The 72,089-nt window shown below is 42.7% G+C and overlaps 3 protein-coding genes across 4 annotated transcripts in view; 2 read left to right on the top strand and 1 right to left on the bottom strand.

The window, feature by feature from the left end:
• CCDC78 (coiled-coil domain containing 78) overlaps positions 1-14,085 on the top strand; it is a 16,938-nt gene extending 2,853 nt beyond the window's left edge. Inside the window, exons 4-13 of the mRNA XM_038763889.1 lie at positions 2,488-2,517; positions 2,841-2,929; positions 4,993-5,071; positions 6,569-6,694; positions 8,901-9,094; positions 9,175-9,319; positions 11,551-11,594; positions 12,422-12,488; positions 13,656-13,756; positions 13,892-14,085. Of these exons, the coding sequence (XP_038619817.1) occupies positions 2,488-2,517; positions 2,841-2,929; positions 4,993-5,071; positions 6,569-6,694; positions 8,901-9,094; positions 9,175-9,319; positions 11,551-11,594; positions 12,422-12,488; positions 13,656-13,756; positions 13,892-13,985 (969 nt within the window). The 3' untranslated portion in view covers positions 13,986-14,085. The remainder of the gene's footprint in view (positions 1-2,487; positions 2,518-2,840; positions 2,930-4,992; positions 5,072-6,568; positions 6,695-8,900; positions 9,095-9,174; positions 9,320-11,550; positions 11,595-12,421; positions 12,489-13,655; positions 13,757-13,891) is intronic.
• A 5,468-nt stretch (positions 14,086-19,553) lies between these two features.
• ANTKMT (adenine nucleotide translocase lysine methyltransferase) lies at positions 19,554-20,984 on the bottom strand. 2 transcript variants are annotated; one of them, XM_038763890.1, is made up of 5 exons: positions 20,737-20,984; positions 20,563-20,667; positions 20,344-20,487; positions 19,922-19,972; positions 19,554-19,809 (listed from the first exon to the last, which is right to left on the bottom strand). In XM_038763890.1, the coding sequence occupies exons 1-5, from the start codon at positions 20,899-20,901 to the stop codon at positions 19,588-19,590; spliced, it is 687 nt and encodes a 228-aa protein (XP_038619818.1). In that variant the 5' UTR covers positions 20,902-20,984; the 3' UTR covers positions 19,554-19,587. The 2 variants fall into 2 exon arrangements, with proteins under 2 accessions (XP_038619818.1, XP_038619819.1); XM_038763891.1 differs by having other exon boundaries at positions 20,596-20,667.
• Positions 20,985-29,727: 8,743 nt separating this feature from the next.
• Positions 29,728-65,914, top strand: LOC119941891 (zinc finger protein OZF-like). Its single transcript, XM_038762424.1, has 6 exons — positions 29,728-29,845; positions 34,035-34,343; positions 50,699-50,790; positions 51,056-51,182; positions 59,501-59,599; positions 64,659-65,914. Exons 3-6 carry the CDS (start codon positions 50,758-50,760, stop codon positions 65,897-65,899), a joined length of 1,500 nt encoding a protein of 499 aa, XP_038618352.1. The 5' UTR covers positions 29,728-29,845; positions 34,035-34,343; positions 50,699-50,757; the 3' UTR covers positions 65,900-65,914.
• The last annotated feature ends 6,175 nt before the right edge of the window (positions 65,915-72,089 follow it).

The following is a 72,089-nucleotide window of genomic DNA, read 5'->3' as shown; positions in this document are numbered from 1 at the left end:
GCTTAGCTTTGCCAGGCTGCCCGGTTCACCCGGTTTCTTCCCTCCTCTCCTCTCCTCTCGCAACCAGCCAGGAGAAGCACAGAAGCCAGAACAAAACAAAACGTATTAACAAATTACCAAAATAAAATAAATCGAATAAATATGTACAAATCAAATAAATAGAGAAATAAACGGTCCCTACCCAACAGCGGGCTCACAGTCTAGAAAGGGGAGACGGAGAACGAAACAAAACGGATTAACAAAATAAAAGAAATAGAATAAATATGTACAAATAAAATAGAGTAATAATGTACAATTATATATATATATGTATATAATAATAATAAGGGTGAGGTGAGGGCTTAGCTTTGCCAGGCTGCCCGGTTCACCCGGTTTTTTCCCTCCTCTTCTCTCCTCTCACAACCAGCCAGGAGAAGCACAGAAGCAAGAACAAAACAAAACGCATTAACAAACTAACAAAATAAAATAAATAGAATAAATATGTACAAATAAAATCGAGTAATAATGTACAATTACATATATGTATATAATAATAATCAGGGTGAGGTGGGGGCTTAGCTTTGCCAGGCCGCCCGGTTCACCCGGTTTCTTCCCTCCTCTCCTCTCCTCTCGCAACCTGCCAGGAGAAGCACAGAAGCCAGAACAAAGCAAAGCGCATTAACAAATTACCAAAATAAAATAAATCGAATAAATATGTACAAATCAATTAAATAGAGAAATAAACGGTCCCTACCCAACAGTGGGCTCACAGTCTAGAAGGGGGAGATGGAGAACGAAACAAAACGTATTAACAAAATAAAATAAATAGAATAAATATGTACAAATAAAATAGAGTAATACTGCATAATTATATGTGTGTATATAATAATATAATAATAATAAGGGTGAGGTGGGGGCTTAGCTTTGCCAGGCCGCCCGGTTCACCCGGTTTCTTCCCTCCTCTCCTCTCCTCTCGCAACCAGCCGGGAGAAGCACAGAAGCCAGAACAAAACAAAATGTATTAACAAATTAACAAAATAAAATAAATCGAATAAATATGTACAAATCAAATAAATAGAGAAATAAACGGTCCCTACCCAACAGTGGGCTCACAGTCTAGAAGGGGGAGATGGAGAATGAAACAAAACGTATTAACAAAATAAAATAAATAGAAGAAATATGTACAAATAAAATAGAGTAATACTGCATAATTATATGTATATATATATTAATATAATAATAATAAGGGTGAGGTGGGGGCTTAGCTTTGCCAGGCTGCCCAGTTCACCCGGTTTCTTCTCTCCTCTCCTCTCGCAACCAGCCAGGAGAAGCACAGAAGCCAGAACAAAACAAAACGTATTAACAAATGAACAAAATAAAATAAATAGAATAAATATGTACAAATAACATAGAGTAATAATGTACAATTATATATATGTATATAATAATAATAAGGGTGAGGTGGGGGCTTAGCTTTGCCAGGCTGCCCGGTTCACCCGGTTTTTTCCCTCCTCTCCTCTCCTCTCGCAACCAGCCAGGAGAAGCACAGAAGCCAGAACAAAACAAAACGCATTAACAAATGAACAAAATAAAATAAATCGAATAAATATGTACAAATAAAATAGAGTAATAATGTACAATTATACATATGTATATAATAATAATAAGGGAGAGGTGGGGGCTTAGCTTTGCCAGGCCGCCCGGTTCACCCGGTTTCTTCCCTCCTCTCCTCTCCTCTCGCAACCAGCCGGGAGAAGCACAGAAGCCAGAACAAAACAAAACGTATTAACAAATTAACAAAATAAAATAAATCGAATAAATATGTACAAATCAAATAAATAGAGAAATAAACGGTCCCTACCCAACAGCGGGCTCACAGTCTAGAAGGGGGAGACGGAGAACGAAACAAAACGGATTAACAAAATAAAAGAAATAGAGTAAATATGTACAAATAAAATAGAGTAATCATGTACAATTATATATATGTATATAATAATAATCAGGGTGAGGTGGGGGCTTAGCTTTGCCAGGCTGCCCGGTTCACCCGGTTTCTTCCCTCCTCTCCTCTCCTCCCGCAACCAGCCGGGAGAAGCACAGAAGCCAGAACAAAACAAAACGCATTAACAAGTTACCAAAATAAAATAAATAGAATAAATATGCACAAATAAAATAGAGTAATAATGTACAATTATACATATGTATATAATAATAATAAGGGTGAGGTGGGGGCTTAGCTTTGCCAGGCTGCCCGGTTCACCCGGTTTCTTCCCTCCTCTCCTCTCCTCTCGCAACCTGCCGGGAGAAGCACAGAAGCCAGAACAAAGCAAAGCGCATTAACAAATTACCAAAATAAAATAAATCGAATAAATATGTACAAATAAAATCGTGTAATAATGTACAATTATATATATGTATATAATAATAATCAGGGTGAGGTGGGGGCTTAGCTTTGCCAGGCTGCCCGGTTCACCCGGTTTCTTCCTTCCTTTCCTCTCCTCTCGCAACCAGCCAGGAGAAGCACAGAAGCAAGAGAAGAGTGTGAGTGTTTTCCACCCCGCCCTTGCCCATTCAACTGACACCCCTCCCACACCAGGTCCCCTGCCTCAGTGTCCCTCCTCGTCCACAGGGCACCAGAGCGGGCAGCGGACGGGCAGACACGGGGAGGCCGCGTGGAGGGAGAGGGCCCTGTTTGGAGAAGGGCAGCGGGGAGGGTATTCTGGTCGAGGGGATGGAGGAAAGGAAGCTCGAGGGCACGGGTGGCAAGTCGGAAAGACATCTGGAAAGCCGTGGGAGGCCAGACCCGCTGGCCAACGGAGGCGAACCGCTTTGGGGGACCGCGACCCCCTCCCCGATCCCCCCAGCTGCTGCGTGGCCGGGAGCTCCTCTGGGCAGAGATGGAGAAGATGCGAGGCCTGCCCGGTGCCCAGCGGAGGAAGCCGGAGGAGACGGCGTGAGTTTGGGGAAGAGGGAGGAGGCGGGAGACCACCCTTTCTCTTCTCCCAGGGGGCCGGCGTCCGTCCAGCCACGTGCCGGCCTAAGGCCGGCCACGATCCCGGCCCCGTTGTTCTCCTCCCACCCGATGCGTGCCCAGCTGGTAACCTGGGCCGTGCCAACCTGCTACTCGCCCCACCACAAGGGAAGGGTGCCCAGGTCACGAGCACCAAAGAGGTCAAAAGGTTGGACTCGCCGCCTGCCACCTCCTCTGTGATTCTTTTAGACTGTGAGCCCACTGTTGGGTCGGGACTGTCTCTCGATGTTGCCAATTTGGACTTCCCAAGCGCTCAGTCCAGTGCTCTGCACATGGTAAGCGCTCGATAAATACGATTGATGATGATGACGATGCCTTTTTCCTGAATTTTAGGCCCTGCGGGGCAGAGGTGCCACGCAGATGGGGCCGGCTGAGGGGGGGGGTGGGACGGTGGGAGTGACCCTGGGGGGCTCGATGCCCACCGGCTTCACCCCCTGCACCGCCATAAAGTGAGCCCAGCTGTGCCCTCCCACCTGGGCATCGTGAGAAGTAGCGCGGCGCAGTGGGAAAGAGCCCGGGCTTTGGAGTCCGAGGTCATAATAATAATAGTAATAATAATGATGGCATTTATTAAGCGCTTACTATGTGCAAAGCACTCTTCTAAGCGCTGAGGAGGTTCCAAGGTGATCAGGTTGTCCCCCGGGGGGCTCACGGTCTTCATCCCCATTTTCCAGAGGAGGGAACTGAGGCCCAGAGAAGTGAGGCGACTCGCCCAAAGTCACACAGCTGACAAGTGGCAGAGCGGGGATTTGAACCCATAATAATAATAATAATGATAATGGCATTTATTAAGCGCTTACTATGTGCAAAGCGCTCTTCTAAGCGCTGAGGAGGTTCCAAGGTGATCAGGTTGTCCCCCGGGGGGCTCACGGTCTTCATCCCCATTTTCCAGAGGAGGGAACTGAGGCCCAGAGAAGTGAGGCGACTCGCCCAAAGTCACACAGCTGACAAGTAGCAGTGCGGGGATTTGAACCCATAATAATAATAATAATAATAAGAAGAATGATAATGGCATTTATTAAGCGCTTACTATGTGCAAAGCGCCGTTCTAAGCGCTGAGGAGGTTCCAAGGTGATCAGGTTGTCCCCTGGGGGGCTCACAGTCTTCATCCCCATTTTCCAGAGGAGGGAACTGAGGCCCAGAGAAGTGAGGCGACTCGCCCAAAGTCACACAGCTGACAAGTGGCAGAGCCGGGATTTGAACCCATAATAATAATAATAAAAATAATGGCATTTATTAAGCGCTTACTACGTGCAAAGCACTCTTCTAAGCGCTGAGGAGGTTCCAAGGTGATGAGGTTGTCCCCCGGGGGGCTCACGGTCTTCATCCCCATTTTCCAGAGGAGGGAACTGAGGCCCAGAGAAGTGAGGCGACTCGCCCAAAGTCACACAGCTGACAAGTGGCAGAGCGGGGATTTGAACCCATAATAATAATAATAATAATAATGGCATTTATTAAGCGCTTACTATGTGCAAAGCACTGTTCTAAGCGCTAACCCATGACCTCTGACTCCAAAGCCGGGGCTCTTTTCCACTGCGCCACGCTGCTGCTGTCATGGGTTCAAATCGCGGCTCCGCCAACTGTCAGCCATGTGACTCAAAATGGGGATGAAGACTGCGAGCCTCCCCGCAAGGGACAACCCCATCACCTTGCAACCTCCCCAGCGCTTAGTACAGTGCTTTGCACGTAGCAAGAGCTTAATAAACACCATCATTATGATTATTGTATATATGGTTGTACATATTTATTACTCTATTTATTTATTTTACTTGTACATATCTATCCTATTTCTTTTATTTTGTTGGTATGTTTGGTTTTGTTCCCTGTCTCCCCCTTTTAGACTGTGAGCCCACCGTTGGGTAGGGACTGTCTCTATGTGTTGCCAATTTGTACTTCCCAAGCGCTTAGTACAGTGCTCTGCACATAGTAAGAGCTCAATAAATACGATTGATGATGATGATGATGATGATTATCTGGGTCGGCAGGGCTCAGAGGGAGCGGGAGCTGAGAGAGGCGCGGAGCGTGGCCGACAGTGCCCGGCAACAGCTGGCGGAGCAGTCGGCGGTGAGAGGGCAACCCCCGTGCCCAGCCCCGACGCCCAGTCGTCGGACCCAAGGAGATGGTTGATGCCCAGCTCCAGCGTGTGCCCGTACTGAGCTCCCGGAGGCATCCATCACACTGCCCCAGTGTACTGGGCAGTGCCCAGTCTAACCGGAGCCCCCACGGACACCGTCCCACAACCCCTGAGGGCTCAGTCACAGGCCCAGCGCCCCGCTCGCCGGCCATTCCTCCCCCCCTCTCCGAGTCCAGTGCTCTGCACACAGTTAAGCGCTCAATCAATACGATTGATTGATTGATTGATTGATTGACTCAGCCACTTCCACGGCCGTCTGGCCGATGCTGGTCGACCCCGGGGAGCTGTATCTGTCATTCTGGTCTGCCCCAGGCAGAGGAAGAGGGAAGGCCCCGGGGGTCTGGCACCCTTCTCCTTGACCCGTCGGGCGTCGGTGGTGGGGGCTCAGGGCCTCAATCCACTGGGATCCCTGCCTTGAATCAATCAATCAATCAATCATATTTATTGAGCGCTTACTGTGTGCAGAGCGCTTGGGAAGTACAAGTCGGAAACATATGGAGAGACGGTCAATCAATCAATGGTATTTATTGAGTGCTCACTGTGTGCAGAGCACCGCACTAAGCGTTTGGGAAGTACAAGTCGGCAACATGTAGAGAGACGGTCAATCAATCAATCGTGTTTATTGAGCGCTCACTGTGTGCAGAGCACTGCACTAAGCGCTGGGGAAGTATAAGTCGGCAACATATAGGCGGTCAATCAGTCAATCAGTTGTATTTATTGAGAGCTTACTATGTGCAGAGCACTGCACTAAGCGCTTGGGAAGTCCAAGTTGGCAACATATAGACGGTCAATCAATTAATCAATCGTATTTATTGAGCGCTTACTGTGTGCAGAGCACTGCACTAAGCGCTTGAGAAGTCCAAGTCGGCAACATAGAGACAGTCCCTACCCAACGGCGAGCTCACAGTCTAGAAGGGGGAGACAGACAACGAAACATGTAGACAGATTGATCATCATCATCAGTCGTATTTATTGAGCGCTTACTGTGTGCAGAGCACTGTCCTAAGTGCTTGGGAAGTACAAGTTGGCAACATCTAGAGACAGTCCCTACCCAATAGTGGGCTCACAGTCTAAAATATAATATTAATAATATTATTATTATTATTATTAACAAAGTGGAGTAGTAAATATGTCCAAGTAAAATAAATATTATTATTATTATTAACACAATATGTCCAAGTAAAATAAATAGAGTAATCAATCCTTCACTCCTCTTTCCACCCTCCTTGCGGGGCTGGGGGTGTGGGAGACCCTCTCCAGCCCTCACGCCCAGTTGCCTTCTAGACCGTGAGCCCACTGTTGGGTAGGGGCCGTCTCTCTATGGTGCCAACTTGGACTTCCCAAGCGCTTAATACAGTGCTCTGCACCCCGTAAGCGCTCAATAAATACGATTGATTGATTGATTGATTGATTGATTGCCTCACCAGGGGCTGCTCACCGCCCAGGGGCAGCTCAAAGAGGCGCAGGAGGAGAACTCACGTCTGCAGCTGCAGCTCAAGACCCTGAACGACGAGTATCGAGGGCGACTCCATCACCACCTCCAGAGCCTGGCGGTGAGGGATTGCCCCCAGCCCGCGGACCCCACCGCCCCACTTCTTACCCCCGGCCCGCTCCCGGGAGGGAGAGACGAGTCAATCAATCAATCAATCAATCAATCAGTCGTATTTATTGTACAGATATATTTGTATATTGTACAGATAAATACGATTGATTGATTCGTACGGATTTATTACTCCATTTTACTTGTACATATTGACTATTCTACTTATTTTGGTAATGGTGTGCGGCTAGCTTTATTTCTGTCCACATCAGTCAATCAATCGTATTTATTGTACAGATATCTCTGTACGGATTTATTACTCCATTTTACTTGTACATATTTACTATTCTACTTCTTTTGGTAATGGTGTGCGTCTAGCTTTATTTCTATTCGTTCTGATGACCTGACACCCGTCCACATCAGTCAATCAATCGTATTTATTGTACAGATATCTCTGTACGGATTTATTACTCTATTTTACTTGTACATATTTACTATTCTACTTATCTTGTTAATGGTGTGCGTCTAGCTTTATTTCTGTTTGTTCTGATGACCTGACACCTCTCCACATCAGTCAATCAATCATATTTATTGTACAGATATCTTTGTACGGATTTATCACTCCATTTTACTTGTACATATTTACTATTCTACTTCTTTTGTTAATGGTGTGCGTCTAGCTTTATTTCTATTCGTTCTGACGACCTGACACCTTTCCACATCAGTCAATCAACAGTCAGTCGTATTTATTGTACAGATATCTTTGTACGGATTTATTACTCTGTTTTACTTGCACATATTTACTATTCTACGTATTTTGTTAATGGTGTGCGTCTAGCTTTATATCTGTTTTTGCTGACGACCTGACACCTTTCCACATCAGTCAGTCAATCGTATTTATTGTACAGATATCTTTGTATGGATTTATCACTCCATTTTACTTGTACATATTTACTATTCTACTTCTTTTGTTAATGGTTTGCGTCTAGCTTTATTTCTATTCGTTCTGACGACCTGACACCTGCCCACATCAGTCAATCAATCGTATTTATTGTACAGATATCTTTGTACGGATTTATCACTCCATTTTACTTGTACATATTTATTCTTCTACTTATTTTGTTAATGTTGTGCGTCTAGCTTTATTTCTATTCGCTCTGACGACCTGACACCTCTCCACATCAGTCAATCAACAATCAATCGTATTTATTGTGCAGGTATCTTTGTACGGATTTATCACTCTATTTTACTTGTACGTATTTACTCTTCTACTTATTTTGTTAATGTTGTGCGTCTAGCTTTATTTCTGTTTGTTCTGACGACCTGACACCTGTCCACATCAGTTAATCAATCAATCGTATTTATTGTACAGATATCTTTGTACGGATTTATCACTCTAATTTACTTGTACGTATTTACTATTCTACTTATTTTGTTATTGGTGTGCGTCTAGCTTTATTTCTGTTTGTTCTTACGAATGAATGAATGAATGAAGTGTCTTCTCAGTCCCCCTTCTAGACTGTGAGCCCACTGTTGGGTAGGGACCGTCTCTAGATGTTGCCAACTTGGACTTCCCAAGCGCTTAGTCCAGTGCTCGGCACACAGTAAGCGCTCAATAAATACGATTGATTGATTGATTGATTCTCTGGGCTTCGGTGACCTCATCTGTCAAATGGGGATGGGGATCCTGACCTTGAGGCAGGCAGGGCAGGGTCCAAACCCACACCGGACTACCACTAGACTGTAAAATCCTTGAGGACGGGGATTATGTAATCCAATTTTATTGTATACTCCTAAATGCACAGTACAGTGCTCTGCACAGAGTACGCCCTCAGTAAAACTATTGACAGGGACCACGGGATCACCTTGTAATAATAATAATAATAATAATAATAATAATAATAAGGATGGCATTTGTTAAGCGCTTACCAGGTGCCAAGCACTGTTCTTGATCACAGGGCGATCAAGTTGTCCCACGTGGGGCCCAGCGCGTCGAACAGGGCACATAGTAAGCGCTTAACAATCAATCCAGCGTATTTATTGAGCGCTTTCTGTGTGCAGAGCACTGGACTAAGCGCTTGGGAAGGCCAAGCTGGCAACATATAGAGACGGTCCCTACCCAACAGCGGGCTGACAGTCTAGAAACTATCATTATGATGGGGAGGGGACGCCAACCCTCCACGCCACGCTGGTCATAGCCTCCTCTTCTCTGCTGGCAGGCTTTCATGGCGGGGCCCGGCGGGGACGCCGGGAAGGAGGAGCCCCCCGGGCGGGCCTTGGCGGATGCCATGGTGCGGGACATCCGAGCCACCTACCGGGCCCGTGAGCGGCAGCTGGCGGAGGCCGCTCGCACCCTGGACCGGCGCCTACGGGGGCTCCAACAAAGGCACGATGGGCTACTCAGGGCCTACAGGTAGGCCGGGCCCCCAGCCCCCTCTCCTCGGGGCTCCTGGGCCCCCCATCCATCGTCCATCCATCGGGGGTCCATGTCAGCCTGCAGCAGGAGCAGATCCAGGCCCTGAGCGGGTCTCCCCCGGAGCCGCGGCCCCCCGAAGCCCACCTCCCCGCCAAGGCCCCGGACCTCGGACGGACGCCGGACGACGGAGCGGCGCGGGTGCGGGCCCAGCTGCGGACACAGGTACGGACCGGCGACGCCGGGGCCTATCCATTCATTCATTCAATCGTATTTATTCAATATTCAATATTCAATATTCAATCATATTTATTGAGCGCCTACTATGCGCAGAGCACTGTCCTAAGCGCTTGGAAAGTCCACGTCGGCAACATCTAGAGACGGCCCCTACCCGACAGCGGGCTCACAGTCTAGAAGAGGGGGAGCCAGACAGCGGAACAAAACAAGTATATGTGTTTGTACGTATTTATTGCTCTATTTATTTTACTCGTACATATCTATTCTGTGTATTTTATTTTGTTAATGTGTTTGGTTGTCTGTCTCCAGCTGGGTGACCTTGAGCAGGTCGCTTCGCTCCTATTCTATTTCATTTTGTTAGTATGTTTGGTTTTGTTGTCCGTCTCCCCCTTCTAGACTGTTGAGTAGGGACCGTCTCTCTATGTTGCCAACTTGGACTTCCCAAGCGCTTAGTACAGTGCTCTGCACACAGTAAGCACTCAATAAATACGGTTGAATGAATGAATTAATGAATGAATGAATCTATTGCCAAATTGAACTTCCCACGCGCTTAGTACAGTGCTCTGCACACAGTAAGCGCTCAATCAATACGATTGAATGAATGTGTACATATTTATTCTATTTATTTTATTTTGTTAATGTTTTGTTTTGTTCTCTGTCTCCCCCTTCTAGACTGTGAGCCCACTGTCGGGTAGGGGCCGTCTCTAGATGTTTGCCAACTTGTACTTCCCAAGCGCTTAGTACGGTGCTCGGCACACAGTAAGCGCTCAATTAAATACGATTGATTGATTGTACACATCTATTCTATGTATTTTATTTTGTTAATATGTTTTGTTGTCTGTCTCCCCCGCTGGCACTTGTCAGCTGGGTGACTTTGAGCAAGTCGCTTCGCTTCTATTTTATTTATTTCATTTTGTTAATAAGTTTGGTTTTGTTCTCTGTCTCCCCCTTCTAGACTGTGAGCCCGCTGTTGGGTAGGGACCGTCTCTCTATGTTGCCAACTTGGACTTCCCAAGCGCTTAGTCCAGTGCTCTGCACACAGTAAGCGCTCAATAAATACGATTGATTGATGTGGACAGGTGTCAGGTCATCAGAACAAATAATAATAATAATAATAATAATAATAATAATAATAATAATAATAATAATGGCATTTATTAAGCGCTTACTATGTGCCAAGCACTGTTCTAAGCACAGGGGAGATTACAAGGAGGGCTCACAGTCTTAATCCCCATTTTCCAGATGAGGGAACCGAGGCCCAGAGAAGTGAAGTGACTCGCCCAAAGTCCCACAGCCGACAATTGGCGGAGCCGGGATCTGAACCCACGACCTCTGACTCCAAAGCCCGGGCTCTTTCCACTGAGCCACGCTGCTTCTCTAAATAGAAATAAAGCCAGACGCACACCATGAACAAAATGAGTAGAATAGTAAATACGTGCAAGTAAAATAGAGTAATAAATCTGTACAAACATATATCCAGGTGCTGTGGGGAGGGGAAGGAGGTAGGGCCGGGGGATGGGGAGGAGGAGAGGAAAAATGGGGCTCAGTGTGGGAAGGCCTCCTGGAGGAGGTGAGCTCTCAGTAGGGCTTTGAAGGGAGGAAGAGAGCGAGCGGATGTGTGGAGGGAGGGCATTCCTCCATCGTACTGATTGAGCGCTTCTTTCATTCATTCAGTCATCATCAATCGTATTTATTGAGCGCTTACTATGTGCAGAGCACTGTACTAAGCGCTTGGGAAGTACAAATTGGCAACATCTAGAGACAGTCCCTACCCAACAGTGGGCTCCCTGTCTAAAAGGGGGAGACAGGGAACGAAACCAAACATACCAACAAAAGAAAATAAATAGAATAGATATGTACAAGTAAAATAAATAAATAAATAAATAGAGTAATAAATATGTACAAACATATATACATATATACAGGTGCTGTGGGGAGGGGAAGGAGGTCATTCGGTCATTCATCATATTTACTGAACGCTTACTCAACTCATTCACTCATTCATTCAATCAGTCGTATTTATCGAGCGCTTACTGTGTGCAGAGCACTGGACTAAGCGCTTGGGAAGTCCAAGCTGAGACGGTCCCGACCCAACAGCGGGCTCACAGTCTAGAAGGGGGAGACAGTGAACAAAATCAAACATATTAACAAAATAAAATCAATAGAAATATGGAAAACTCCATGAATTTGCCCGCCCTCCGACTCTCCTTGCTCCCCAGGAAAAGCCCGACGGCGGCCACGACCCTGCACCGGCCCTGCCGAGGTGAGACCCCCGTCACCCCCGAGGTCGGGCTTCGGGGGAACCGGGGAGCCCGGGACGCGCCCATATTCTAATAATCAATCAATCAATCGTATTTATTGAGCGCTTACTGTGTGCAGAGCACTGTACTAAGCGCTTGGGAAGTCCAAGTTGGCAACATATAGAGACAGTCCCTACCCAACAGTGGGCTCACAGTCTAAAAGCACTGGGGAGGTTACAAGGTGATCCGGTTGCCCCCCGCGGGGGCTCCCAGTCTTCATCCCCATTTTACAGAGGAGGGAACTGAGGCCCAGAGAAGTGAAGTGACTCGCCCAAAGTCACAAAGTCACACACAGCCCAGGCCCCCGCTGCTTCTCCCCGGTCGTCTTCTAGACTGTGAGCTCACCGTCGGGTAGGGACCGTCTCTAGATGTTGCCAACTTGGACTTCCCAAGCGCTTAGTCCAGTGCTGTGCACACAGTAAGCGCTCAATAAATACGGTTGAATGAATGAATGTCTCTCTAGATGTTGCCAACTTGGACTTCCCAAGCGCTTAGTCCAGCGCTGTGCACACAGTAAGCGCTCAATCAATACGATTGAGTGAATGAATGAATGACCGTCTCTCTATGTTGCCAACTTGGACTTCCCAAGCGCTTAGTCCAGCGCTCTGCACACAGTAAGCGCTCAATCAATATGATTGAAGGAATGAATGAATCTGGAAAGCGAAAGGCCGGGCCTCGGGGTCCCTCCATGTTGGGGCTAATGGGCCCAGTGAGGACGAGGGGAGTGGGCAGAGATGCGGGCCCCCGTGGCCCCCGTCACCGCTGACCTCCCTCCCTCCGTCCCTCCCAGCCCCCTGGACGAGGCGCAGTGGACTAAGCTCCAACAGCAGCTACGCGACTTCACCCGCAACACCCAGGTAACCTGGGGCCCATGTGGGCCCGATTGGCACCTGAGTAATTCATTCAGTCTTATTTATTTGTTTATTTACTTATTCATTCATTCATTCATTCATTCATTATTTATTTATTTATTTATTCATTCATTATTTATTCATTTATCATTTATTTATTTATTTATTCATTATTTATTTATTCATCCATTCATTATTTATTCATTTATTATTAATTTATACGTTCGTTTTTATTTATTTATTCATTATTCATTTATTCATTCATTCATTATTTATTTATTATTGATTTATTCATTCATTTTTATTTATTATTCATTTATTTATTTATTATTTATTTATTTATTCATTTTTATTTATTGCCATTATTTATTTATTCATTATTCATTTATTTATTCATTATCTATTTATTTATTCATTTTTTATTTATTTACTCATTATTTATTTATTCATTATTCATTTATTTATTCATTATCTATTTTTTTATTCATTTTTTATTTATTTGCTCATTATTTATTTATTCATTATTCATTTATTTATTCATTATCTATTTATTTATTCATTTTTTATTTACTCATTTTTTATTTATTCAGTCATTATTTATTTATTTATTCATTACCTATTTGTTCATTATTCATTCATTTACTTATTCATTGCTAATTATTTATTCATTATTCATTCATTCATCATTCATTTATTATTTATTTATTATTCATTATTTATTCATTGTTTTATTTATTTTTGTTCATTATTTATTGATTGATTGATTCATTGTTTATTGATTGATTCATCATTCATTTATTTATTCATTATCTATTTATTGATTTGTTATTTATTCATCATTCATTCGTTCATTATTTATTTATTATTCATTATTCATTCATTATTTATTTATTTATTCATCATTTATTCATTCAATCATCATTTATTTATTCATTTATTCATTATTTATTTATTCATTATTTATTTCGTCATTTATTCACTATTTATTTATTTTTATTCATTTATTTATTCATTATTTATTTATTTATTCATCATTCATTTATTTATTTATTCATCATTCATTTATATATTCAATTATTTGCTTATTCATTATTCATTCATTCATTATTTATTTTTATTTATTCATTCATTATTTATTATTCATTCATTCATTCATTCATTTATTTTTGGCAGGCACAGCTGGAGCGGGAGCGGAGCCAGCTGCTCAGCCGGGCCCTGCTCGCCGAGGAGCGCTTAGCACAGCTGCAGGACTACGTGGAGCGACACCTGGCCAGGTGAGCCCCCCGGCTCCCGGAGGTGGCGGGCACCGGGCCTCGGCGCGGGCCTGCGGGAGTGGGGAGAAGCGGGGCCGTCCAGGCTGTCCAGGAGACCCCCTCCACCGCCACGTGCCCGCTTTGGACGCCACCCAGGTACCAGCAGGAGATCGTGCGGTTGAGGGAGCGGCTGCCCCCGGGCCCGGCGAGTGGGCACGAAGGCCCAGAGCCCAGCGGGCCCAGACAGTAGCCCCAACCGTCGACGTCCGCCACCAGCCAAACCTGGCGCTGCCCTCGGGACGGACCCGCCAGCGCCAGCCCAAATCCGTCCACGGCGTTAAGCTGGTCTCTCCCCCATCCCTGCTTCACACAGGGCCAGCAACCTGTGATGATGATGATGATGATGGCATTTATTAAGCGCTTACTATGTGCCAAGCACTGGGGAGGTTACAAGGTGTAGTCTATATATAGTGCCAAGCCTTTATATATATATATAGAGAGAGAATCAGGTATATAGAGAGAGCGCGGGAGACTTTGTTTATATATACCTATATAATAATAACGATGGCATTTATTAAGCGCTTACTCTGTGCAAAGCACCGTTCTAAGCGCTGGGGAAGTTACAAGGTGATCAAGCTGTCCCACGAGGGGCTCACGGTCTTAATCTTCCCATTTTCCAGATATAATAATGGCATTTATTAAGCACTTACTATGTGCAAAGCACCGTTCTAAGCGCCGGGGAAGTTACAAGGTGATCAAGTCCCCCGAGGGGCTCACGGTCTTAATCTTCCCATTTTCCAGATATAAGAATAATAATAATAATAATAATGATGGCATTTATTAAGCGCTTACTATGTGCCAAGCACTAGTTCTAGGCGCCGGGGAGCTTACAAGGTGATCAAGCTGTCCCACGAGGGGCTCACGGTCTTAATCTTCCCATTTTCCAGATATTAATAATAATGATGGCATTTATTAAGCGTTTACTATGTGCCAAGCACTAGTTCTAGGCGCCGGGGAGCTTACAAGGTGATCAAGCTGTCCCACGAGGGGCTCACGGTCTTAATCTTCCCATTTTCCAGATATAATAATAATAATGATGATGGTATTTATTAAGCGCTTACTATGTGCAAAGCACCGTTCTAGGCACTGGGGAAGTTACAAGGTGATCAAGCTGTCCCACGAGGGGCTCACGGTCTTAATCTTCCCATTTTCCAGATATAATAATAATAATGATGGTGGCATTTATTAAGCACTTACTATGTGCCAAGCACTAGTTCTAGGCGCCGGGGAGCTTACAAGGTGGTCAAGCTGTCCCACGAGGGGCTCACGGTCTTAATCTTCCCATTTTCCAGATATAATAATGATAACAATGATGGCATTTATTAAGCGCTTACTACATGCCAAGCACTGTTCTAAGCACTGGGGAGGTTACAAGGTGTAGTCTATATATAGCACCAAGCCTTTATATATATAGAGGGAGAGAATCAGGTATATATAGAGAGCGCGGGAGAGAGACTTTGTTTATATATACCTATATAATAACGATGGCATTTATTAAGCGCTTACTATGTGTAAAGCACCGTTCTAAGCGCTGGGGAAGTTACAAGGTGATTAGGTTGTCCCACGAGGGGCTCACGGTCTTAATCTTCCCATTTTCCAGATATAATAATGATAATGATGGCATTTATTAAGCGCTTACTATGTGCCAAGCACTGTTCTAGGCGCCGGGGAGCTTACAAGGTGGTCAAGCTGTCCCAAGAGGGGCTCACGGTCTTAATCTTCCCATTTTCCAGATATAATAATGATAATGATGGCATTTATTAAGCGCTTACTATGTGCCAAGCACTGTTCTAGGCGCCGGGGAGCTTACAAGGTGGTCAAGCTGTCCCACGAGGGGCTCACAGTCTTAATCGTCCCATTTTCCAGATATAATAATGATAACAATGATGGCATTTATTAAGCGCTTACTACATGCCAAGGACTGTTCTAAGCACTGGGGAGGTTACAAGGTGTAGTCTATATATAGCGCCAAGCCTTTATATATATAGAGAGAGAATCAGGTATATATAGAGTGTGCGGGAGAGAGACTTTGTTTATATATACCTATATAATAATAATAACGATGGCATTTATTGAGCACTTACTATGTGCAAAGCACCATTCTAAGCGCTGGGGAAGTTACAAGGTGATCAAGTTGTCCCACGAGGGGCTCACGGTCTTAATCTTCCCATTTTCCAGATATAATAATAATAATGATGATGGCATTTATTAAGTGCTTACTATGTGCAAAGCACTGTTCTAAGCGCTGGGGAGGTTACAAGGTGTAGTCTATATATAGTGCCAAGCCTTTATATATATATAGAGAGAGAATCAGGTATATAGAGAGAGCGCGGGAGACTTTGTTTATATATACCTATATAATAATAACAATGGCATTTATTAAGCGCTTACTATGTGCAAAGCACGAGTTCTACGCGCCGGGAAGCTTGCAAGGTGATTAACCTGTCCCACGAGGGGCTCACGGTCTTAATCTTCCCATTTTCCAGACATAATAATAATAATAATAATGATGGCATTTATTAAGCACTTATTATGTGCAAAGCACCATTCTAAGCGCTGGGGAAGTTACAAGGTGATCAAGTTGTCCCACGAGGGGCTCACCGTCTTAATCTTCCCATTTTCCAGATATAATAATAATAATAATGATGGCATTTATTAAGCGCTTACTATGTGCCAAGCACTAGTTCTAGGCGCCGGGGAGCTTACAAGGTGATCAAGCTGTCCCACGAGGGGCTCACGGTCTTAATCTTCCCAACTTCCAGATATAATAATAATAATAATGATGGCATTTATTAAGCACTTACTATGTGCCAAGCACTAGTTCTAGGCGCCGGGGAGTTTACAAGGTGGTCAAGTTGTCCCACAAGGGGCTCACGGTCTTTTAATCTTCCCATTTTCCAGATATAATAATAATAATAATGATGGCATTTATTAAGCGCTTACTATGTGCCAAGCACTAGTTCTAGGCGCCGGGGAGTTTACAAGGTGGTCAAGTTGTCCCACGAGACGAGGGGCTCACGGTCTTAATCTTCCCATTTTCCAGATATAATAATAATAATAATGATGGCATTTATTAAGCGCTTACTATGTGCCAAGCATTAGTTCTAGGCGCCGGGGAGCTTACAAGGTGATCAGGCTGTCCCACGAAGGGCTCACGGTCTTAATCTTCCCATTTTCCAGATATAATGATAATAATGATGGCATTTATTAAGCGCTTACTATGTGCAAAGCATCATTCTACGCGCTGGGGAAGTTACAAGGTGATCAAGCTGTCCCACGAGGGGCTCACCGTCTTAATCTTCCCATTTTCCAGATATAATAATAATAATGATGATGGCATTTATTAAGCGCTTCCTATGTGCAAAGCACCGTTCTAAGTGCTGGGGAAGTTACAAGGTGATCAAGTTGTCCCACGAGGGGCTCACGGTCTTAATCTTCCCATTTTCCACATATAATAATGATAATAATGATGGCATTTATTAAGCGCTTACTATATGCAAAGCACCGTTCTAAGCGCTGGGGAAGTTACAAGGTGATCAGGCTGTCCCACGAGGGGCTCACGGTCTTAATCTTCCCATTTTCCAGATATAATAATGATAATAATGATGGCATTTATTAAGCGCTATGTGCAAAGCACCGTTCTAAGTGCTGGGGAAGTTACAAGTTGATCAAGTTGTCCCACGAGGGGCTCACGGTCTTAATCTTCCCATTTTCCAGATATAATAATGATAATAATGATGGCATTTATTAAGCGCTTACTATGTGCAAAGCACTGTTCTCAGTGCTGGGGAAGTTACAAGGTGATCAAGCTGTCCCACGAGGGGCTCACGGTTTTAATTTTCCCATTTTCCAGATATAATAATAATAATAATGATGGCATTTATTAAGCGCTTACTATGTGCAAAGCACCGTTCTCAGTGCTGGGGAAGTTACAAGGTGATCAAGCTGTCCCACGAGGGGCTCACGGTCTTAATCTTCCCATTTTCCAGGTATAATAATAATAATGATGGTGGCATTTATTAAGCGCTTACTATGTGCCAAGCACTAGTTCTAGGCGCCGGGGAGCTTACAAGGTGATCAAGCTGTCCCACGAGGGGCTCACGGTCTTAATCTTCCCAACTTCCAGATATAATAATAATAATAATGATGGCATTTATTAAGCGCTTACTATGTGCAAAGCACCGTTCTAAGCACTGGGGAGGTTACAAGGTGTAGTCTATATATAGCGCCAAGCCTTTATATATAGAGAGAGAGAATCAGGTATATATAGAGAGCGCGGGAGAGAGACTTTGTTTATATATACCTATATAATAATAACGATGGCATTTATTAAGCGCTTACTATGTGCAAAGCACCGTTCTAAGCGCTGGGGAGGTGACAAGGTGATCAAGCTGTCCCACAAGGGGCTCATGGTCTTAATCTTCCCATTTTCCAGATATAATCATAATAATGATGATGACATTTATTAAGCGCTTACTATGTGCCAAGCACTGTTCTAAGCACCGGGGAGGTTACAAGGTGTAGTCTATATATAGTGCCAAGCCTTTATATATATATATGGAGAGAGAATCAGGTATATATAGAGAGTGTGGGAGAGAGACTTTGTTTATATATACCTATATAATAATAATAACGATGGCATTTATTGAGCACTTACTATGTGCAAAGCACCATTCTAAGCGCTGGGGAAGTTACAAGGTGATCAAGTTGTCCCACGAGGGGCTCACGGTCTTAATCTTCCCATTTTCCAGATATAATAATAATAATGATGATGGCATTTATTAAGTGCTTACTATGTGCAAAGCACCGTTCTAAGCGCTGGGGAGGTTACAAGGTGTAGTCTATATATAGTGCTAAGCCTTTATATAGAGAGAGAATCAGGTATATAGAGAGAGCGCGGGAGAGAGACTTTGTTTATATATACCTATATAATAATAATAATAATGGCATTTATTAAGCACTTACTATGTGCCAAGCACTGTTCTAAGCGCTGGGGAGGTTACAAGGTGTAGTCTATAGTGCCAAGCCTTTATATATATAGAGAGAGAATCAGGTATATATAGAGAGCGCGGGAGAGAGACTTTGTTTATATATACCTATATAATAATAATAACGATGGCATTTATTGAGCGCTTACTATGTGCGAAGCACCGTTCTAAGCGCTGGGGAGGTTACAAGGTGATCAGGTTGCCCCACGTGGGGCTCCCAGTCTTCCTCCCCATTTTCCAGATGAGGGAACTGAGGCCCAGAGAAGCGAAGCGCGTTGCCCAAAGTCCCACAGCCGGCACTTGGCGGAGCCGGCATTTGAACCCACGACCTCGGACTCCAAAGCCCGGGCTCCTTCCACCGAGCCACGCAAGCTAATCAGATGAGGGAACTGAGCGGCTTGCCCGAGGAAGTCACACGGCCGAGCCCGCCTGTTGGGTAGGGACCCCGTCTCTCTACGTTGCCAGCTTCCCAAGCGCCCAACAAATCCGACTGCACGAATGAAGCGGCGCGGCCGGGATTTGAACCCGCGACCTCGGCCTCCAAAGCCCGGGCTCTCTCCACCGAGCCACGCGGCTTCTCCGGCCTGCTCTCCCACTCCCCCCCGTCTCACCTCTTAGCCTCCGTTTCGCCCCGGAAGCCGGCCCCCCGTCCCCAAAGGGACGATTGCTTTCCACACTTCACGTCTCTCTTTATTGATCGAGCGACTGCCCGCCGCTGAAGCCGGTCGCCGCCGCAGCCTCCCCTCCCGCCTGCGCCGCGGGGACGGCGTCTCCGGCCGGGCAGCCGGTCCCTCCTCTTCGAAGTCAGGGCCCACACGTTTCGCCCTCCTCACAGAGAGGCCGCGGCGCCTGGGCGGAGCGCGGGTCCCGGAGCCGGCGGACGCGGTGCAGGTCGTAGGCCCAGGCGCGGTCCGCGCCCTCTCCGGCCACGGCCGACGGCGCCCAGGTGGGCAGGGGGAAGCGGCCGGCCACCACCCGCGCCCGGTCCGGCAGCTCCGCCAGAAGTTTGGCCTCCAGAAGGGGCAGCTGGGGGGAAAGCCGCAGGGTAGCCCGAGGACCACCCCAGCCCGGGCATCCCCGCCGTCGGGGGCCGGCCCGGAGGAGAAGGGCCGTCTATCGCCCCGCACCCTGAGCTTACCACGCTGGGCGCCAGGAAAACCGTGACGTTGGTGCAGTCCGACAGGTTCGCCTGCAGGCCGGGCACGCGGGGAAGGAAGGGGGTGAGCTGGGGCCCCCCCAACTGGGAATCACATCCTTTCTGGGCTTCCCGGAGGCTCTGCCCCTTTTCCCAAAGACCCCACCTGCCCCTGGAAGTCGAGGGGGGCTCGGGGGGGACCCTCAGCCTGCCCATCAGGGAGTCCTGCAGGGGCGAAAGGAGGAGCTGCCAAGGCGGGGTGGTTTCCACAAGTCCTGTCGCTCATCTCGGGCACCGCCAAGCCCGGCAGCCCCCCAAACGAGGCCGGGACAGACAGGCCTCCAGCCCAGACTGGCTCGAGCCCCCCGCCTCGTCGCCGACCCCAAATTCCCGGGCCCGGGGTGCGAGGGGGGAGGCCACGTTACCCGCCAGAGATCCTCCCGGTGGAAGGCGACGGCCGGGGCCCGGCGCCGGGCCCTCCAGGCGTGGAACCGGGCCAGCCGCAGGAGCCAGGGGTTCAGCTCGTAGCCCACGGCCGGGTGGAAGCCGCGTCTGGACGCCTCCAGGACCTGCGGAGGAGGCCCGCCTGAGTCCGCGGGAGCAGCCGGTCAGTCGCCGCGCCGCCCCGCGCCCGCCCCGCTTACGATCCTGCCGTCGCCGGAGCCCAAGTCCACCACCTTCCCGGAGCGGCCGCGCAGCAGAGTCAGCACGTTGTCCACCTGCCGGGCCCCGGCCGGGGCGTAGGGCACCTGCGGGGCGCGGGAGGACGTGAGTTCGAGGCCGGCCCGCGCCCCCGCGCCCACCGGCCGACGACCCACCTGGAGTCTCAGGGGCACCCGGCGGAAGCCGGGCATGAGGAGGCCGGCCCAGACGGCATAGGCGGCCAGGCCGGTGCCAGCTGCCAGCTGCAGGAGCCCCGCGCCGCCCAGGCGTCGCCCCCGCCGCAGCTCCGCCAGCGCCTCGTCGGGCTCGTCGGGGTCCATGGCCGGGGGCCACGAGCCGCCCCGCCTTGGCTACTCGGCTCCCCGGATCGGGCCCGTCCGGATGATCGGCTCCCGGCCGGGCTCGCGGTCTAAGGGAGGAGACAGCGGAACAGCAGATTCGTTCATATTTATCCATCATCATCATCATCAATCGGATTTATTGAGCGCTGACTATGTGCAGCGCACTGGACTAAGCGCTTGGGAAGTACACATTGGCAACATAGAGAGACAGTCCCTACCCAACAGTGGGCTCACAGTCTAGAAGGGGGAGAGCTTTCGTGAGCGCTTACTGCGCGCTCGGGATATCCCGTGCCCATTTTCCAGGTGAGGAGACTCCAAGGTGGCCCAGCGGGATGTGGGGATTAGAACCCGGGTCTCCTGGGTCCAACAGGCCCCCCCGCTCCGGCCCGATTTGGGAGGCCGCTCCCCAACCTTCCCCGGGCAGCTTGTCATTCCCGCTCTCCCAGGGGCGGCGAACTCGGGAACCGAGAAATGATCATCATAATAACGGCATTTATTAAGCGCTTACTACGTGCCAAGCACTGTTCTAAGCGCTGGGGAGGTTACAAGGCGATCGGGTTGTCCCACGGGGGGGCTCACGGTCTTCATCCCCATTTTCCAGATGAGGGAACTGAGGCCCAGAGAAGTGAAGTGACTGGCCCAAGGTCACACAGCTGACAATTAGAAGCAGCGTGGCTCAGTGGAAAGAGCCCGGGCTTTGGAGTCAGAGGTCATGGGTTCAAATGCCGACTACACCAACTGTCAGCTGGGTGACTCTGGGCAAGTCACTTCACTTCTCTGGGCCTCAGTTCCCTCATCTGTAAAATGGGGATTAATATTGTGAGCCCCCAGTGGGACAACCTGATCACCCTGTAACCTCCCCAGCACTTAGAACAGTGCTTTGCACATAGTAAGCGCTTAACAAATACCAACATTATTATTATTATTATTATTATTATTATTATTATTAATTGGCAGAGCAGGGATTTGAACCCATGACCTCTGACTCCCAAACCCGGGCTCTTTCTGCTGAGCCACGCTGCTTCCCGGGCTTGGGAGTCAGAGGTCGTGGGTTCTAATCCCGCCTCCGCCACTCATCAGCTGCGTGACCTTGGGCAAGTCACTCCACTTCTCTTAAGAGAAGCAGCGTGGCTCGGTGGAAAGAGCCCGGGCTTGGGAGTCAGAGGTCATGGGTTCGAATCCCGCCTCCGCCACTTGTCAGCTGTGTGGCTTTGGGCAAGTCACTTCACTTCTCTGGGCCTCAGTTCCCTCATCTGGAAAATGGGGATGAAGACTGGGAGCCCCACGGGGGACAACCTCACCACCTTGTATCTCCCCAGCGCTTAGAACAGTGCTTGGCACATAGTAAGCGCTCAACAAGTACCATCATCACTATTATTATTATCTGTAAAATGGGGATGAAGACTGTGAGCCCCACGGGGGACAACCTCATCACCTTGTATCCCCCCAGCGCTTAGAACAGTGCTTGGCACATAGTAAGCGCTTAGCCAGTACCATCATCATCATTATTATTATTATCTGGAAAATGGGGATGAAGACTGTGAGCCCCCCGTGGGCCAACCTGATCACCTTGTAACCTCCCCAGCGCTTAGAACAGTGCTTGGCACATAGTAAGCGCTCAACAAATGCCATTTTTATTATTATTATTATAATTATTACTAAAAAACATTAAAAAAAACCCAAACGCTAGAAACAAGGCGTCCAAAGGGAGGGCTGGGGCCCTCCTCTTAACCCGCCCCCCCTCCCAACCTCTCACCTGCACCGGAAGTGTCCGTCCGGAAGAACGCGCCCCCAAGCGCTAGTACACCGGAAGTGTCCGTCGGGCAGAACGAGCCCCCCTGCGTTCCTACTCCGGAAGTGTCCGTCGGGCAGAACGCGACCCCCAGCGCTCGTACACCGGAAGTGTCCGTCCGGCAGAACGCGCCCCCCTGCGTTCCTGCTCCGGAAGTGTCCGTCAGGCAGAACGCGCCCCCCTCCCCGGAAGTGTCCGTCTGCCGGACCCGTCCCCCAGCCCCGGAAGTGTCCGTCCGAAACCGCCCCTCGCGCTCCCCGGAAGTGTCCGTTCAGGGGACGAGTCCCCTGCAGGTGACCCCCGCACTTACGTTCCGGCGCGGGTAGGACAGCGGCCTCCCGCTCCCTCACCTCCCTCACGGCCCGGGAAACCGTCAAAAGTGAGAATTACAATAATAATAATGATGATAATAACTAACGCACACGTCTTACTAAATGAGTAATACTAATAATGTTGCTATTTGTTAAGCGCTCAGCGGAAAGAGCCCGGGCTTTGGAGTCAGAGGTCCTGGGTTCAAATCCCGCCTCCTTCATTTGTCAGATGTGGGACTTTGGGCAAGTCACTTCTCTGGGCCTCAGTTGTCTCATCTGGAAAATGGGGATGAAGACCGTGAGCCCCCCGTGGGACAACCTGATCACCCTGTAACCTCCCCAGCGCTTAGAACAGTGCTTTTCACAGAGTAAGCGCTTAATAAATGTCATTATTATTATTATTATTATTGTTATTATTAACTTCTCTGGGTCTCAATTACCTCATCTGTAAAATGGGGATTAAGACACATAGTAAGCGCTTAACAACTGCCATTATTATCATTCTTAACTTCTCTGGGCCTCAGTGACCTCATCTGTTAAATGGGAATTAAGACACATAGTAAGTGCTTAATAAATGCCATTATTATTATTAAACTTTCCTGGGCCTCAGTTACCTCATCTGTAAAATGGGAATTAAGACACATACTAAGTGCTTAACAACTGCCATTATTATTATTATTAACTTCTCTGGGCCTCAGTTACCTCATCTGTAAAATGGGGATAAAGACACATAGTAAGCGCTTAATAAATGACATTATTATTATTATTCTTAACTTCTTTGGGCCTCAGTTACCTCATCTGTAAAATGGGGATTGACACATAGTAAGCGCTTAACAACGGCCATTATTATTATTCTTAACTTCTCTGGGCCTCAGTTACCTCATCTGTTAAATGGGGATTAAGACACATAGTAAGTGCTTAACAAATGCCATTATTATTATTATTAATTTACCTGGGCCTCAGTTACCTCATCTGTAAAATGGGGATTGAGACACATACTAAGTGCTTAATAAATGCCATTATTATTATTCTTAACTTCTCTGGGCCTCAGTGACCTCATCTGTAAAATGGGGATTGACACATAGTAAGCGCTTAACAACTGCCATTATTATTATTCTTAACTTCTCTGGGCCTCAATTACCTCATCTGTAAAATGGGGATTAAGACACATAGTAAGCGCTTAACAACTGCCATTATTATTATTAACTTCTCTGGGCCTCAGTTACCTCATGTGTAAAATGGGGATTAGGACGCATAGTAAGCGCTTAACAACTGCCATTATTATTATTCTTAACTTATCTGGGCCTCAGTTACCTCATCTGTAAAATGGGGATTGAGACACATACTAAGTGCTTAATAAATGCCATTATTATTATTATTCTTAACTTCTCTGGGCCTCAGTGACCTCATCTGTTAAATGGGAATTAAGACACATAGTAAGTGCTTAATAAATGCCATTATTATTATTAGACTTTTCTGGGCCTCAGTTACCTCATCTGTAAAATGGGGATTAAGACACATAGTAAGTGCTTAACAACTGCCATTATTATTATTATTAACTTCTCTGGGCCTCAGTTACCTCATCTGTTAAATGGGAATTAAGACATATAGTAAGCGCTTAACAAATGCCATTATTATTATTATTAATTTATCTGGGCCTCAGTTACCTCATCTGTAAAATGGGGATTGAGACACATACTAAGTGCTTAATAAATGCCATTATTATTATTCTTAACTTCTCTGGGCCTCAGTGACCTCATCTGTAAAATGGGGATTGACACATAGTAAGCGCTTAACAACTGCCATTATTATTATTCTTAATTTATCTGGGCTTCAGTTACATCATCTGTAAAATGGGCATTGAGACACATAGTAAGCGCTTAACAAATGCCATTATTATTATTCTTAACTTCTCTGGGCCTCAGTTACCTCATCTGTAAAATGGGGATTGAGACACGTGCTAAGTGCTTAATAAATGCCATTATTATTATTATTCTTAACTTCTCTGGGCCTCAGTTACCTCATCTGTTAAATGGGAATTAAGACACATAGTAAGCGCTTAACAAATGCCATTATTATTATTATTATTCTTAACTTCTCTGGGCCTCAGTTACCTCATCTGTAAAATGGGATTGAGACACATAGTAAGCGCTCAATAAATGCCATTATTATTATTCTTAACTTCTCTGAGCCTCAGTTACCTCATCTGTAAAATGGAGATTTAGACACACAGTAAGCGCTTAATAAATGCCACTATTATTATTATTATTAACTTCTCTGGGCCTCAGTGACCTCATCTGTAAAATGGGGATTGAGACACATAGTAAGCACTTAATAAATGCCATCATTATTATTATTATTATTATTATTATTATTATTATTATTATCATTAACGTCTCTGGACCTCAGTAAATGTAAAGGGCCTCATCTGTAAAATGGGGATTAAGACACATAGTAAGCGCTTAATAAATAATAATATAATAATGGCATTTATTAAGCGCTTAATAAATAATAATATAGTAATAATAATAATAATGATAATGGCATTTATTAAGCGCTTACTATGTTCAAAGCACTGTTCTAAGCGCTGGATAAATGCCATTATTATTATTATTAGCTTCTCTAGGCCTCAGTGACCTCATCTGTAAAATGGGGATTAAGTGCTTAATAAATGCCATTATTATTATTATTATCATTATTATTATTATTCTTAACTTCTCTGGGCCTCAGTTACCTCATCTGTAAAATGGGAATTGAGACACATAGTAAGCGCTTAATAAATGCCATTATTATTATTATTATTAAACTTCTCTGGGCCTCAGTGACCTCATCTGTAAAACGGGGAGTAAGACACATAGCAAGCGCTTAATAAATGTCATTATTATCATCATTCTTAACTTCTCTGGGCCTCAGTGACCTCATCTGTAAAATGGGGATTAAGACATAGGAAGCGCTTAATAAATAATAGTATAATAATAATAATAATGGCATTTATTAAGCGCCATTATTTATTAAGCGCCAACAGCACCTGTATATATGTATATATGTTTGTACGTATTTATTACTCTATTTCTTTTACTTGTACATATTTATTCTATTTATTTTATTTTGTTAGTATGTTTGGTTTTGTTGTCTGTCTCCCCCTTCCAGACTGTGAGCCCGCTGTTGGGTAGGGACCGTCTCTAGACGTTCCCTATATGTTCTCTATATGTTTTGTTGTCTCTTTTTGTTGTTCCCCCCTGCCTCACCTCCTTCCCCTCCCCACAGCACCTGTATAAATGTATATATGCTTGTACGTATTTATTATTCTATTCATTTATTTATTTTACTTGTACATATTTATTCTATTTATTTTATTTTCTTAATATGTTTGGTTTTGTTGTCTGTCTCCCCCTTCCAGACTGTGAGCCCGCTGTTGGGTAGAGACCGTCTCGACATGTTGCCGACTTGGACTTCCCAAGCGCTTAGTCCCGCCTCCACCACACGCCTGCCGTGTGACCTTGGGCAAGTCACTTCACTTCTCTGAGCCTCAGTTCCCTCATCTGTAAAATGGGGGTGATGACTGTGAGCCCCGCGTGGGACAACCGGATCACCTTGTATTCCTCCCAGCGCTTAGAACAGTGCTTTGCACATAGTAAGCGCTTAACAAATGCCATTATTATTATTAATCCAGTGCTCTGCACACAGTAAGCGCTCAATCAATACGATTGATTGATTCTCTGTCTCCCCCTTCTAGACTGTGAGCCCACTGTTGGGTAGGGACCGTCTCTAGATGTTGCCAACTTGGACTTCCCAAGCGCTTAGTACAGTGCCCTGCACACAGTAAGCGCTCAATAAATACGATTGATTGATTGACTGTCTCTATATGTTGCCAACGTGTACTTCCCAAGCACTTAGTCCAGTGTTCTGCACACAGCAAGTGCTCAATAAATATGACTGATTGATTGACTCTCTCTATATGTTGCCAACGTGTACTTCCCAAGCGCTTAGTCCAGTGCCCTGCACGTAGTAAGTGCTCAATAAATACGATTGATTGATTGATTGACTGTCTCTATATGTTGCTAACTTGGACTTCCCAAGCGTTTAGTACAGTGCTCTGCACACAGTGAGCGCTCAATAAATACGATTGATTGATTGACTGTCACCATATGTTGCCAACTTGTACTTCCCAAGCGCTTAGTCCAGTGCTCTGCACACAGTAAGCGCTCAATAAATACGATTGATCGATTGATTGACTGTCTCTGTATGTTGCCAACGTGTACTTCCCAAGCGCTTAGTCCAGTGCTCAGCACACAGTGAGCGCTCAATAAATACGATTGATTGATTGCAGAGTGCATATATATGTAGATATGTTTGTACATATTTACTACTCTATTTATTTATTTATTTATTTTACTTGTACATATCTATTCTATTTATTTTATTTTGTTAGCATGTTTGGTTTTGTTCTCCGTCTCCCCCTTTTAGACTGGGAGCCCACTGTTGGGTAGGAACTGTCTCTATATGTTGCCAATTTGTACTTCCCAAGCGCTTAGTACAGTGCCCTGCACATAGTAAGCGCTCAATAAATACGATTGATGATGATGATAAATACGATTGATTGATATACAGTGTTTTCCGCCTCCCACCAGGGCAGGTGCCATTTGCAGGTGGGCGAGGCCTGGGGCGGCCATGGCAAGGGGCGGCACCACCGAGACGGGGGGCCTCCGGCGTCCTAGAGGGGACCGGAAGTCCCTCCGGGGCCGGGCCGTGACGCACTTCCGCCCGCTGGAGGGTCGGGGGACGGGCGCGCGGCGGCACCACCGAGACGGGGAGCCTCCGGCGTCCTAGAGGGGACCGGAAGTCCCGCCGTGACGCACTTCCGCCCGCTGGAAGGTGGGGACGAGCAGAGGAAGAGGACGACGACAGGCCTTCAATGTCCCCGGGAGGCGGTGAGTCGGGGCGGAAACGGGTCAATCAATCAATCAATCAATAAATCGTATTTATTGAGCACTTATTGTGTGCAGAGCACTGTACTGAGCGCTTGGGGGTCCGAAGCCGAGGGGGCTTCGGGGAGGGACCAGGCCTCCCCCCCTTGACCTCTGACCCTTGACCCCTGACCCCCTTGGGTCACCTTGGGCAACGCCAAGGTGACCGGTTTATGAATCAGGAAGGATGGTGGGGCCGTCAACAGTGATGGGACTTTTAGACTGTGAGCCCCCTGTTGGGTAGGGACCGTCTCTATATGTTGCCAATTTGTACTTCCCAAGCGCTTAGTACAGTGCTCTGCACACAGTAAGCGCTCAATAAAAACGATTGATGATGATGATGGGGAAGCCAGGGGGAGGGCCGGGTTTGGGTGGGAAGCTCTGTTTTGGACATAATAATAATCATAATGACGGCATTTGTTAAGCGCTTACTACGTGCCAAGCACTGTTCTAAGCGCTGGGGAGGTTGTCCCACGGGGGGCTCACAGTCTTCATCCCCGTTTTACAGATGAGGGAACTGAGGCTCAGAGAGTCATAATACTAATAATAACGATGGCATTTGTTGAGCGCTTACTACGTGCAAAGCACTGTTTTAAGCGCGGGGGGGATACGAGGTGATGAGGTTGGCCCACGTGGGGCTCACGGTCTTCATCCCCATTTTACAGATGAGGGAACTGAGGCACAGAGAATACTACTAATAATAATAATGATGGCATTTGTTAAGCGCTTACTACGTGCAAAGCACTGTTCTAAGCGCTGGGGGGATACAAGGTGATCAGGTTGTCCCACGGGGAGCTCACAGTCTTCATCCCCGTTTTACAGATGAGGGAACTGAGGCTCAGAGAGTCATAATACTAATAATAATGATGGCATTTGTTAAGCACTTACTATGTGCCAAGTACTGTTCTAAGTGCTGGGGGGATACAAGGTGATCAGGTTGTCCCATGGGGGGCTCACAGTCTTCACCCCCATTTGACAGATGAGGGAACTGAGGCTCAGAGAAGTGAAGTGACTTGCCCAAAGTCACACAGCTGACAGTTGGCGGAGCCAGGATTTAATAATAATAATACCAATGATGGCATTTATCAAGCACTTACTATGTGCAAAGCACTGTTCTAAGCGCTGGGGAGGTTACAAGGTGATCAGGTTGTCCCGCGGTGGGGCTCACGGTCTTCACCCCATTAATCAATCATTCAGTCGTATTTATTGAGCGCTTACTATGTGCAGAGCACTGTACTAAGCGCTTGGGAAGCACAAGTTGGCAACATACAGAGACAGTCCCTACCCAACAGTGGGCTCTTTCCCATTTTTTTTATGGTTGTTTTTCAATAATGATGATACTAAAGGTATTGGGCGCTTACTATGCGTCCAGCCCTGTTCTAAGCACTGGGGTAGATACAAGCCAAGCCGGTTGGACACAACCCCTGTCCAACATGGGGCGCACAGTCTTAACTGAGCGCTTAGAACAGTGCCCAGCGCTTAGAACAGTGCTTTGCGCATAGTAAGCGCTTAATAAATACCATTTAAAAAAAAAGAATGAGGCACAGAGAAGTTAAGTGACTCGTCCAAGGTCACGCAACCGACAAGTGGCCGAGCCGGAATCAGAACTCGGGCCACCGGGCCAGGCTACTTCTGTGCCTTTTATCATCAACGTTTCAATCAATCGTATTTATTGAGCGCTTACCGTGTGCAGAGCACTGTACTAAGCGCTTGGGAAGTCCAAGTTGGCAACCTATAGAGACGGTCCCTACCCAACAGCGGGCTCACCCCCCTACCTCCCCCGCTGTTCTGTTTCTCTTTTATTTTCTTACAGAACACCCCAGGGGACACACACACCAAGGTTTTGAAAAAAGGTGAGGAAAAAAATGAAATCCTATGCTTCGTTTTCTCTCCGAGATTAGGTCGGCTGTCAAATATTCCTGATTTTTTAAATATTAAAACTTGCCTGCTGAGAGGCCCTGGGTTCTAATCCCAGCGCCACAGCTTGGCTGCTGCGTGACCTTGGTCCCTCATCTGTGAAATGGGGATTAAGACTGTTAGCCCCGGGAGGGTCAGGGATGGCGTCCAACCTGATTGTCATCATCATCAATCGTATTTATTGAGCGCTTACCGTGTGCAGGGCACTGTACTAAGCGCTTGGGAAGTCCAAGTTGGTAACCTATAGAGGCAGTCCCTACCCACCAGTGGGCCCACAGTCTAAAAGGGGGAGACAGAGAACAGAACCAAACATACTAACAAAAGAAAATAAATAGAATAGGTATGTTCAAGTAAAATAAATAGAGTAATAAATATGTACAAGCATATATACATACAAGCATATGATTATCACATATCTGCTTAGTCTACCCCCTTCCCCTCTCCACAGCTCCTGTATATATGTTTGTACGTATTTATTACTCTGTTTATTTTATCTGTACATATTTATTCTATTCATTTTATTTCGTTAATTTGTTTTGTTCTCTGTCTCCCCCTTCTAGACTGTGAGCCCACTGCTGGGTAGGGACCGTCTCTATAGGTTGCCAACTTGTACTTCCCAAGCGCTTAGTGCAGTGCTCTGCACAGAGTAAGCGCTCAATTAATACGATTGATGATGATAGTAACAGTGCATAGTAAGAGAAGCAGCGTGGCTCAGTGGGAAAGAGCCCGGGCTTGGGAGTCTGAGGTCGTGGGTTCGAATCCCGGCTCCGCCACGTGTCCGCTGTGTGACCCTGGGCAAGTCACTTCACTTCTCTGAGCCTCAGTTACCTCGTAGAGCATAGTAAGAGAGCGCAGGAACAGTGCATAGTAAGAGAAGCAGCGTGCCTCAGTGGGAAAGAGCCCGGGCTTGGGAGTCCGAGGTCGTGGGTTCGAATCCCAGCTCCACCACGTGTCCGCTGTGTGACCCTGGGCAAGTCACTTCTCTGAGCCTCAGTTACCTCGTAGCGCATAGTAAGAGAGCATAGGAGCAGTGCATAGTAAGAGAAGCAGCGTGGCTCAGTGGGAAAGAGCCCGGGCTTGGGAGTCGGAGGTCATGGGTTCAAATCCCGGCTCTGCTGACTGTCGGCTGTGTGACTTTGGGCAAGTCACTTCACTTCTCTGGGCCCCAGTTCCCTCATCTGGAAAATGGGGATGAAGACTGACGAGCCCCCCGTGGGACAACCTGATCACCTTGTATCCTCCCTAGTGCTTAGAACGGTGCTTGGCACGTAGTAAGCGCTTAATAAATGCCATCATTATTATTATTATTAAGCGCTTAACAAATGCCATCATTATTATTATTAAGCGCTTAACAAATGCCATTATTATTATTATTACTATTACTAAGCGCTTAACAAATGCTATCATTATTATTATTATTAAGCACTTAACAAATGCCATTATTATTATTATTAAGCGCTTAACAAATGCCATTATTATTATTAAGTGCTTAACAAATGCTATCATTATTATTATTAAGCGCTTAACAAATGCCATCATTATCATTATTATTAAGCGCTTAACAAATGCCATTATTATTATTATTACTATTATTAAGCGCTTAACAAATGCTGTCATTATTATTAAGCGCTTAACAAATGCCATTATTATTATTATTATTATTAAATGCTTAACAAATGCCATTATTATTACTATTACTAAGTGCTTAAATGCTATCATTATTATTATTATTAAGCACTTAACAAATGCCATTATTATTACTATTACTATTACTACGCGCTTAACAAATGCTATCATTATTATTATTATTAAGTGCTTAAATGCCATTGTTATTATTATTATTATTATTAAGTGCTTAACAAATGCCATCATTATTATTATTACTATTACTAAACAAATGCCATCATTATTATTATTATTATTATCATTATTATTATTAAGCGCTTAACAAATGCCATTATTATTACTACTACTAAGCACTTAACAAATGCTATCATTATTATTATTATTAAGCGCTTAACAAATGCCATTATTATTATTATTAGCGCTTAACAAATGCCATTATTATTATTATTATTACTATTATTAAGCACTTAAATGCTATCATTATTATTATTACTAAGCGCTTAACAAATGCCATCATTATTATTATTATTAAGCCCTTAACAAATGCCATTATTATTATTATTATTACTATTATTAAGTGCTTAACAAATGCTATCATTATTATTATTACTAAGCGCTTAACAAATGCCATCATTATTATTATTATTAAGCCCTTAACAAATGCCATTATTATTATTATTACTATTATTAAGCGCTTAACAAATGCTATCATTTATTATTATTAAGCGCTTAACAAATGCCATTATTATTATTATTATTATTATTAAGTGCTTAACAAATGCCATTATTATTATTATTAAGCGCTTAACAAATGCTATCATTATTATTAAGCGCTTAACAAATGCCATCATTATTATTATTATTATTAAGCGCTTAACAAATGCCATTATTATTATTATTACTAAGCGCTTAAATGCTATCATTATTATTATTAAGTGCTTAACAAATGCCATTGTTGTTATTATTATTATTAAGCACTTAACAAATGCCATTATTATTATTATTATTATTAAACGCTTAACAAATGCTATCATTATTATTATTAAGCGCTTAACAAATGCCATTATTATTATTATTGCTATTACTAAGCACTTAACAAATGCTATCATTATTATTATTAAGCGCTTAACAAATGCCATTATTATTATTATTATTAAGTGCTTAACAAATGCTATCATTATTATTATCATTAAGCGCTTAACAAATGCCATTATTATTATTATTATTATTAAGCGCTTAACAAATGCCATTATTATTATTATTACTAAGCGCTTAAATGCTATCATTATTATTATTAAGTGCTTAACAAATGCCATTGTTATTATTATTATTATTATTATTAAGCACTTAACAAATGCCATTATTATTATTATTATTATTAAACGCTTAACAAATGCTATCATTATTATTATTATTAAGCGCTTAACAAATGCCATCATTATTATTATTATTAAGCGCTTAACAAATGCCATTATTATTATTATTGCTATTACTAAGCACTTAACAAATGCTATCATTATTATTATTAAGCGCTTAACAAATGCCATTATTATTATTATTACTAAGTGCTTAACAAATGCTATCATTATTATTATTATTAAGCGCTTAACAAATGCCATTATTATTATTATTAAACGCTTAACAAATGCCATTATTATTACTATTACTAAGCGCTTAACAAATGCTATTATTATTATTATTACTAAGCGCTTAACAAATGCTATCATTATTATTATTATTAAACGCTTAACAAATGCCATTATTATTACTATTACTAAGCACTTAACAAATGCCATTATTATTATAATTGCTATTACTAAGCGCTTGACAAATGCTATCATTATTATTATTAAGCGCTTAACAAATGCCATTATTATTATTATTATTATTAAGCGCTTAACAAATGCCATCATTATTATTATTATTAAGCGCTTAACAAATGCCATTATTATTATTATTACTAAGCGCTTAACAAATGCTATCATTATTATTATTATTAAGCGCTTAACAAATGCCATTATTATTATTATTATTACTAAGCGCTTAACAAATGCCATTATTATTACTATTACTAAGCGCTTAACAAATGCTATCATTATTATTATTAAGCGCTTAACAAATGCCATCATCATTATTATTAAGCGCTTAACAAATGCCATTATTATTATTATTATTACTATTATTAAGCGCTTAACAAATGCTATCATTATTATTATTAAGCGCTTAACAAATGCCCTTATTATTATTATTATTATTAAACGCTTAACAAATGCTATCATTATCATTATTATTAAGCGCTTAACAAATGCCATCGTTATTATTATTATTAAGCGCTTAACAAATGCCATGATTATTATTATTATTACTATTATTAAGCGCTTAACAAATGCTATCATTATTATTATTATTAAGCGCTTAACAAATGCCATTATTATTATTATTATTAAGCGCTTAACAAATGCCATTATTATTATTATTATTATTATTATCTCATCCGAGGTCTGAAGTTTGATCTTCAGAGACCGCCTTCTCGCCACCCCGACCTCCTCCTACGGTGCCGCCCCGTCTGCCCGGACGAGAAGTTGGCCCCGGGAGCCGCACAGGAGCCCCTCTCATCATCACCACCATCATCAATCGTATTTATTGAGCGCCTACTGTGTGCAGAGCACTGCACTAAGCGCTTGGGAAGTCCAAGTTGGCAACGCTCTCCCCTTCTTCTCCCCACCACGACGCCTCGCCAGGAGAGGCGGAACTTGCAGCGCTTCGGCCCGAGGTGCCGTCCCCCGTCGCCGCAGGATGTCCAAGATGGTACTCAACCCCGCGGTCCTCGGGGGCGTCCCGCACGCCAGACTAACCGCAGGCCCCGGGGTTGGTTCGTGTCCTCCCCCCTCATTAAGCAAATCAATTGTATTTATCATTCAGTCATTCATTGTCGCATTTATTGAGCGCTGGCTGTGTGCAGAGCACTGGACTAAGCGCTTGGGAAGTCCGGGTGGGCAACATATTCATTCATTCATGCATTCATTCAATCGTATTTATTGAGCACTTACGGTGTGCGGAGCACTGGACTAAGCGCTTGGGAAGTCCAAGTTGACAACATATTCATTCATTCAGACGTATTTATTGAGCGCTTACTGTGTGCAGAGCACTGGACTAAGCGCTTGGGAAGTCCAAGTGGGCAACATATTCATTCATTCATTCATTCAATCGTATTTATTGAGCGCTTACTGGGTGCAGAGCACTGGACTAAGCGCTTGGGAAGTCCAAGTGGGCAATACATTCATTCAGTCGTATTTATTGAGCGCTTACTGTGTGCGGAGCACTGGACTAAGCGCTTGGGAAGTCCAAGTGGGCAATACATTCATTCAGTCGTATTTATTGAGCGCTTACTGTGTGCGGAGCACTGGACTAAGCGCTTGGGAAGTCCAAGTGGGCAATACATTCATTCAATCGTATTTATTGAGCGCTTACTGTGTGCAGAGCACTGGACTAAGCGCTTGGGAAGTCCAAGTGGGCAGCATGTTCATTCATTCATTCAGTCGTATTTATTGAGCGCTTACTGGGTGCAGAGCTCTGGACTAAGCACTTGGGAAGTCCAAGTGGGCAACATATTCATTCATTCAGTCGTATGTATTGAGCGCTTACTGTGTGCAGAGCACTGAACTAAGCGCTTGGGAAGTCCAAGTGGGCAACATATTCATTCATTCATTCAATAGTATCTATTGAGCGCTTACTGTGTGCAGAGCACTGGACTAAGCGCTTGGGAAGTCCAAGTGGGCAACATATTCATTCATTCAGTTGTATTTATAGAGCACTTACTGTGTGCAGAGCACTGGACTAAGCGCTTGGGAAGTCCAAGTGGGCAGCATATTCATTCATTCATTCAATAGTATCTATTGAGCGCTTACTGTGTGCAGAGCACTGGACTAAGCGCTTGGGAAGTCCAAGTGGGCAACATATTCATTCATTCAGTTGTATTTATAGAGCGCTTACTGTGTGCAGAGCACTGGACTAAGCGCTTGGGAAGTCCAAGTGGGCAACATATTCATTCATTCATTCAATCGTATTTATTGAGCGCTTACTGTGTGCAGAGCACTGGACTAAGCGCTTGGGAAGTCCAAGTGGGCAATACATTCATTCAATCGTATTTATTGAGCGCTTACTGTGTGCAGAGCACTGGACTAAGCGCTTGGGAAGTCCAAGTGGGTAACATATTCATTCAATCGTATTTATTGAGCGCTTACTGTATGCAGAGCACTGGACTAAGCGCTTGGGAAGTCCAAGTGGGCAACATATTCATTCATTCATTCAATCGTATGTATTGAGCGCTTACTGTGTGCAGAGCACTGGACTAAGCGCTTGGGAAGCCCAAGTGGGCAATACATTCATTCATTCATTCATTAAATCGTATTTATTGAGTGTGGACGGGTGTCGTCATCACAATCAATAGAAATAAAGCTAGATGCACCTCACTAACAAAATAAATAGAATAGTAAATATGTACAAGTAGAATAGAGTAATGACCCCATGAACTGTCCGTGACCCCATTTGTGTCCTCGGTTGACCCCACTTTCAATTTTGAAATTGAAAAAATTTTCAAAAAGCAGTTTGTCTCATTTCTTCACTTATGAAATCGGGAAAATTTTCAAAAAGCAGCTCAAAGTCCCACTTCTCCTCCGTGACCCCACTTTTGTCCTCAGATGCCCCCATGAAGTCTCTGTGACCCCATTTGTGTCTTCGGACGATCCCACTTTCACTTATGAATTTGGGAAAATTTTCAGGCAGCAGTTTAAAGTCCCATTTGACCTCAAATGACCCCGTGAACTCTCAATGACCCCACTCGTGTCCTCATATGACCCCATGAACTCTCCATGACCTCATTTGTGTCCTCAGATGACCCCATTTTCACTTTTGAAATGGAGAAAAATTTCAGAAATGCGTTTAAGGCCCCATTTGACCTCAAATGACCCCATGAACTCTCCATGACCCCATGAACTCTCCGTGACCCCACTCGTGTCCTCTGATGACCCCATGAACTCTCCATGACCTCATTTGTGTCCTCAGATGACCCCACTTTCACTTATGAATTTGGGAAAATTTTCAGACAGCAGTTTAAAGTCCGATTTCACCTCAAATGACCCCATGACCTCTCCGTGACCCCACTCTTGTCCTCAAATGACCCCATGAACTTTGCATGACCTCATTTGTGTCCTCAGATGACCCCATTTTCATTTTTGAAATGGAAAAAAATTTTTCAAATCAGTTTAATGTCCCATTTGACCTTAAATAACCCCATGACCTCGCCGTGACCCCACTCGTGTCCTCAAATGACCCCATGACCTCTCTGTGACCCCATTTGTGTCCTCGGATGACCCCACTTTCACTTATGAATTCGGGAAAATTTTTCAGACAGCAGTTTAAAGTCCCATTTGACCTCAAATAACCCCATGAACTCTCCGTGACCCCACTCGTGTCCTCAAATGACCCCATGAACTCTCCGTGACCCCATTTGTGTCCTCGGATGACCCCACTTTCACTTATGAATTTGGGAAAATTTTCAGACAGCAGTTTAAAGGCCCATTTGACCTCAAATGACCCCATGAACTCTCTGTGACCCCACTCGTGTCCTCAAATGACCCCATGAACTCTCTGTGACCCCATTTGTGTCCTCGGACGACCCCACTTTCACTTACGAATTCGGGAAAATTTTCAGACAGCAGTTTAAAGTCCGATTTCACCTCAAATGACCCCATGACCTCTCCGTGACCCCACTCGTGTCCTCAAATGACCCCATGAACTCTCCGTGACCCCATTTGTGTCCTCGGATGACCCCACTTTCACTTATGAATTCGGGAAAATTTTCAGACAGCAGTTTAAAGTCCGATTTCACCTCAAATGACCCCATGACCTCTCCGTGACCCCACTCGTGTCCTCAAATGACCCCATGAACTCTCCGTGACCCCATTTGTGTCCTCGGATGACCCCACTTTCACTTATGAATTCGGGAAAATTTTCAGACAGCAGTTTAAAGGCCCATTTGACCTCAAATGACCCCATGACCTCTCCGTGACCCCACTCGTGTCCTCAAATGACCCCGTGAACTCTCCGTGACCCCATTTGTGTCCTCGGATGACCCCACTTTCACTTATGAATTCGGGAAAATTTTCAGACAGCAGTTTAAAGGCCCATTTGACCTCAAATGACCCCATGAACTCTCCGTGACCCCACTCGTGTCCTCAAATGACCCCGTGAACTCTCCGTGACCCCATTTGTGTCCTCGGATGACCCCACTTTCACTTATGATTTCGGGAAAATTTTCAGACAGCAGTTTAAAGTCCGATTTCACCTCAAATGACCCCATGACCTCTCCGTGACCCCACTCGTGTCCTCAAATGACCCCGTGAACTCTCCGTGACCCCATTTGTGTCCTCAGATGACCCCACTTTCACTTATGATTTCGGGAAAATTTTCAGACAGCAGTTTAAAGTCCGAGTTCACCTCAAATAACCCCATGAACTCTCCGTGACCCCACTCGTGTCCTCAAATGACCCCGTGAACTCTCCGTGACCCCATTTGTGTCCTCGGACGACCCCACTTTCACTTATGAATTCGGGAAAATTTTCAGACAGTAGTTTAAAGTCCCATTTCACCTCAAATGACCCCATGAACTCTCCGTGACCCCACTCGTGTCCTCAAATGACCCCATGAACTCTCCGTGACCCCATTTGTGTCCTCGGATGACCCCACTTTCACTTATGAATTCGGGAAAATTTTCAGACAGCAGTTTAAAGGCCCATTTGACCTCAAATGACCCCATGAACTCTCCGTGACCCCACTCGTGTCCTCAAATGACCCCGTGAACTCTCCGTGACCCCATTTGTGTCCTCGGATGACCCCACTTTCACTTATGATTTCGGGAAAATTTTCAGACAGCAGTTTAAAGTCCGAGTTCACCTCAAATGACCCCATGACCTCTCCGTGACCCCACTCGTGTCCTCAAATGACCCCGTGAACTCTCCGTGACCCCATTTGTGTCCTCGGACGACCCCACTTTCACTTATGAATTCGGGAAAATTTTCAGACAGTAGTTTAAAGTCCCATTTCACCTCAAATGACCCCATGAACTCTCCGTGACCCCACTCGTGTCCTCAGATGACCCCGTGAGCTCTCCGTGACCTCATTTGTGTCCTCGGATGACCCCATTTTCACTTTTGAAATGGAGAAAAAATTTCAGAAACCCGTTTGATGTCCCATTTCACCTCAAATTCATTCATTCATTCATTCAATCGTATTTATTGGGCGCTTACTGTGTGCAGAGCACTGGACTAAGCGCTTGGGAAGTCCAAGTTGGCAACATATAGAGATGGTTCCTATCCAACAGCGGGCTCACCGTCTAGAAGGGGGAGACCGACAACAAAACAAAACACATTAACAAAATAAAATAAATAGAATAAGTATGTACAAGTAAAATAAATAGAGTAATAAATCCGTACAAACATATATCCATATATCCAGGTGCTGTGGGGAGGGGAAGGAGGTAAGGCGGGGGGGTGGGGAGGGGGAGAGGAAGGAGGGGGCTCAGTCTGGGAAGGCCTCCTGGAGGAGGTGAGCTCTCAGTAGGGCTTTGAAGGGTGGAAGAACCGATGAACTCTCCATGACTCCACTCATGTCCTCCGATGACCCCATGAATAACAATAATAATAATAATAATGGCATTTATTAAGTGCTTACTACAAGCAAATCAATCAATCAATCAATCGTATTTATTGAGCGCTTACTATGTGCACAGCACTGGACTAAGCGCTTGGGAAGTACAAATTGGCAACATCTACAGACAGTCCCTACCCAACAGTGGGCTCACGGTCTAAAAGACTGTGCAAAGAACGTGCAAAGCCCTGTTCTAAGCGCTGGGGAGGTGACAAGGTGATCCGGTTGTCCCACGGGGGGCTCCCAGTCTTCATCCCCATTTTCCAGATGAGGGCACTGAGGCCCAGAGAAGTGAAGGGACTTACCCAGAGTCACCCAGCTGACGACTGGCGGGGCCGGGATTTGAACCCGTGACCTCTGACTCCAAAGGCCGGGCTCTTTCCACTGGGCCACGCTGCTCCGTGAACTTGGATGACCCCAACTTCACTTAGGAATTCGGGAATGTTTTCAGAAAGCAGCAGCGTTCTCCTCCTCCTCCTCCTCCTCGGCCAGACGCCCGCTCGGATGCCTGCCGGACGGGACGGGGGTCGGGCTCTGGGGACTTACTTTGCGCAGAGCACTGGACTAGACGCCTGGGAGGAGACAATACAACACAGTTGGTAGACATAATCCCTGTCCACAACGAGCTTACAGTCTGGCAGGGGAGGAAGACAGACGCTAATATAAATAAATAAATGACTACGTGCATTAGTGCCGGGAAACTGAGGCAGGGGTGAAAAGGGGAGCAAATCCAAGTGCAGTTACCCTCCTTCACCATCTTGGGAAGCAGCGTGGCTCAGCGGAAAGAGCCCGGGCTTTGGAGTTGGAGGTCCTGGGTTCAAATCCCAGCTCTGCCACATGTCTGCTGGGTGACCTTGGGCGAGTCACTTCACTCCTCTGAGCCTCAGTTCCCTCATCTGTCAAATGGGGATGAAGACTGTGAGCCCCACGTGGGACCCACCTGATCGCCTTGTATCCCCCCTGCGCTTAGAACAGTGCTTCGCACATAGTAAGCGCTTAGCAAATACCATCATTATTATTATTATTATTATTATCTACGGTCCTCTCCCGACTCAGCGCTTAACAAATACCATCATTATTATTATTCATCATCATCAATCGTATTTATTGAGCGCTTACAATGCAGAGCACTGCACTAAGCGCTTGGGAAGTACAAATTGGCAACCTATAGAGAAAGTCCCTACCCAGCAGCGGGCTCACAGTCTAAAAGGGGGGAGACAGAGAACAAAACCAAACATACTAACAAAATAAAATAAATAGAATAGATATGTACAAGTAAAATAAATCAATAAATAGAGTAATAAATATGTACAAACATCTATACAGGTGCTGTGCGGAAGGGAAGGAGGTAAGATGGGGGGGATGGAGAGGGGGACAAGGGGGAGAGGAGAGTCTTTTAGACTGTGAGCCCACTGTTGGGTAGGGACCGTCTCTATATGTTGCCAATTTGTACTTCCCAAGCGCTTAGTACAGTGCTCTGCACACAGTAAGCGCTCAATAAATACGACTGATGAGGATGATGAGAGGAAGGAAGGGGCTCAGTGTGGGAAGGCCTCCTGGAGGAGGTGAGCTCTCAGCAGGGCCTTGAAGGGAGGAAGAGAGCCAGCTTGGCGGATGGGCAGAGGGAGGCCATTCCAGGCCCGGGGGAATTATAATAATAATAATATAATAATATTATTATATTATAATATTATTATTATATTATTATTATTATTGAGCAAAGTGGTAATTTTATAATAATAATAATAAATAATAAATAAATAATAAAATCAAATAATAATCAAATAATAAAATAATAAATTATTATTATTATTATTATTATTATTATTGAGCAAAGTGGTAATTTTTGTCTGTGCCCCGGATCATTGACCTCCTCCAGTTGGATTTCATCCACCCTAAGATGGAGACAATGAATACAACACCAGATACATACAACGCCTATGTTTTCATGGGAAAATTTTCTTCGGTTTGTTTTGTTTTTGTTACCCATAATCGTCCCGACGAAGCACTGTTGGCTCCTCGGTATTGGTTTCCGAGCTCTCCATAATAATAATGTTGGTGTATATGTATATACGTTTGTATGTATTTAATAATGTTGGTATATACGTTCGCACGTATTTAATAATGTTGGTATATATGTTTGTACGTATTTATTACTCTGTTTATTTTACTTGTACCTATCTATTCTATTTATTTTATTTCATTTTTTTTTGTTTCTGAACTCTCCGTAATAATAACGTTGGCATATATGTATATGTGTTTGTATGTATTTAATATAATGTTGGTATATATGTTTGTACATATTTAATAATGTTGGTATATATGTTTGTACGTATTTATTACTCTATTTATTTTACTTCTATCTATTCTATTTATTTTATTTCGTTTTTTTGTTTCAGAACTCTCCATAATAATAATGTTGGTATATATGTATATATGTTTGTACGTATTTAATAATGTTGGTATATATGTTTGTATGTATTTATTACTCTATTTTACTTCTATCTATTCTATTTACTTTATTTCTTTTTTTTTGTTTCTGAACTCTCCATAATAATAATGTTGGTATATATGTATATATGTTTGTACGTATTTATTACTCTATTTATTTATTTTACTTGTACCTATGTATTCTATTTATTTTATTTTGGTTTTTTTGGTTTCTGAACTCTCCGTAATAATAATGTTGGTATATATGTATATATGTTTGTATGTATTTAATAATGTTGGGATATATGTTTGTACGTATTTATTACTCTATTTTACTTGTACCTATCTATTCTATTTATTTTATTTCTTTTTTTTGTTTCTGAACTCTCCATAATAATAACATTGTTGGTATATATGTATATATATATATGTTTGTATGTATTTAATAATGTTGGGATATATGTTTATATGTATTTAATAATGTTGGTATATATGTTTGTACGTATTTATTACTCTATTTATTTATTTTACTTCTATCTATTCTATTTATTTTATTTCGTTTTTTTTTGTTTCAGAACTCTCCATAATAATAATGTTGGTATATATGTATATATGTTTGTACGTATTTAATAATGTTGGTATATATGTTTGTACGTATTTATTACTCTATTTATTTTACTTCTATTTATTCTATTTACTTTATTTCTTTTTTTTGTTTCTGAACTCTCCATAATAATAATGTTGGTATATATGTATATATGTTTGTACGTATTTATTACTCTATTTATTTATTTTACTTGTACCTATCTATTCTATTTATTTTATTTTGGTTTTTTTTGTTTCTGAACTCTCCGTAATAATAATGTTGGTATATATGTATATATGTTTGTATGTATTTAATAATGTTGGGATATATGTTTGTACGTATTTATTACTCTATTTTACTTGTACCTATCTATTCTATTTATTTTATTTCTTTTTTTTGTTTCTGAACTCTCCATAATAATAATATTGTTGGTATATATGTATATATATATATATGCTTGTATGTATTTAATAATGTTGGGATATATGTTTATACGTATTTAATAATGTTGGTATATATGTTTGTACGTATTTATTACTCTATTTATTTTACTTGTACCTATCTATTCTATTTATTTCGTTTTTTTTTGTTCCTGAACTCTCCATAATAATAACGTTGGTATATATGTACATATGTTTGTATGTATTTAATAATGTTGGTATATATGTTTGTACGTATTTAATAATGTTGGGATATATGTTTGTACGTATTTATTACTCTATTTATTTTACTTGTACCTATCTATTCTATTTATTTTATTTCGGTTTTTTTTTGTTTCTGAACTCTCCATAATAATAATGTTGGTATGTATGTATATATGTTTGTATGTATTTAATAATGTTGGGATAGTACAGTGCTCAGCACACAGTAAGCGCTCAATAAATATGATTGAATAAATGAATATATGTTTGTACGTATTTAATAATGTTGGTATATATGTTTGTACGTATTTATTACTCTATTTATTTTACTTGTACCTATCTATTCTATTTATTTTATTTCTTTTTTTTTTGTTTCTGAACTCTCCATAATAATAATGTTGCTATGTATGTATATGTGTTTGTATGTATTTAATAATGTTGGGATAGTACAGTGCTCAGCACACAGTAAGCGCTCAATAAATACGATTGAATAAATGAATATATGTTTGTACGTATTTAATAATGTTGGTATATACGCTTGTACGTATTTATTACTCTATTTATTTTACTTGTACCTATCTATTCTATTTATTTTATTTCGTTTTTTTTGTTTCTGAACTCTCCATAATAATAATGTTGGTATATATGTATATATTTTTGTATGTATTTAATAATGTTGGGATAGTACCGTGCTCTGCACACAGTAAGCGCTCAATAAATACGACAATGAATGAATACATGTTTGTACGTATTTAATAATGTTGGTATATACGCTTGTACGTATTTATTACTCTATTTTACTTGTACCTATCTATTCTATTTATTTTATTTCGTTTTTTTGTTTCTGAACTCTCCATAATAATAATGTTGGTATATATGTATATATTTTTGTATGTATTTAATAATGTTGGGATAGTACCGTGCTCTGCACACAGTAAGCGCTCAATAAATACGACTGAATGAATGAATACATGTTTGTACGTATTTAATAATGTTGGTATATACGCTTGTACGTATTTATTACTCTATTTATTTTACTTGTACCTATCTATTCTATTTATTTTATTTCGTTTTTTTGTTTCTGAACTCTCCATAATAATAATGTTGGTATATATGTATATATTTTTGTATGTATTTAATAATGTTGGGATAGTACCGTGCTCTGCACACAGTAAGCGCTCAATAAATACGACTGAATGAATGAATATATGTTTGTACGTATTTAATAATGTTGGTATATATGTTTGTACGTATTTATTACTCTATTTATTTTACTTGTACCTATCTATTCTATTTTATTTCATTTTTTTGTTTCTGAACTCTCCACAATAATAATGTTGGTATATATGTATATATGTTTGTATGTATTTAATATAATGTTGGTATATATGTTTGTACATATTTAATAATGTTGGTATATATGTTTGTACGTATTTATTACTCTATTTATTTTACTTCTATCTATTCTATTTATTTTATTTCGTTATTTTTGTTTCTGAACTCTCCATAATAATAATGTTGGTATCTATGTATATATGTTTGTACGTATTTAATAATGTTGGTATATATGTTTGTACATATTTATTACTCTATTTATTTTACTTCTATCTATTCTATTTATTTTATTTCGTTTTTTTTTTTCTGAACTCTCCATAATAATAATGTTGGTATCTATGTATATATATTTGTACGTATTTAATAATGTTGGTATATATGTTTGTATGTATTTATTACTCTATTTATTTATTTTACTTGTACCTATCTATTCTATTTATTTTATTTCGTTTTTTTTTTGTTTCTGAACTCTCCGTAATAATAATGTTGGTATATATGTATATATGTTTGTATGTATTTAATCATGTTGGGATATATGTTTGTACGTATTTAATAATGTTGGTATATATGTTTGTACGTGTTTATTACTCTATTTATTTTACTTGTACCTATGTATTCTATTTATTTTATTTCATTTTTTTTTGTTTCTGAACTCTCCATAATGATAATGTTGGTACATAGGTATATATGTTTGTATGTATTTAATAATGTTGGGATAGTCCAGTGCTCTGCACACAGTAAGCGCTCAATAAATACGACTGAATGAATGAATATATGTTTGTACGTATTTAATAATGTTGGTATATATGTTTGTACGTATTTATTACTCTATTTATTTTACTTGTACCTATCTATTCTATTTATTTTATTTCGTTATTTTTGTTTCTGAACTCTCCATAATAATAATGTTGGTATATCTGTATATATGTTTGTATGTATTTAATAATGTTGGGATATATGGTTGTACGTATTTAATAATGTTGGTATATATGTTTGTACGTATTTATTACTCTATTTATTTTACTTGTACCTATCTATTCTCTTTATTTTATTTAGTTTTTTTTTGTTTCTGAACTCTCCATAATAATAATGTTGGTATATATGTATGTTTGTACGTATTGATGTTGGTATATATGTTTGTATGTATTTATTACTCTATTTATTTTACTTGTACCTATCTATTCTATTTATTTTATTCTGTTAGTATGTTTTGTTTTGTTGTCTGTCTCCCCCTTCTAGACTGCGAGCCCACTGTTGGGTAGGGACCGTCCCTATAGGTTGCCGACTTGGACTTCCCAAGCGCTTAGTACAATCAATCAATCAATCAGTCGTACTTACTGAGCGCTTACTGTGTGCAGAGCACTGTACTAAGCGCTTGAGAAGTCCAAGTTGGCAACATATAGAGACGGTCCCTACCCAACAGCGGGCTCACAGTCTAGAAGGGGGAGACAGACAACAAAACAAAACATATTCACAAAATAAAATAGTACAGTGCTCTGCAATCAATCGTATTTATTGAGCGCTTACTGTGTGCAGAGCACTGTACTAAGCGCTTGGGAAGTACAATTTGGCAACATCTAGAGATGGTCCCTACCCAACAGCAGGCTCACAGTCTAGAAGGGGGAGACAGAGAACGAAACCAAACACATTAACAAAATAAAATAGTACAGTGCTCTGCAATCAATCGATCAGTCAATCGTATTTATTGAGCGCTTACTGTGTGCAGAGCACTGTACTAAGCGCTCGGGAAGTCCAAGTTGGCAACATCTAGAGACAGTCCCTACCCCACAGTGGGCTCACAGTCTAGAAGGGGGAGACAGAGAACAAAACCAAACCTATTAACAAAATAAAATAATACAGTGCTCTGCAATCAATCAATCGTATTTACTAAGCGCTTACTGTGTGCAGAGCACTGTACTAAGCGCTGGGAAAGTCCAAGTTGGCAACATCTAGAGACGGTCCCTACCCAACAGTGGGCTCACAGTCTAGAAGGGGGAGACAGACAACAAAACCAAACATATTCACAAAATAAAATAGTCCAGTGCTCTGCACACAGTAAGCGTGCAATGAATATCGTTGATTGATTGATTGATTGGTATTTGTTAAGCGCCCACTATGTGCCAACCACTGTTCTAAGCACTGGGGTAGATGCAACAACAATAATAATAATAATGATAATAATAATAATAATAATAATAATAATAATAATAATAATAATAATGGCATTTCTCTCCATCACCTTGTCCCGTCTTAACCTCCCCTCCCTTCTCTCTTTCCACCTCCCAGGCCGCACACTCCGCTCCTCCGATGCCCAGTTTCTCACCGGGGCTCCGTCTCCCCCATCCCACCGCCCATCCCTAATCCACGTCCTTCCTCTGACCCGGAACGCCCTCCCTCCTCAAATCAATCAATCAATCGTATTTATTGAGCGCTTACCACGTGCAGAGCACTGTACTAAGCGCTTGGGAAGTCCAAGTGGGCAACATCTAGAGATGGTCCCTACCCAATGGTGGGCTCACCATCTAAAATATCCACCAAACAATCCCTCTTCCCCCCTTCAAAGCCCTACTGAAGCCTCACCTCCTCCAAGAGGCCTTCCCAGACTAAGCCCCCCTTTTCCTCCCTTGTGCGTCCCTTCATCTCACTTCCTTTAATAGTAACGATGGCATTTATTAAGCGCTTACTATGGGCAAAGCACTGTTCTAAGCGCTGGGGAGGTTACAAGGTGATCAGCTTGTCCCACGGGGGGCTCACGGTCTTAGCCCCCATTTTACGGATGAGGGAACGGAGGCCCAGAGAAGTGACTTGCCCAGATTCACTCATTCAATCGTATTTATCGAGCGCTTACTGTGTGCTGAGCACTGGACTAAGCGCAAAGTCGCACAGTTGACAATTGGCGGAGCTGGGATTTGAACCCATCATCATAATAATAATAATAATGATAGCATTTATTAAGCGCTTACTATGTGCAAAGCACTGTTCTAAGCGCTGGAGAGGTTACAAGGTGATCAGCTTGTCCTGATTTGAACCCATCATCATAATAATAATAATAATGATAGCATTTATTAAGCGCTCACTATGTGCAAAGCACTGTTCTAAGCGCTGGAGAGGTTACAAGGTGATCAGCTTGTCCCACGGGGAGCTCACAGTCCTAACCCCCATTTTCCAGATGAGGGAACTGAGGCCCAGAGAAGTGAAGTGACCTGCCCAAAGTCACACAGCTGGCAGTTGGCGGAGCTGGGATTTGAACCCATCATAATAATAATAATAATGATAGCATTTATTAGGCGCTTACTATGTGCAAAGCACTGTTCTAAGCACTGGGGGGAGGTTACAAGGTGATCAGGTTGTCCCACGGGGGGCTCCCAGTCTTCATCCCCATTTTCCAGATGAGGGAACTGAGGCCCAGAGAAGTGAAGTGACTCGCCCCAAGTCACACAGCTGGCAGTTGGCGGAGCCGGGATTTGAACCCATGACCTCGGACTCCAAAGCCCGGGCTCTTTCCACTGAGCCAGGCCCACCCCACAGCATATATGTATAGATCTCTAATTCTATTTATATTGACACCTGTTTATTTGTTTTGATGTCTCCCTCCCTCCCTCTAGACTGTAAGCCCGTGGTGAGCAGGGATTGTCTCTATTGCTGTAATGTACTTTCCAAGCGCTTAGTACAGTGCTGGGCACACAGTAAGCGCTCCATAAATACGATTGAATGAATGAATGAATGAATCCTCTCCATCCCCCCCATCTTAACTCCTTCCCTTCCCCACAGCACCTGTATATATGTATATATGTTCGTACATATTTATTACTCTATTTATTTATTTACTTTACTTGTACATATCTATGCTATTTATTTTATTTTGTTAGTATGTTTGGTTTTGTTCTTTGTCTCCCCCTTCTAGACCGTGAGCCCGCTGTTGGGTAGGGACCGTCTCTATATGTTGCCATCTTGTACTTCCCAAGCACTTAGTCCAGTGCTCTGCACACAGTAAGCGCTCAATAAATACGACTGATTGATTGATTGAATAAATAAGATTGAATGAGTCAATCAATCAAAGCAAAACATTTTTTGGCTTTCAGCCGCAGCCCCACAGTGGGTAGATTGGCGGGCGAACAGTTGGCAAAGTCTCAGGAAATATTTCTTGAGGTTGGGTAGGGACCGTCTCTAGATGTTGCCACCTTGGACTTCCCGAGCGCTTAGTCCAGTGCTCTGCACACAGTAAGCGCTCAATAAATACGACTGATTGATTGATTGAATAAATAAGATTGAATGAGTCAATCAATCAAAGCAAAACATTTTTTGGCTTTCAGCCGCAGCCCCACAGTGGGTAGATTGGCGGGCGAACAGTTGGCAAAGTCTCAGGAAATATTTCTTGAGGTTGGGTAGGGACCGTCTCTAGATGTTGCCACCTTGGACTTCCCGAGCGCTTAGTCCAGTGCTCTGCACACAGTAAGCGCTCAATAAATACGACTGATTGATTGATTGCTGACTGTTCTCCCTCCGTTTTGAATTCTTTCTAGACTAACCCTCTGAGATCCTGTTCTCTCCTAGTTCTGCTTATCGCGTATCCGGCTGCTCCCTTCGTTTCGTCCTTGCCGCTTCTGACTTCGTCCTTGAACTGTGGCGAAAGCCCTCGCCTCGACTGGTCCTTCCCAAGCGCTTAGTCCAGTGCTCTGCACACAGTAGGCGCTCAATAAATACGATTGATTGATTGATCGATCGATCCGGGGCCCTCTGCTTTTCTCACGGTGCTTTCGCCCACCGTTCGTGGCTCCCAGCGGTTGCCGTTAACCACCTCAGCTCGGCCTCTCTAGTCCTGACGTCCCTGCATCTGGGCTTCCCTGTTTTTCCTGAACGCTAGACTCTCTCCGCGAGGTCACCCGCTAAGGATAAATACATCCTTTAAGATGCAGCGTGGCTCAGTGGGAAAGAGCCTGGGCTTTGGAGTCAGTGGTCATGGGTTCAAATCCCAGCTCTGCCAACTTTCTTTCTCTCTCTCTTTCTCTCTCTTCCTTCCTTCCTTTCTTCTCCCTCCTTCCCTCCTTCCTTCCTTTACTCATTCATTTATTTATCTATTTATTTATTTATAATTTATTTATTTATAATTTTTCTTTCTTCCTCCCTCCTTCCTTCCTCCTTCCTTTATTCATTTATTTATTTATTTATAATTTATTTATAATTTATTTCCTTTCTTTTTTTCCTCTCTCCTTCCTTTCTTTCTTTCTTTTCTTTCTTTCTTTCGTTCTTTCCTTTTCTTTTTTTCTTTCTTTCTCTCTCTCTCTCTCTCTCCTTTTCTTTCTTTCTTTCTTTTCTTCTCCCGCCCTCCTTCCTTCCTTTATTCATTCATTCATTCATCTATTTATTTATAATTTCTTTTTTTCTTTCTCTCTCTCCTTTTCTTTCTTTCTTACTCTCTCCTTTTCTTTCTTTCTTTCTTTCTCTTTCTTTCTTTCTTTCTCTCTCTCTCTTTTCTATCTTTCTTTTCTCCCTCCCTCCTTCCTTCCTTTATTCATTCATTCATCTATTTATAATTTATTTTCTTTCTTTCTTTCTCTCTCTCCTTTTCTTTCTTTCTTTCTTACTATCTCCTTTTCTTTCTTTTTCTTTCTCTTTCTTTCTTTCTCTCTCTCTCTTTTCTTTCTTTCTTTCTTCTCCCTCCTTCCTTCCTTTATTCATTCATTCATTCATCTATTTATTTATAATTTCTTTCTTTCTCTCCTTTTCTTTCTTTCTTTCTTACTCTCTCCTTTTCTTTCTTTCTTTCTTACTCTCTCCTTTTCTTTCTTTCTTTCTTTTTCTTTCTTTCTCTCTCTCTCTTTTCTTTCTTTCTTCTCCCTCCTTCCTTCCTTTATTCATTCATTCATTCATCTATTTATTTATAATTTCTTTCTTTCTCTCTCCTTTTTTCTCTTTCTTTCTTTCTTTTTCTTTCTTTCTTTCTCTCTTTCTTTCTTCCTTTGTTTCTTCTCCCTCCCTCCTTCCTTCCTTCTTCCTTCCTTTATTCATTCATTCATTTATTTATCTATTTATTTATAATTTATTTATAATTTCTTTCTTTCTTTTTCTCTCTCTCTCTTTCTTCCTTTCTTCTCCCTCCTTCCTTCCTTCCCTCATTCATTCATTCATTCATTTATCTATTTATTTATCAATTTATCTATCTATTCATCCCAGCTCGGCCAACTGTCAGCTGGGCGACTTCAGGCCAGTCACTTCCCTTCTCTGGGCCTCAGTTCCCTCACCTGGAAAATGGGGATTAAGCCTGTGAGCCTCCCGCGGGACAACCCGATCACCTTGCATCCCCCCAGCGCTCAGAACAGTGCTTGGCACATAGTAAGCGCTTAATAAATGCCATCATTATCCTGAAGAGGAGAGGGAGACCAAGACTGGTTTGGGGAGCGGGGGCTTCAGGGGGGTGGCCATTGATCTCACTATTGATGGCTCTTTTTCCCTCCTTCCCTCAGCTGTACGTGCTCCCTAGGGCCCTACGTTTTCCCAAAGCGGGAACTCAAGAGATAGGACGATGGAAACGTTCCCTGAGAAAGCCAGCCTTTGGGTGAGTTGTTGCCTCGGTTCTTCGTGAGTTCCTATTGCTTCCACCCAACTGGGGTCTTGGCTTCATCCCTCAGCCCCTTTGGGAGCCTCCCCTCCCCTCTCCTCTGGCCCAATTCTCCTTTGCTTCTCCTTCACTCCCACCCAACATCCCTGTCTTCCCTACCCGCGGCGTTCCCGACGTTACCTTATTCCATCGCACCGCTCCCGGCCCCTACGCAGCCGGTCCCGGGGAGACCGGGAATCCGGTGGACCTCCCGGCATTTCAGGGATCGGTGACATTCCGGGACGTGGCCGTGTCCTTCACCCGGGAGGAGTGGGAGCACCTCGACTCCGCTCAGCGCAGCTTGTTCCGGGACGTGATGCTGGAGAATTACGGGAATCTCGCCTCCCTGGGTGAGTCCTCGACCGCCTTTACATCTCTTGCAGCTGTCCGTTTGAAGCAAGCTGGATGGAGATACTAATAATAATAATAATAATAATGATGGCATTTATTAAGCACTTACTATGTGCAAAGCACTGTTCTAAGCGCTGGGGAGGTTACAAGGTGATCACAGTCTTACTCTCCATTTTACAGATGAGGGAACTGAGGCCCAGAGAAGTGAAGTGACTTGCCCAAATGTTGCCCCATGAGGGGCTCACAGTCTTAATCCCCATTTTACAGATGGGGGAACTGAGGCCCAGAGAAGTGAAGTGACTTGCCCAAAGGTTGCCCCATGGGGGGCTCACAGCCTGAATCCCCATTTTACAGATGAGGGAACAGAGGCCCAGAGAAGTGAAGTGACTTGCCCAAATGTTGCCCCATGAGGGGCTCACAGCCTGAATCCCCATTTTACAGATGAGGGAACTGAGGCCCAGAGACGTGAAGTGACTTGCCCAAAGGTTGTCCCATGAGGGGCTCACAGCCTTAATCCCCATTTTACAGATGAGGGAACTGAGGCCCAGAGACGTGAAGTGACTTGCCCAAAGGTTGTCCCATGGGGGGCTCACAGCCTTAATCCCCATTTTACAGATGAGGGAACTGAGGCCCAGAGAAGCGAAGTGACTTGCCCAAATCAATCAATCGTATTTATTGAGCGCTTACTGTGTGCACAGCACTGGACTAAGCGCTTGGGAAGTCCAAGTTGGCAACGTATAGAGACGGTCCCTACCCAACAGCGGGCTCCCAGTCTAGAAGGGGGAGAAGTCACCCAGCTGACAGTTGGCGGAGCCGGGATTTGAACCCACGACCTCCGACTCCATTCATTCACTCATTCAATCGTATTTATTGAGCGCTTACTGTGTGCAGAGCACTGTACTAAGCGCTTGGGAAGTCCAAGTTGGCAATGTATAGAGACGGTCCCTACCCAACAGCGGGCTCCCAGTCTAGAAGGGGGAGAAGTCACCCAGCTGACAGTTGGCGGAGCCGGGATTTGAACCCACGACCTCCGACTCCATTCATTCATTCAATTGTATTTATTGAGCACTTACTGTGTGCAGAGCACTGGACTAAGCGCTTGGGAAGTCCAAGTTGAAAGCCCGGGCTCCAAAATAATTTGTTTCTGCGGAGCGGGGGGATGTGTGAAGAACGATATTTTAGGGCCATGATCCATTTCAGCCTCCTCACTGGTTTTCCTGCCTCTGGTTTCTCTTCTCCGCAGCAGACGAGCCCGGTTACGACAAGCGCATAAATCGGCACGGTGGCAGTTTGGGAAGGAAAGGATCCAGGGAACGTGGAGGGGGGGAAAAAAAGCAACAGGATTTAATAAAAGACCGAGTACGAGGGTTTGAAAGAGACAGAGGTCAAAATAATTCCAAAGCTGAGGCCTTCAAAGACAGGGAGGGTGGCATTGTCCACTGTGATGGGAAACTTAGGGGAGGTGAGGATTTGAGAATGAAGATAATAATAATAATAATAATGGCATTTCTTAAGTGCTTACTCTATATTTGAGAACAAAGATAATAATAATGACCTTTAAGGGCTTACTATATATTTGAGAACGAAGATAATAATAATGACATTTAAGGGCCTACTATATATTTGAGAACAAAGATAATAATGATGACATTTAAGGGCTTACTCCATATTTGAGAACGAAGATGATAATAATGACATTTAAGGGCTTACTCTATATTTGAGAACGAAGATAATAATAATGACATTTAAGGGCTTACTCTATATTTGAGAACGAATATAATAATTATGACATTTAGGTGCTTACTCTATATTTGAGAACGAAGATAATAATTATGACATTTAGGTGCTTACTCTATATTTGAAAACGAAGATAATAATAATGACATTTAAGGACTTACTCTATATTTCAGAACGAATATAATAATAATAATGACATTTAAGGGCTTACTATACATTTGAGAACGAAGATAATAATAATGACATTTAAGGGCTTACTCTATATTTGAGAACGAAGATAATAATAATGACATTTAAGGGTTTACTCTATATTTGAGAACGAAGGTAATAATAATGACATTTAGGTGCTTACTCTATCTTTGAGAATGAAGATAATAATGGCATTTAAGGGCTTACTCTATATTTGAGAACGAAGATAATAATAATGACATTTAAGGGCTTACTCTATTTGATAACGAAGATAATAATAATGACATTTAGGTGCTTACTATATATTTGAGAACGAAGATAATAATAATGACATTTAAGGGCTTACTATATATTTGAGAACAAAGATAATAATAATGACATTTAAGGGCTTACTATATATTTGAGAACAAAGATATTAATAATGACATTTAAGGGCTTACTATATATTTGAGAATGAAGATAATAATAATGACATTTAAGGCTTACTCTATATTTGAGAACGAAGATAATAATAATGACATTTAAGGGCTTACTCTATATTTGAGAACGAAGATAATAATAATGACATTTAAGGGCTTACTATATATTTGAGAACGAAGATAATAATAATGACATTTAAGGGCTTACTCTATATTTGAGAACGAAGGTAATAATAATGACATTTAGGTGCTTACTCTATCTTTGAGAATGAAGATAATAATGACATTTAAGGGCTTACTCTATATTTGAGAACGAAGATAATAATAATGACATTTAAGGGCTTACTCTATTTTATAATGAAGATAATAGTAATGAAATTTAGGTGCTTACTATATATTTGAGAACGAAGATAATAATAATGACATTTAAGGGCTTACTATATATTTGAGAACAAAGATAATAATAATGACATTTAAGGGCTTACTATATATTTGAGAATGAAGATAATAATAATGACATTTAAGGCTTACTCTATATTTGAGAACGAAGATAATAATTATGACATTTAAGGGCTTACTCTATATTTGAGAACGAAGATAATAATAATGACATTTAGGTGCTTACTCTATATTTGAGAACGAAGATAATAATAATGACACTTAGGTGCTTACTCTATATTTGAGAACGAAGATAATAATAATGACATTTAAGGGCTTACTATATATTTGAGAACGAAGACAATAATAATGACATTTAAGGGCTTACTCTATATTTGAGAACGAAGATAATAATAATGACATTTAAGGGCTTACTCTATATTTGAGACCGAAGATAATAATAATGACATTTAAGGGCTTACTATATATTTGAGAACGAAGATAATAATAAGGACATTTAGGTGCTTACTCTATATTTGTGAACGAAGAGAATAATAATGATATTTAAGGGCTTACTCTATATTTGAGAACGAAGATAATTATAATAATGACATTTAAGGGCTTACTCTATATTGGAGAATGAAGATAATAATGACATTTAAGGGCTTACTCTATATTTGAGAACGAAGATAATAATGATGACATTTAGGTGCTTACTCTATATTTGAGAATGAAGATAATGATAATGACATTTAAGGGCTTACTCTGTATTTGAGAACGAAGATAATCATAATGACATTTAAGGGCTTACTCTATATTTGAAAACGAAGATAATAATAATGACATTTAAGGGCTTACTCTATATTTGAGAATGAAGATAATAATAATGACATTTAAGGGCTTACTCTACATTGCAGAACGAAGATAATAATAATGACATTTAAGGGCTTACTCTATATTTGAGAACGAAGATAATAATAATGACATTTAGGTGCTTACTCTATATTGGAGAACGAAGATAATAATAATGACATTTAGGTGCTTACTCTGTATTTGAGAACGAAGATAATAATAATGACATTTAAGGGCTTACTCTATATTTGAGAACGAAGATAATAATAATGACATTTAGGTGCTTACTCTATATTGGAGAACGAAGATAATAATAATGACATTTAGGTGCTTACTCTGTATTTGAGAACGAAGATAATAATAATGACATTTAAGTGCTTACTCTATATTTGAGAACGAAGATAATAACAATGACATTTAGGTGCTTATTCTATATTTGAGAATGAAGATAATAATAATGACATTTAGGTGCTTACTCTATATTGGAGAATGAAGATAATGATAATGACATTTAAGGGCTTACTCTGTATTTGAGAACGAAGATAATAATAATGACATTTAAGGGCATACTCTATATTTGAGAATGAAGATAATAATAATGACATTTAAGGGCTTACTCTACATTTGAGAATGAAGATAATAATAATGACATTTAAGGGCTTACTCAACATTGGAGAACAAAGATAATAATAATGACATTTAGGTGCTTACTCTATATTTGAGAACGAAGATAATAATAATGGCATTTAGGTGCTTACTCTATATTTGAGAACGAAGACAATAATAACGACATTTAAGGGCTTAGTCTATATTTGAGAACGAAGATAATAATAATGACATTTAGGTGCTTACTCTATATTGGAGAATGAAGATAATGATAATGACATTTAAGGGCTTACTCTGTATTTGAGAACGAAGATAATAATAATGACATTTAAGGGCTTACTCTATATTTGAGAACGAAGATAATAATAATGACATTTAAGGGCTTACTCTACATTTGAGAATGAAGATAATAATAATGACATTTAAGGGCTTACTCAACATTGGAGAACAAAGATAATAATAATGACATTTAGGTGCTTACTCTATATTTGAGAACGAAGATAATAATAATGGCATTTAGGTGCTTACTCTATATTTGAGAACGAAGACAATAATAATGACATTTAAGGGCTTAGTCTATATTTGAGAACGAAGATAATAATAATGACATTTAGGTGCTTACTCTATATTTGAGAACGAAGATAATAATAATGACATTTAGGTGCTTACTCTATATTTGAGAACGAAGATAATAATAATGACATTTAGGTGCTTACTCTATATTTGAGAACGAAGATAATAATAATGACATTTAAGGGCTTACTCTATATTTGAGAACGAAGATAATAATAATGACATTTAAGGGCTTACTCTGTATTTGAGAACGAAGATAATAATAATGACATTTAAGGGCTTACTCTATATTGGAGAACGAAGATAATAATAATGACATATAGGTGCTTCCTCTATATTTGAGAACAAAGATAATAATAATGACCTTTAAGGGCTTACTCTATATTTGAGAACGAAGATAATAATAATGACATTTAGGTGCTTACTCTATATTTGAGAACGAAGACAATAATAACGACATTTAAGGGCTTACTCTATATTTGAGAACGAAGATAATAATAATGACATTTAGGTGCTTATTCTATATTTGAAAACGAAGATAATAATAATGACATTTAGGTGCTTACTCTATATTTGAGAACGAAGATAATAATGACATTTAGGTGCTTACTCTATATTTGAGAACGAAGATAATAATAATGACATTTAAGGGCTTACTCTATATTTGAGAACGAAGATAATAATAATGACATTTAAGGGCTTACTTTATATTTGAGAACGAAGATAATAATAATGACATTTAGGTGCTTACTCTATATTTGAGAACGAAGATAATAATAACGACATTTAGGTGCTTACTCTATATTTGAGAACGAAGATAATAATAATGACATTTAGGTGCTTACTCTATATTTGCGAACAAAGATAATAATAATGACATTTAGGTGCTTACTCTACATTTGAGAACGAAGATAATAATAATGACATTTAAGGGCTTACTCTATATTCGAGAACGAAGATAATAATAACGACATTTAAGGGCTTACTCTATATTTGAGAACGAAGATAATAATAATGACATTTAGGTGCTTACTCTATATTTGAGAACGAAGATAATAATAATGACATTTAGGTGCTTACTCAATATTTGAGAACGAAGATAATAATAATGACATTTAAGGGCTTACTCTATATTTGAGAACAAAGATAATAATAATGACATTTAAGGGCTTACTCTATATTTGAGAACGAAGATAATAATAAGGACATTTAAGGGCTTACTCTATATTTGAGAACGAAGATAATAATAATGACATTTAAGGGCTTACTATATATTTGAGAACGAAGATAATAATAATGACATTTAAGGGCTTACTCTATATTTGAGAACGAAGATAATAATAATGACATTTAAGGGCTTACTCCATATTTGAGAACGAAGATAAAAATAATAATGACATTTAAGGGCTTACTATATATTTGAGAACGAAGATAATAATAATGATATTTAAGGGCTTACTCTATATTTGAGAACGAAGATAATAATAATAATAATGACATTTAAGGGCTTACTCTTAATTTGAGAACGAAGATAATAATAATGACATTTAAGGGCTTACTCTATATTGGAGAACGAAGATAACAGTAATGACATTTAGGTGCTTACTCTATATTTGAGAACGAAGATAATAATAATGACATTTAAGGGCTTACTCTATATTGGAGAACGAAGATAATAATAATGACATTTAAGGGCTTACTCTATATTTGAGAACGAAGATAATAATAAGGACATTTAAGGGCTTACTCTATATTTGAGAACAAAGATAATAATAATGACATTTATGGGCTTACTCTATATTTGAGAACGAAGATAATAATAATGACATTTAAGGTCTTACTCTATATTTGAGAATGGAGATAATAATAATGACATTTAAGGGCTTACTCTATATTGGAGAACGAAGATAATAATAATGACATTTAAGGGCTTACTCTATATTGGAGAACAAAGATAATAATAATGACATTTAGGTGCTTACTCTACATTTGAGAACGAAGATAATAATAATGACATTTAAGGGCTTACTCTATATTTGAGAACGAAGATAATAATAATGACATTTAAGGGCTTACTCTATATTTGAGAACGAAGATAATAATAATGATATTTAGGTGCTTACTCTATATTTGAGAATGAAGATAATAATTATGACATTTAGGTGCTTACTCTATATTTGAGAACGAAGATAATAATAATGACATTTAAGGGCTTACTCTATATCTGACAATGAAGAAAAGAAAGAAAAAAGTTATAAATAAATAAATAAATAAATGAATAAAGGAAGGAAGGAAGGAAGAAGGAGGGAGGGAGGGGGAAGAAAGAAAGAAAGGAAAGAAAGAAAGAAAGTAAAGAGAGAGAGAGAGAGAGAGAGAGAGAGAAAGAGAGAAAGGAAGGAAGGAAGGAAGGAAAGAAAGAGAAAGAAGGAAGGAAGGAAAGAAAGGGAAGAAAGAAAGGGAAGAAAGAAAGAAAGAAAGGGAAGAAAAAGAAAGAAAGGGAAGAAGGGAAGAAAGGGAAGAAAGGAAGAAAGAAAGGGAAGAAAGAAAGAAAGAAAGGGAAGAAAGAAAGGGAAGAAAGGGAAGAAAGAAAGGGAAGAAAGGGAAGAAAGGGAAGAAAGAAAGGGAGGGAAGAAAGAAAGAAAGGAAGGAAGAAAGAAAGAAAGAAAGGAAAGAGAGAGAGAGAGAGAGAAAGCGAGAAAGAGAGAAAAGGAAGGAAGGAAGGAAGGAAAGAAAGGAAAGAGAGAGAGAGAGAGAGAAAGCGAGAAAGAGAAAGGAAGGAAGGAAGGAAGGAAAGAAAGAGAAAGAAGGAAGGAAAGAAAGGGAAAGAAGGAAGGAAGGAAAGAAAGGGAAGAAAGAAAGGGAAGAAAGAAAGAAAGAAAGGGAAGAAAGAAAGAAAGGGAAGAAAGAAAGAAAGGGAAGAAAGAAAGGAAAGAAGGGAAGAAAGAAAGGGAAGAAAGGGAAGAAAGAAAGGGAAGAAAGAAAGATGGAAGAAAGAAAGGGAAGAAAGAAAGGGAAGAAAGAAAGGGAAGAAAGAAAGAAAGAAACCCAATGCCAGTGTATTGGGTTGGGGCTACCAAGGAAGAGAGGGAAAGCAGTGAGATCCCTTTGGGACCAGAGGAGAATTCTGATTGCTACATTGTTTTTATGGTATTTGTTAAGCGCTTCCTATGTGTCCAACACAGTTCTAAACCTGGGTTATATACAAATTATTCAGGATGGGTACAGTCCCTTCCCACATTGGGCTCACAGCGTAAGTAGGAGGGACAGCATCAGCTGAGAACTCTCTTCTCACCAACCCCCTGATGCCCTCCCTGACTTCCTCCTCCTCTGAGATCCACGGAGAATTACGATCACGGGCGACGGCGGACTCCGTGCCGGGCTGGCTGGGGATCCCATTTTTGGTCCTGGTAATATGCAGGGGATCCTTGGGCATCCTAATCCATCTTCTGTGGGCAGCTCCTGACCCTTCCTCTCAGCCACTGCAGACACGGGAGCCGGGATTGCGCTCTGAGGAATCCGCGAGCCGCCCAAACCGTCACGAACGACTTCTTTTCCCTGTTCAGCAGGATTTCCAGTTCCCCAACCCGACGTTATCATCTACCGGCTGAAGGAAGGGAGTCGGGATCGGCTGGGATCTGTTGCGGAAAGAGATACCTGCGCAGGTGAGTGAGTGTGGACAGGAAAGCCTGACCATTGGGACTCTCTGCCAGCTCTTGTCCACTTACTTGTATATAAGTATACACGTACCTGTATATATCATCATCATCATCAATCGTATTTATTGAGCGCTTACTATGTGCAGAGCACTGGACTAAGCACTTGGGAAGTACAAATTGGCAACATATAGAGACAGTCCCTACCCAACAGCGGGCTCACAGTCTAAAAGATGTATGTATATATATATATATATATATATATATATACATATATAGAGAGAGGTATCTAAAAGGTGTATATATACACCTGTATATATGTTTGCATGTATTTATTACTCTATTTATTTATTTATTTTACTTGCACAGATCTATTCTATTTATTTTATTTTGTTAGCATGTTTGGTTTTGTTCTCTGTCTCCCCCTTTTAGACTGTGAGTCCACTGTTGGGGAGGGACTGTCTCTAGATGTTGCCAATTTGGACTTCCCAAGCACTCAGTCCAGTGCTCTGCACACAGTAAGCGCTCAATAAATACGATTGATGATGATGATGAAGTACCTGTATACACCTGCATATATGTATATATGTTTGTACATATTTATTACTCTATTTATTTATTTTACTTGTACATATCTATTCTATTTTATTTTGTTAGCATGTTTGGTTTTGTTGTCCATCTCCCCCTTTTAGACTGTGAGCCCACTGTTGGGTAGGGACTGTCTCTATGTGTTGCCAATTTGTACTTCCCAAGCGCTTAGTCCAGTGCTCTGCACACAGTAAGCGCTCAATAAATACGATTGATGATGATGATGAAGTACCTGTATATATACACATGCATATATGTATATGTTTGTACATATTTATTACTCTATTTATTTTACTTGCACATATCTATTCTATTTATTTTATTTTGTTAGCATGTTTGGTTTTGTTCTCCGTCTCCCCCTTTTAGACTGTGAGCCCGCTGTTGGGTAGGGACCGTCTCTCTATGTTGCCAACTTGGACTTCCCAAGCGCTTAGTCCAGTACTCTGCACACAGTAAGCGCTCAATAAATACGATTGATGATGATGATGAAGTACCTGTATATAGACACCTGTATATATGTATATATGTTTGTACATATTTATCACTCTATTTTACTTGCACATATCTATTCTATTTATTTTATTTTGTTAGCATGTTTGGTTTTGTTCTCCGTCTCCCCCTTTTAGACTGTGAGCCCGCTGTTGGGTAGGGACCGTCTCTCGATGTTGCCAACTTGGACTTCCCAAGCGCTCAGTCCAGTGCTCTGCACACAGTAAGCGCTCAATAAATACGATTGATTGATTGATTGATTACTTCTCTGCTCACTGAAGACTCACCATTCCCCAGTCCACGCTTTCCGTAACTCGCAGGCAAACCTCTCTGTCTCGAGACCGTCCCGCCTGTGACCCGCTGTACCGAATTCAAAGCTTCCTGAAATTCCACCTCCTCTGGAAATACTTCCGGATTGATTTTCGTGCCCTCTGGATCGTCACTTCTGTGCCTCGGTTTCTTCTACCTGCCGCCATTCGGGGCAGTGGGAGTGAACCTTTAACCCTTCCCCCGGCCTCCTCTCCATCACCTTGCCCCTTCTTACCTCACCTCCCATCTCGGCTTCTCCATCCCGGCCCTCCCTCACCCTCCGCTCCTCCGACGCTAACCGGGCCCCGTTCTCACCTGTCCCGCCGTCGACCCCTGGCCAACGTCCTACTTCTGGCCGGGAATGCCCTCCCTCCTCAAATCTGCCAAATAATCACACTTGCCCCCTTCAAAGCCCTACCGAAGGCTCGCTTCCTCCAGGAGGCCTTCCCAGACTAAGCCCCCTTTTCCTCTGTGCAATAATCTCCAATGACTTTCTTTGACCCACTTCTGTGGAGGACAAATGTCCTCTTCCTCCCTGATATTTTAGTTTCAACACTGTTGACCACGCCGATTCCCGAAAAGACTTTATGACCCCGGCGTCGCTGTCACGGTTCTGACATCTTGTTCTCCTCCTCCTCTCTGTCTGACAGCTCTTCTGTTTCTTGTGCTTCCTTTCTGGCACCTCGTCTCCCAAAGTTATGTTGCCAACTTGGACTTCCCAAGCGCTCAGTCCAGTGCTCTGCACACAGTAAGCGCTCAATAAATAAGATTGAATGAATGAATGAATAGCAGTGGGTGTCCCGGCGTCGCTGTCACGGTTCTGACATCTTGTTCTCCTCCTTCTCCTCCTCTCTGTCTGACAACTCTTCTGTTTCTTGTGCTTCCTTTCTGGCACCTCGTCTCCCAAAGTTATGTTGCCAACTTGTACTTCCCAAGCGCTTAGTACAGTGCTCTGCACACAGTAAGCGCTCAATAAATACAATTGAATGAATGAATGAATGAATGAATAACAGTGGGTGTCCCTCCAGTGAGGTTCAGCCAGATCAATCAATCAGTCGTATTTATTGAGCGCTTACTGTGTGCAGAGCACTGTACGAAGCGCTTGGGATGTACAGATCCCTTTCTCTTTTCACATTACACTTGTATGTTCAGGGAGCTCATCCACTGTCAAGAGAAGCAGCGTGGCTCAGTGGAAAGAGCCTGGGCTTGGGTTCAAATCCCGGCTCCGCCACTTGTCAGCTGGGTGACTTGGGGCGAGTCACTTCACTTCTCTATGCCTCAGTTCCCTCACCTGTAAAATGGGGATTGAAACTGTGGGACCTCAGTTCCCTCATCTGTAATCAGTCAGTCGTATTTATTGAGCGCTTACTGTGTGCAGAGCACTGCACTAAGCGCTTGGGAAGTACAAGTTGGCAACATATAGAGACGGTCCCTACCCAACAGTGGGCTCACAGTCTAAAATGGGGATTGAAACCGTGAGCCCCACGTGGGACAACCTTAATTACCTTGTACCCACCCCCCCCCCCCCGCGCTTAGAACAGTGCTTTGCACATAGTAAGTGCTTAACAAATGCCATTATCATTATTATTATTATTGTTATTATTATTTCACCCACCATCTCTCTGTTGGATGACTCTCAAATTTACCGACATCTACCCCGGCCTTCACTCCCATTCCTCTAACCTCTGGGGCTCCGTCACCTGGGTAAATTGAACGTGAGTGAACCGAAGAGCTGTTCAAACCTGACTTATACTGTGAGCCCACTGTTGGGTAGGGACTGTCTCTATGTGTTGCCAATTTGTATTTCCCAAGCGCTTAGTACAGTGCTCTGCACATAGTAAGCGCTCAATAAATACGATTGATGATGATGATGACTTCGAATTCTCCCCTTCCTTCCTCTCCCCCTCGTCCCCCTCTCCATCCCCCTCATCTTACCTCCTTCCCTTCCCCACAGCACCTGTATATATGTTTGTACATATTTATTACTCTATATTTCACTCGTACATATCTATTTATTTTATTTTGTTAGCATGTTTGGCTTCGTTCTCCGTCTCCCCCTTTCAGACTGTGAGCCCGCTGGTGGGTAGGGACTGTCTATGTTGCCAACTTGGACTTCCCAAGCGCTCAGTACCGTGCTCTGCACACAGTAAGCGCTCAATAAATATGATTGATTGAATTCATCTCCCTTCTTTAACCTTGTTATCTTCCTGTCGCAGTCAAAAACGGCATCCCTCGCCTTTCCCAGAAGCCCATACCCTTGGCATTGTACTCAGTCCTCACCGTATTTTCCGCTCACATTCAGTCTACTGCCTAATTCTACCAAGTCTTCCTCCACAACAGTTCTCCGATCTACCCCTTCCTCCTCACCCAAGGAAGAAAAAAGTTATAAATAAATAAATAAATGAATGAATAAAGGAAGGAAGGAAGGAAGAAGGAGGGAGGGAGGGAGAAGAAAGAAAGAAAGGAAAGAAAGGAAGAAAGGAAAGAGAGAGAGAAAGAGAGAGAGAGAAAGAGAGGAAGGAAGGAAGGAAGGAAGGAAGGAAGGAAGGAAGGAAGGCTGTTCTGTCGGCCTTTGTTAACCTATCAGTCAATCAATCAATCGTATTTATTGAGCGCTTACTATGTGCAGAGCACTGTACTAACCTCTCTCTGTACCTCCGGCCGTCTCCTTTTCCCGTTCATGCTTCACTCCAAGATGTCACTTGGCACATATTCCCTTCACTCCTCAAAAACCTCCCCCCCTTTCCTGCCAGTCCTGAGCGTTGCTTTTCAGGCTCGCCCCTGACTTAAGATGTCTCCACAGGAATTATATCCGTCTTTCTGGCATAAATCCCCTTACGTTTGATAAATGGGGTGATGAAAGACTTTTCCACCTCCATTAGATTTGCGTCCTTTTTCCGTCTCTGCATTCTCCTCCCGCCGCTCGGCCAGTTGGGGCTCCTCGCTTCGCAGCTGTGTGGCTTTGGGCAAGTCACTTAACTGCTCTGGGCCTCAGTTCCCGCATCTGTAAAACGGGGGTGAAGACTGTGAGCCCCTCGTGGGACAACCTGATCACCTGGTAACCTCCCCAGGGTTTAGAACAGTGCTTGGCACGAAGTAAGCGATTAGTAAATGCCATCATTGTTACTATTATTCTTTTTTTGCCTCATTCATGACTCCATTTCCAACTCTTACCTCTCCCAAGCGGTCTGGAAATCTCACCTCTTCCAGCAAGCAGTCCCTGATTAGTTTTCCACCACTTCAATCTGTGTCATCCCAATAGCCACCCAAAGCACTTGTATGTGCCACCATCCTATATAATAATAATAATAATAATAATAATAATAATAATGGCATTTGTTAAGCACTTACTATGTGCAAAGCACTGTTCTAAGCGCTGGACGTTCATAGTGATCAATGTATATCACTATATATTGTATTCTCCGCCCGTTACTGGATAAAAAGGTTCCTTCCCTCTGCTCCCAACCATTTACACATTACTTTGTTTCTCTCCCACATTAGATCGCAAGCTCCCGGAGGACAGGGGCTGCCTTTTATTTCTCTTGTAGCATCCCAACTCTTCTGAAGCTCTGTTATATTGCACCCTTCCAAGTGCTTAGTACGCTGAACGGCACACCGTAGGCGCTCAATAAATACCGTTGATGGAGATGGGTGACGCTTGAATTTTCTCGTTTTTTTCTAGATTGTACGGCTGGAACTGAAATGACAAAATCAGTGCCCCCGAAGCAGGACAGATCTGAAGAAGGAGATTTACAGAAGGTGTTACTGGGATGTCTCCTACAGAGTATTCCTGTGACTTCCGTGCATGACAGAGTCCGCGACAACGAAGATAGATTAGAAAAACAAAGGAGGAAGCCCACTGCGGGAAAACTGAAGAAATTCCCTCGCCGGGACAGGGATTTCAGGAATGCCGAAGTCCCGAAGAAAGTCCCCGCAGCAGAATGCAGAAGAGCTCGTACCGAACGGCAGAGATCCCATCCCGGAGCAAGAATCAACAAATGCAGCGAACGGGGGGGGAGACCGAGTCACCAAACGGCCCTCGTCACGCATGGTAACGTACCTGTCGGAGAGAAACCGTATAAATGTAAGGAATGTGGAAAGGCCTTCGGCCAAAATTCAGCCCTTATTGAACATCAGAGGGTCCACACGGGCGAAAAACCCTATGAGTGTGATGACCGCGGGAAAGCCTTCAGCCACTACTCGACCCTCATTAAACATCAGCGAATCCACACTGGGGAAAAGCCTTACCAGTGTCGGGAATGTGGGAAAGCTTTCAGTCAGTATTCGAACTTTTTTAATCATCAGGTGGTTCACACCGGAGAGAAGCCCTACCGGTGCGGGAAATCCTTCAGCCATCACTCCACCCTTATTAACCATCAAAGAATTCACACGGGAGAGACCCCCTACAAGTGCAGTGGCTGTGAAAAAGCTTTCAGTCGCTATTCAAGTCTGTTTAGGCATCAGGGAGTTCACACGGGAGAGAAACCGTACAGATGTAACGAGTGCGAAAAGGCCTTCAGCCAACATTCGGCACTTATTGGGCACCTGAGGATTCATACGGGAGAAAGGCCTTACAGGTGCGGCGAATGTGGGAAGGCTTTCAGTCATAACTACGCCCTTGTCGGACATCTGAGGATTCATACCGGAGAAAAACCCTACGGGTGCAGCGAGTGTGGAAAATCCTTCAGCCACCACTCCGCCCTTCTTGGGCATCGGAGAATCCGCACTGGAGAGAAACCTTACAAATGTAACGAATGCGGGGGAGCTTTCAGTCAGCACTCGGCCCTCGTTAAGCACCGGAGGATCCACGCTGGAGAAAAGCCCTTCAGATGTGACGCATGTGGGAAAGCCTTCAGTCACCACTCCACCCTTATTAAACATCACGGAATTCATAGCAGAGAAAAGTCGTGCAAATGTAAGTAAATGTAACAAAGCTTCGGGAATCAATCGCATTTATTGAGCGCTTACTGTGTGCAGAACACTGGACTAAGCGCTTGGGAATTACACCACGCTAAAGGATTCACGCCGGAGAAAAAGACCTTACAAATGCCGAAAGGGCTTTCGGGAACCTCCCCCCGCAATCGTTAAGCGTTAGATGATTTCATCGGGAGAGACGTGATCCATTAGGAGGTGGAAAAGTCTTTAACCACCACATTGATCAACCATAAGGGGATTTATGCCGGAAAGAAGTTTGGCGGATATAATTCCCGCGGGGACATCTTTAGTAAGGGCGGATTTCATCTGGAGAGATGTGATGCCAATCTAATGGAGGTGGAAAAGTCTTTCATCACCACATTGATCAACCATAAGGGGATTTATGCCGGAAAGAAGTTTGGCGGATATAATTCCCGCAGGGACATCTTTAGTAAAGGCAGATTTCATCTGGAGAGACGTGATGCAAATCTAATGGAAGTGGAAAAGTTTTTCATCACCACATTGATCAACCATAAGGGGATTTATGCCGGAAAGAAGTTTGGCGGATATAATTCCCGCGGGGACATCTTTAGTAAAGGCGGATTTCATCTGGAGAGACGTGATGCAAATCTAATGGAAGTGGAAAAGTTTTTCATCACCACATTGATCAACCATAAGGGGATTTATGCAGGAAAGAAGTTTGACGGATATAATTCCCGCGGGGACATCTTTAGTGAAGGCGGATTTCATCTGGAGAGATGTGATGCCAATCTAATGGAGGTGGAAAAGTCTTTCATCACCACATTGATCAAACATAAGGGGATTTATGCCGGAAAGAAGTTTGACGGATATAATTCCTGTGGGGACATCTTTAGTAAAGGCGGATTTCATCGGGAGAGATGTGATGCCAATCTAATGGAGGTGGAAAAGTCTTTAAACACCACATTTATCAAACATAAGGGGATTTATGCCGGAAAGAAGTTTGATGGATATAATTCCCGCGGGGACATCTTTAGTAAAGGCGGACTTACGACGGAGAGGAAACCGTGCAAATAATAATAATAATAATAATAATGGCATTTATTAAGCGCTTACTATGTGCAAAGCACTGTTCTAAGCACTGGGGAAGTTACAAGGTGATCAGGAGTCCCACGTGGGCTCACAGTCTTAATCCCCCTTTTACGGATGAGGTAACTGAGGCACAGAGAATAATAATAATAATAATGGCACTTATTAAGCGCTATGTGCCAAGCACTGTTCTAAGCGCTGGGGAGGTTACAAGGTGATCAGGTTGGCCCACGGGGGGCTACAACCAAGCTCAGGCTTTGCTACCCATTTCTCTGGAGCTCATTCATTCATTCATTCATTCATTCAGTACAATTGTTGCCAATTTGTACTTCCCAAGCGCTTAGTACAGTGCTCTGCACATAGTAAGCGCTTAATAAATACGATTGATGATGATGATGATTCATTCAATCAATCGTATTTATTGAGCGCTTGCTTAGAACAGTGCTTTGCACATAGTAAGCGCTTAATAAGTACCAACATTATTATTATTATTACTGTGTGCAGAGCACTGGACTAAGCGCTCGGGAAGTCCAAGTTGGCAACACATAGAGACGGTCCCTACCCAACAGCGGGCTCACAGTCTAGAAGGGGGAGACGGACAACAAAACCAAACATAGTAACAAAGTAAAATGAAGATGGACAAATAAAATAGAGTCCTTCATCCATTCATTCAATCGTATTTATTGAGCGCTTACTGTGTGCAGAGCACTGGACTAAGCGCTCAGGAAGTCCAAGTTGGCAACATCTAGAGACAGTCGCTACCCAACAACGGGCTCACAGTCTAGAAGGGGGAGACGGACAACAAAACCAAACATAGTAACAAAATAAAATGAATGTGGACAAATAAAATAGAGTCATTCATTCAATCGTATTTATTGAGCGCTTACTGTGTGCAGAGCACTGGACTAAGCGCTCGGGAAGTCCAAGTTGGCAACATCTAGAGACAATCCCTACCCGACAGCGGGCTCACAATCTAGAAGGGGGAGACGGACAACAAAACCAAACATAGTAACAAAATAAAATGAATATGGACAAATAAACTAGAGTCATTCATCCATTCATTCAATCGTATTTATTGAGCGCTTACTGTGTGCAGAGCACCGTACTAAGCGCTCGGGAAGTCCAAGTTGGCAACATCTAGAGACAGTCCCTACCCAACGGCGGGCTCACAGGCTAGAAGGGGGAGACGGACAACAAAACCAAACATAGTAACAAAATAAAATGAATATGGACAAATAAATAAATAGAGTCATTCATCCATTCATTCAATCGTACTTATTGAGCGCTTACTGTGTTGGAAAAGTAGCCTAACAGAATTAAAGTACCGTGTATAAATAGCGTTAAGTGGGCATGCCTGATGTTTGGATCCTGTCTGTTTTTTCTGAGCCAAGAAAGAACTACTCGAAACCAAAGAGTCAGTTGACTCTCAGAGGCATCTGGAAGTTTTTCCATTTCTTTCCACTTTCTTTCTTTTCCATTTCTTTCCACTTCCCATTCCCCCGGCCTCCTCCAGTGCTCCTGGCCGGCTCTCCGGTCCTTGACGGCGCGGTACGAGCAGCGGCGTGGCTCAGTGGAAAAGAGCCCGGGCTTTGGAGTCGGGGGTCATGGGTTCGAATCCCGACTCCACCACACGACGGCTGTGTGACCTCGGGCAAGTCACTTCACTTCTCTGAGCCTCAGTTCTCTCATCTGGAAAATGGGGATGAAGACTGTGAGCCCCCCGTGGGGCAACCTGATCACCTTGTATCCCCCCCCAGCGCTTAGAACAGTGCTCTGCACATAGTAAGCGCTTAACAAATGCCATTATTATTATTATTATTATTATTATTAGAGTTTATTTGAAAGGTTTTTCTCCAGATCAGTATCAGTTTACTTGGGGATTCCCTTGGCAATGGGACAAACGCTTTCCACGACAGACAGGAAATCACAGCTTATTCAATATTAGATCAATCCTGTTAAAAAAAAAAAAAACAACCACCAAAAAACAATAAACATAATGAATGTGGCCAATTTTCATTCCCTGCTCCATTTTTTTTTTGTGCTTTAAAGAAAATTATAACTAGGCCGATGGGCTGCTCAGCCCCCAAGGGCAGGGAACGTGTCCATTAACTCTGTCGTATTGTAATAATAATAATAATAATGATGTTGGTATTTGTTAGGCGCCTACCAAGTGTCCTAAGCTCTAGGGTAGATACAAGGTAATCGGATTATCCCACGTGGGGCTCGCAGCCTTCACCCCCATTTTACAGATGGGGGAAACTGAGGCCCGGAGAAGTGACTTGCCCAAGGTCACACAGCTGGCAAGTGGCGGAGCCGATCAATCAATCAATCGTATTTATTGAGCGCTTACTGTGTGCAGAGCGCTGTACTAAGCGCTTGGGAAGTCCAAGTTGGCAACATATAGAGACGGTCCCTACCTAACAGTGGGCTCACAGTCTAAAAGGAGCCCAAATTCGAACCCACGACCCCTGGCTCTCCAGCCCGGGCTCTTTCCGCTGACCCATGCTGCTTCTCAAGTACCTAAGCGCTGAAGATATGGCTGTCTTAACCAACCTCCTTCCCGTTTTCCCTCCTTCTTGCCTATAAACCACACAGGGAGGAGAGACTGTATCTGGCCTCATAATAATAATAATGATGGCATTTGTTAAGCACTTACTATGTGCAAAGCACTGTTCTAAGCGCTGGGGAGGTTACAAGGTGATCAGGTTGTCCCACGGGGGGCTCACAGTCTTAATCCCCGTTTTACAGATGAGGGAACTGAGGCTCAGAGAAGTTAAGTGACTTGCCCAAGGTCACACAGCAGACATGTGGCAGAGCCGGGACTCGAACCCATGACCCCTGACTCCAAAGCCCGGGCTCTTTCCACTGAGCCACGCTGCTTCCAGGCCTCATCAATCTAATTCGGCGATTAGAACAGTGCTTGACACAAATTCATTCATTCAATCGTATTGATTGAGCGCCTACTGTGTGCAGAGCACTGCACTAAGCGCTTGGGCAGTCCAAGTTGGCAACATATGGAGACGGGCCCTGCCCGACAGCGGGCTCACGGTCGAGAAGGGGGAGACAGACGACAAAACCAAACATATTAACAAAATAAAATGGATAGAATAAATATGTACAAGTAAAATAAATAGAGTAATAAACATGGACAAACATATCTACAGGTGCTGTGGGGAGGGGAAGGAGGTAAGGCGGGGGGGGAGGGGGGAGCCCGCCGGCGCCTCTTGATGAGGGACAAATAATAATAATAATAACTAATAATGGTCGTATTTGTGGAAAGATTTGTGGAATTCGTGGAAAGAGCCCGGGCTTTGGTCGTCGGTTCAAATCCCGGTTCCGCCACTTGTCAGCTGGGTGACTTTGGGCAAGGCACTTCACTTCTCTGGGCCTCAGTTCCCTCATCTGGAAAATGGGGATGAAGACTGCGAGCCCCACGTGGGCCAAACTGATCACCTTGTAACCTCTCCAGCGCTTAGAACAGTGCTTTGCACATAGTAAGCGCTTAATAAATGCCATTATCATAATCATCATTCTCTGGGCCTCAGTTCTCTCATCTGTAAAATGGGGATGAAGACTGTGAGACCCACGTGGGACAACCTGATCACCTTGTAACCTCCCCAGAGCTTACAACAGTGCTTTGCACATAGTAAGCACTTAATAAGCCAACTGTCAGCTATGTGACTTTGGGCAGGTCACTTCACTTCTCTGGGTCTCAGTTGCCTCATCCGCAAAATGGGGATTAAGACTGTGAGCACCCCGTGGGACAACCTGATCACCTTGTCACCTCCCCAGCGCTTAGAACAGTGCTTTGCACATAGTAAGCGCTTAATAAATGCCATTATCATCGTCATCATCATTCTCTGGGCCTCAGTTCCCTCATCTGGAAAATGGGGATGAAGACTGTGAGCCCCCCGTAGGACAACCCGATCACCTTGTAACCTCCCCAGTGCTTAGAACAGTGCTTTGCACATAGTAAGTGCTTAATAAATGCCATTATCATCATCATCATCATTCTCTGGGCCTCAGTTCCCTCATCTGGAAAATGGGGATGAAGACTGTGAGCCCCACGTGGGACAACCTGATCACCTTGTAACCTCCCCAGAGCTTAGAACAGTGCTATGCACATAGTAAGCGCTTAATAAATGCCATCATCATTATTATTATTATGTGATCATGTGCAAGTCACTTAACTTCTCTATACCATAGCTGACACTCATAATATAATAATAATAATGGCATTTGTTAAGCACTTACTCTGTGCAAAGCCCTGTTCTAAGTGCTGGGGAGATTACAAGGTGATCAGGTTGTCCCGGGGGGCTCACAGTCTTAATCCCCATTTTACAGATGAGGTCGCTGAGGCCCAGAGAAGTGAAGTGACTTGCCCAAAGTCACACAGCTGACAATTGGCGGAGCGGGGATTTGAACCCATGACCTCTGACTCCAAAGCCCATACTCCTTGCACTGAGCCACGCTGCTTCCAATTTGACTCATCATTCATTCATTCAATCGTATTTATTGAGCGCTTACTGTGTGCAGAGCACTGGACTAAGCGCTTGGGAAGTACAAGTTGGCAACATATAGAGACGGTCCCTACCCAACAGCGGGCTCACGGCGTTGGAAACATGGACTACACTAGAGAAGCAGCGTGGCTCAGTGGAAAGAGCCCGGGCTTTGGAGTCAAGAGGTCGTGGGTTCAAATCCCGGCTCCGCCACTTGTCAGCTGGGTGACTTTGGGCAAGTCACTTCACTTCTCTGGGCCTCAGTTCCCTCATCTGGAAAATGGGGATGAAGACCGGGAGCCCCACGTGGGACAACCTGATTACCTTGTATCTACCCCAGCGCTTAAAACAGGGCTTTGCACATAGTAAGTGCTTAACAAATACCAACATTATTATTATTATTATTATTATTATTACACTCAACCTGACAACCCCACTTGGTACACACTAACGGCAAAACGCATACCATCAATCAATCAATCAATCGTATTTATTGAGCGCTTACTGTGTGCAGAGCACTGGACTAAGCGCTTGGGAAGTCCAAGTTGGTAACACATAGAGACGGTCCCTACCCAACAGCGGGCTCACAGTCTAAAAAAGAGGTTTAAAATAACGGAAAGCTTCTGCTTTCC

Source organism: Tachyglossus aculeatus, chromosome 21, assembly GCF_015852505.1.
Source record: "Tachyglossus aculeatus isolate mTacAcu1 chromosome 21, mTacAcu1.pri, whole genome shotgun sequence".
NCBI lineage: Eukaryota > Metazoa > Chordata > Mammalia > Monotremata > Tachyglossidae > Tachyglossus > Tachyglossus aculeatus.
The sequence above is the reverse complement of the archived record's forward strand: the minus strand, read 5'-3'. Positions and strand labels throughout refer to the sequence as shown.

Bases quoted from the DNA above. Each gene is read 5' to 3' on its own strand.
- ANTKMT (XM_038763890.1), bottom strand. From the start codon at position 20,901: ATGGACCCCGACGAGCCCGACGAGGCGCTGGCGGAGCTGCGGCGGGGG. The intron at 20,668-20,736 runs GTGGGTCGTCGG...CGCGCCCCGCAG, and splicing joins GGGTGCCCCTGAGACTCCAG to GTGCCCTACGCCCCGGCCGG. The intron at 19,810-19,921 runs GTAAGCTCAGGG...CTTTCCCCCCAG, and splicing joins TTTTCCTGGCGCCCAGCGTG to CTGCCCCTTCTGGAGGCCAA.
- LOC119941891 (XM_038762424.1), top strand. From the start codon at position 50,758: ATGGAAACGTTCCCTGAGAAAGCCAGCCTTTGG. The intron at 50,791-51,055 runs GTGAGTTGTTGC...CCGGCATTTCAG, and splicing joins CTGAGAAAGCCAGCCTTTGG to GGATCGGTGACATTCCGGGA. The intron at 51,183-59,500 runs GTGAGTCCTCGA...TTCCCTGTTCAG, and splicing joins CGGGAATCTCGCCTCCCTGG to CAGGATTTCCAGTTCCCCAA.